The 60948-nt window shown below is 43.9% G+C and overlaps 1 protein-coding gene across 2 annotated transcripts; it reads left to right on the top strand.

Moving 5' to 3' along the window:
• Positions 1-17122: 17122 nt before the first annotated feature.
• Positions 17123-60363, top strand: TSPAN2 (tetraspanin 2). 2 transcript variants are annotated; one of them, XR_014015049.1, is made up of 9 exons: positions 17123-17258; positions 33193-33295; positions 41688-41785; positions 43293-43367; positions 44661-44759; positions 46205-46276; positions 48555-48638; positions 56545-56742; positions 59995-60363. XR_014015049.1 is itself a non-coding variant. In XM_081224080.1 (8 exons), the coding sequence occupies exons 1-8, from the start codon at positions 17190-17192 to the stop codon at positions 56608-56610; spliced, it is 666 nt and encodes a 221-aa protein (XP_081080206.1). In that variant the 5' UTR covers positions 17123-17189; the 3' UTR covers positions 56611-57974. The 2 variants fall into 2 exon arrangements, 1 of the variants encoding a protein (XP_081080206.1); XM_081224080.1 differs by lacking the exon at positions 59995-60363 and having other exon boundaries at positions 56545-57974.
• The last annotated feature ends 585 nt before the right edge of the window (positions 60364-60948 follow it).

Raw genomic sequence — 60948 nt, forward strand, 5'->3', positions numbered from 1 at the left:
TTGGTACAGAGGAATACAGATGCCAAAGGGAAGAAGTGGAAAGGATCCTTTGGGCCCCATGAGCCCCAGAAAAGAAACTCAAAACAAAACTGGCCTGTGATGCAGGCAAATCAGTCCCAGATTTAGCTCCCGGCTTATTGAGCCCTCTTATCAGCTTCTCCAGAGCTCAGCCAACGTCCCATGGGGAAAACCAGCCTGGCCTTTGTGGTTTCTCGTCTGTCATACCAGCCCCTCGAGATGGCCACAACCTCTGAGGTTTCTCTTTCCCTCTGTGGAGTCGGCTCGCTCAGGTCAAGTCCACACCCATGCTCAGAATAGGCAAATGCCCCCAGGGGAGAAAATGAGTAGGGATCAGCTGGCCTAGTAAAGGCTCCTTCTTCTCTAGTTTAGTTCGCCTCCTGCTCATTGCTTCCACTGGTCTCCATTGTTTCAGTACATGACTCTGACAACTTACCCAGTTTTCTTCTTGTTACTGTGTTATTGCAGTGGTAGTGGTGGCGGCCTGTTGCAACTCTCTCTATCCTACCTAGGAGCGGAAGTCCAGGTTCCCTCTCTAAGCTTCTGCTTCCTCACTTGTGAAATGATGACGATAGTGTAAACATTAAGGGAAAGGAAGGATGTCTATCAGCCAACACAGCGCCCAGAGCATGGGGGCACTTAGCAAAGTGGGGCCTGTTTTTGGCCACCTGAGGGATTTTCAGGGGAGGCCCTGTGGGTCCTGGTGAAAAGCACTGGCCTTGGAGTCAGTAGGCTCAGATTTGAACCCCAGTTCCCCAACTTGTAAGTTGTGTGACCTTGAATAAATTGCTTAACCTCTCTCAGCCTGAGTTTTCTCCCCAGTCAAATGATGAAAACTAATATCTGCCTCATAGCCTTGTGAGGATGAAATGAGATCCTATATATGAAGCCTTTTACTCCATGCCTGGCTATTGGTAGGTACTCAGTGGTAACTAGTAGCACATCTTATTTCACTTACTAGATGAAATAAGGGCAGAGAGATTAAGGCATTGTAGTATTTGGAGTGTACCAAATGGAGGTGATAATGTTTCTTACACTTTATATCCATTGAGCAATTTTCCCAAGTGCTTTGACATTCATCATCTCTTCACATCCTCACCACCCCCAGGTAGTCAGCCCTTCCTATCTGTGGGTTCAAGCAAACACAAATCAGAAACATTCAGGGGAAAAAATTCTAGAAAGTTCCAAAAGGCAAAATTTGAATTTGCCCCATGGGCAACTATTTACATTGTATTAGTATCATAAGTAGAGATGATATAAAATATAAGGGAGGATGTGGGAGGTTATATCCAAATACTATGCCATTTTACATAAGGGACTTGAGCATCTTGTATTCTGGTAGATATGGGAAGTGGGGAGGGGATGGAACCATTCTCCCGTGGACACAAAGAGATGACTGACTGTATGATATAGAAGAACAGGTATTATCCCCATTTTAAAGATGAGGAAACTAAGGTTCAGTGTGATTAAATGAATTAGCTAATGTCCACCCAACTACTTGGGCAGAACCAGAAAAAGAATGAGTCTTTACACCCGTAGTTCCTGCCTTCACGGGTATAATAATCCTCCCATGAAATGAGCCTCCAAAGGAGAATACAATCCGGTGGTATAAGGTGGACATTAGTCAGGGGTGTGAGAGAACGTAGGAGAAAGGTGAGCTGTGGGAAAGCTTGTTAGCAGAAACTATGTTTATGTGTTTGATTGAACCACTGCATCCACCATTGCCCAGTGCAGATCGGAGCCCTAGAGAGGACAGATGAAACTCAGAAACCCCGATGAGAGGAAGGCTGGAAGCACAGTTCACATCTCAGGTTGTCTGACAAGGTCAGATTCTACGTTTTCTTATGTATTCATTCCACAAAATGTTTTGGACTCTTACCACATAGCAGGTGCTGTGTTAGACATCAGCATACCGTCAGGGACAAAAACATAGTTCCTATCATCATGGAGCTTGTCACCTGGTGAAAGAGACAAATAATGATCACATAAAACACAAGTAGATATATGTATATACGTGTACAAATTGAGATAAGTGTTATGATGGGGAAGTACCAGGTGTGTTGAGAGAGCACCTAAGCAGTAAACCTGGCCATGAGTTGGGAAGGGCATGGGAAGGCCAACTCCAAGAGCCGGGCAGGCAGAGAATAGCGTGTGTGAATTCCCCACATGATAGTGCATGGAACACACAAGATAAGGGAAGACAGTGAACCAGGCGGCAGGGAGAGTGATGGAGAAGGTGGGCGGAGAGGCCACCAAGAGTGGGACAGGCTGGGTCTGCAGGCTGTGGTTGGGATCTGGGTCTTGGTCTAACAAAAGTGTGCAGCCACGACAGCGCTTTAAGCAGAGGGGGAGCTAGAAGAGCACTGAGAAAATGGAGCAGGGAGTGGCCTTTTCAGGGTTCTTTGAGCTTAAACAACAGTTACCGTCTGATTTACTTCAGAAAAAAACTAATTTATTGGAAGCAGATATTGTAACATCAAAGGAAAGGCTGAACAACCGAGCCTTGAAAAGGACAGAAACAAAGGAAGTGCCACAGATGCAGGCAACGGGGACTAAGGGATGGTCACCACCATCAGAACGCATCTGCCCAACTCTCATGGGCTCAGCTTGGCCACAAGACAATACACCTAGACTGGCAGTCTCTCGAAAAAACAGCTTCCAAGGAGGGACGAGTGTTCCCCAAAGGAAAATCACCAGGAAGTGTGGTGACATTCCCAAAGAAGTGGGAAAGGATTCTGGAAAAAAAAAAATCAGAGACCTACTACAGATTCTGAAAGAAAAGCAGGAGGATCATTAAGGACAAACTGGATTCCTATGGTTTTGCCCAGGAAACAAACTCAGACAGCATCGTGTCAAGGGTGTGGACCGTATAGGAGGCTTGGGAGATGGGATGTAGAGAAAAGGAGCTACCAGATGGCAACTCATATCAGGTCACACGTCACATAGCCCTCCCCCAGGCCTCATTCTCTGAGTTATCTGTAGCATTCAGAGAGATAAGGTAACCACTAAACAAATAAGCTACCAAGCATAGTGAGAGGTGGCAGAGGAAACTGAGAAGAAATATATTCATTCTACCAATACTTATGTATATGCATGTTCCTCTGCCTCTGACAGGCTCCTCTGCTTTGGAGGGTGAAGGAAGAGACAAGCATTACCTACTGATGAGACCCCAGGTGTGCAGGACAAAAGGAAAATATGTCATGGCACCTGCTGACACACCTGCAGGCAGGAAGCACCCAAGATGGGCAGAGCCACTTCCCCTGCTACTAGAGATCTGTCTGTTAGAATAACATTGTGGTTTCCTTCCTGGACAAGCAAGCTTTGCTCAAAATGTGTAAATTCAATGCATAATTTCTCACAGGAAGAACATTTCAAATGTGGGTTGCAGTATCTTAAGAAGACATTGCAAAAGGCCTAAAGATAAAAATCGCACAAGAGTTGGACACTGGGGCGGGACGGGAAGCCTTGGCTTGCCTTCATGCTCTTTTGCTTCGTTGGAATAGAGCTCGAGGTTTTTGTGCAGTTTTGAGGCATCGGCCTGACAGTTTCTGAAAGACTTGTTTTTCCCCTCTTTCACAGACTTCTTCCATTGCATTAGATGAACTTTTTGGTGCAAAAAGAGTGGCAATGATTCCAAGGAAAGGGAGCTCAGAGATGAAACTGTGATGTGTAATCTGTCAAATCTTCAAAACACCACTGCCAAAACCAAGAGATGCCTCTCTTGCAGAAAGGCGGTAGGAGAGACTGTGGCCACTTCCAACACGTGTGGCTTCCATGTGCCGCAAGTTGATGAATTTACAATAAGAACTTGAGCAGCACAGGCTCCTGAAAGAGGACACTTTTATTACTGATGCACTGTGGTCCTTTCCTTACTGATCTCCCTAGCTCAGATCTCTTTTTCCAATTTAATCCACTTCACACCAACTCTCAGATTGATCTTTCTATTGAATCACCACTCTGGTGCACCTACCCTCCTAAATCATTCTAAACTCCTTAGCCCAATTTTCCCAAATCTTTATTTCCTTGACGATTCTGTCATATCAATGTACCATCTATATTATTACTTCCTGAATATTGATTAAATCGCCTCATTTACTTTGCATCACTGTAAGCAATATTATAATTACTGTTTACATATTTTCAATGTACACGAATGTAAACACCTAACTTTAAAATGTCCATCATGTACCACCAGAAATCATCTTGTGAACCCCCTGGTGGCACCACACTTTGGGAAACATGATGCAAGGCCTGCCCGTGGCTCCCACCAGGCGCCCTTCACGTACCCTGCACTCCGGCTAAAATGGACGATTCACCTTTCCCTGCACACACTGCCCAGGCCCATGTTTGTCCCACCACCCGTCTCTGCCTTTCAAATCACATTAATCACTCAAAGCCCAGCCCTCCGATGCCCCCCACTCCTGAGGCCTTCCCCGACTCTCACGGCCTGCAGGCATCTCCCCTCTCTGAACCCTCACTGCACTTGGAGCACTGGGTACTTCTCACTTAGGACTCAGTGTTGGTCTTGAAATGGGAGGTTGGGGTAGACGCCTTCTCCTTTTTCAGAACATCTGCAGGCTTTCTGAGGCCGTAGCTGGTCATCTTACAGAGGGTCTGGCTCAGTTAACACTTATTGAATGAATGTATCCCCCCTCACTATTCAGTCCTCTCTTTGGTAAAACACAAATCTGACGTCATTCGCCTGCTTCTCACAAAATAAAGTTCCAATAACTTAGCAGACATAAATAGAAAATGTCCTTCACAATTTGGCCCCAAATGTCATTTTATCCACTCTGCTATCTCCCCGCTCTCCTCCCAGCCACACAGTCTGTCTCTAGCCACACCCAACTCCTTGCTATCTCTTTGTCTAGTCTCCCTACCAGCAGCGCATGAAACATACTTCCTCTCTACCAAACTCCAACTCAGTCCTCAAGTGTTAGCTAAAATGGCCTCTCTTCCTTGAAGCCTTTCCTAGCTCTACTCTGTGTTCCCAAATCATTCTATACATTTTTTAAACATCTTTATTGGAGTATAATTGCTTTACCATGGTGTGTTAGTTTCTGCTGTATAACAAAGTGAATCAGCTATACATATACCTATATCCCCATATCTCCTCCCTCTTGCGTCTCCCTCCCACCCTCCCTATCCCACCTCTCTAGGTGGTCACAAAGCACAGAGCTGATCTCCCTGTGCTGTGTGGCTGCTTCCCACTAGCTATCTATTTTACATTGGGTAGTGTATATATGTCCATGCCACTCTCTCACTTCGTCCCAGCTTACCCTTCCCCCTCCCCTTTTATTGAAGCACTTGTCAATGATATTAGAATTTCTCCTTTAAAAGACTGTTGCTTCCTTTGGCCCATTAGCTCCCATAAGCAGGTATCTTATTCAATATCCCCAGTGCCTAGCACAGTGCCTGGCACATAGTAAGTACTCAACATTGGTGAATGACCAATGCAAGGGTAAGAATGTAAGCTCTCTAGCCAGACCTCTGGGATTTGAAACCAAACATTGTCACTGTTTATCTTGGGCATGTTACTTAACTCCTCTGTACCTCAGTTTCCTCATTTTTAAAATGGTAATAACTCATACAGTTGTCTTAAGGATTAACTGAGTTAATAACTGTAATGAGCTTAGAATAGAGCTCTGCACATTACATGCTCAATAAAGTCTGTTATTTACATTATTCCCATCAAGAACTCTGCGACTGGATGGGTCTCATGTAATTCTTGCATAGCTAGCTTGAATATGGACTGCCCCATGAATTTTCCATGTTTGTAAATGACAGTCAATTTTTGCTGCTAAATTCCTAAAAAGTCTTTAGAAGTTGGGTGAAGAAGAAGAAACATGGCCAAATGGGATTCATTATGGATAAAGTGATAATGTGAGTGCACGAGGATGGAAGTATTTCAATATACACACCTAAGACAATGGGCATTTATGAATTGAAAGCACCTTGGTGAGAAATCTGGGCACCTGGGATCTGGCCCTGCCTTAACCACCAATAAACCACATGACCTCCCTGGACCTCAGTTTCCTCAGCTGTACAATGAGGAGATTAGAATGATTGATCTTTAGGGTCCCTTCCAACTCTTATGTTCTCCTTAAAAGAATCTTAAAAGGCTTTCTAGTTAGTTCCCTCATGTCTTCACCACTTAACATCACTAAACTACCAGATACCATAAGAGTAAACCAAGCGTCATTTGCCTCAAGAGTTCCCCTGTCAACCCTCCTTTAATATTATTTTTAAACTGATTAAGCTTTCATTCCATGTTTAGTGGGAAAACTGTGGTTGCCTATTTATTCAGATATACAGTAAGTCCCCTACATACCAACAAGCTCCGTTCCGAGAGCACGTTTGTAAGTCCAATTTGTTCATAAGTAAAACAAAGTGAGCCTAGGTACCCAACTAACACAATCGGCTATATGGTACTGTACTGTAATAGGTTTATAATACTTTTCACACAAATAATACATTAAAAAAAACACAAAAGATAAATAAAGCATTTTTAATCTTATGGTACAGTACCTTGAAAAGTATAGTAGTACAGTACAACAGCTGGCATACAGGGGCACGTTTGCATCTTTGAAAGTTCGCAACTTGAAGGTTCATATGTAAGGGACTTACTGTACCCACATATTTTCTGTTTTCTTTGCTCTTCATTTCTCCTAGCATCTCTGACTGTCCAGCTGGGACCATTTTCCTTCTGCCTGAAATACATTTTTTTTTTTTTTGGTTGCATTGGGTCTTCGTTGCCACGCGACAGCTTTCTCTAGTTGCGGCAAGTGGGGGCTACTCTTCGTTACGGTGCATGGGCTTCTTATTGCAGTGGCTTCTCTTGTTGTGGAGCACAGGCTCTAGGTGCGCAGGCTTCAGTAGTTGTGGCATGTGGGCTCAGTAGTTGTGGCTTGCAGGCTCTAGAGCACAGGCTCAGTAGTTATGGCACATGGGCTTAGTTGCTCCACAGCATGTGGGATCTTCCCGGACCAGGGCTCGAACTCATGTCCCCTGCATTTAGGGCTGGTGGATTCTTCACCACTGCACCATCAGGGACACCCCTGAAATACATTTTGTAGTATTTTCTTTAATGCAGGTCTTTTGGTGGCAAAGACTATTTCTATTGGCCTGAAAATATTTTTGTTTCTTATAGTCTTGAAGGTTATTTTTGCTGGGTACAAATTCCTAGAATGGCAGTTATTTTTTTCAGGACACTGGAGGTATCGTTCCACACTCAGAAGGGTGCAAACAAGCAACTTTTTCCTTTCTCACCACGTACCCAGGAAATCTGCTCTGCAGCACTCACCTTCACCACACCTACATGAAATCTCAGGCAGTTCCCAAAGCTTTCCTGGTCCCTTCCAGTTAATAAGGATCCCAGTCCAGAATAATTCAAATCTCCAGCTCCTCATTCCATCTAAGACTTCCTCCAGCCCTAGCCTGGGCCTATCTGAGACTAAGAAGCCTGAAGGGAAGAGACTGTGGTAACTCCCATTTCTTTACCCCATCCTCCCCCCTCCCCAACTCTCCAGGGTCAAGTACCCAAAGCAAGCAAAAGAAAGAAGGTCTTACTTGACCCCTAGAGGCAGCACATGTCCACATTAGTTGTTTTCTCTCAAGGGCCACTTTGCAAGGTCTCTGAAGCCCCCTCCCCATCTTTAGCTCTCTTGATTTGGGTAAGGCCCCTTCCAGCCATGCAATCATGAATATCCCTTAAGCCCCTGGCTTCTAACTGTCCCCACTTCTGCTGGGAACTCCTCTTGCACAAGGTCTCTTTTAGGACATCCCAAGTCCAGATCTCTCCAAAGGACCCATGTCTGGTCCACGGGAAACCCTTGTGTCATTAGGTCCTGTCATTCTCATTGTAGCCCTATCATGAGTCAAGGACCAGTTCTTCTGTTCCCCAAACTTCAGGGGACATACATCAAGCCCTCCAGGGGTTTGCTTGAAACCTCTTACAGCTGACTTGAAGTTGGGGAAGGAAAGCATCCCCTCCCTCACTGCTCTCCTTGGTGGAGTGCGACTGACCCTCTCTTTTCAATCTGTCAATGTACTCTTAGCCTTCTCTTAGCCAAGATGATAAGGGATGCCCTTGGGTGGCAGAACCAGGTTTCATTCCATCTTTTTGCAAGTCCTACATAGATAGTGTGATGATTATTATTTTGAATGTGTCTGTGAGGCTGTGTCTATATTCAGATTAACATTTGATTGGTAGACTGAGTAAAGCAGTTTGCCTCCCTAATGTGGGCAGGCCTCATATAATCAGTTGAAGACCCGAATAGAACAAAAAGTTTGAGTAAGAGGGAACTCCTCCTGCCTGACTTCCTTGAGCTGTGTGGTCTTTTCCTGCCTTCAGACGCCAACTAAAACAATCAGATCTTCTTGGATCTTGGGCCTACCAGCTTTTGGACTGGACCTACACCATTGGCCCTCCGGGGTCTCCAGCCTGAGCACTGCAGATCTTGGGACTTCTCAGCCTCCAAATGACATGCGCCAACTCCTTATAATATATATACACATACATCCTGTTGGTTCTCTTTCTCTAGAGAACCCTGCCTATGCAGATAATCTTTCACCTTGCTTTAGAATGTAAGGCTCCTTAAGTACCTATGACTTTGCCCTCAGTATTTTGGGACTTCTGTTGAAACTTAGAAACAAAAAGAAAAGTCACATTAAAATAACACCAGATGATTATTCTGTAAATTTTAATTAATTAATTTCCTAATTCAGATGATTCAAATGAGGATCATCTAGAAGATACAATAAACATTCAGACTTAGAACTTATACCTGAATTGGTTATGTTCCTCTCCTTCCTCCATCCCCCTATAAAAGTGAAAATTAAAATGAGTATGTTATTCCCTACTCCTAAGGTTGTCCTGTGGAAACAATCAATTATCCTTTGAGTTTGCCCCCTTCTCCTGTTTCATAGTCCTCTCTTGCTTCATACATGCCTGCACAAGCACATATATACTCCTTCCTCTCACCAGCAAACACCAGAAGCTGAAAAATAATGAGAGGAAGCCATAGCTGCCTGAATGCTTCTGGGAAAACATTGTGAGAGGAGAGCTTAGTAACTTAGTAACTTAGTGACCATGGAGATAGTTTGTAATTAGCAAACCAAGGCCCTCACCTTCCTTCCTTCTCTAGGTATCCAGACATGTTTGGTTTAGAAACCCTGAGCCCACAGACTGTTTTCCAATAACAACTGCATAGCAACAGGATTAATATGCTGCAAACCCAGCAGTCAAAACACTGCTCATGCCCTGCTTATCAAAACCAAAATCACAACAGTGGGCACATTGGGCTTCTTTTTCCAGCTCTAAGGCAGACTCGATATCCTGAACTACCTTCTCCATTGAAACTAAGCACTGGAGAAAATATTTAAGCATCTTTTTAAAAACACATTGCTTAGCTAGCACAAAAGGAAGGGAATCTACAAAGGCCAAAATGAAGTGAAAGCAAGAACCCGAGGAAGTAAGAAGCTACCAAGACCAGCTTTGGCCCTGAGTTTCTGTTTCAACAGTTGCAAAGGCTTGGGGTTCATGAAGTAAAGCCTGAGATCCCACTAAGGTAAGCAGTCTATTAGGAGACCCCACCCAAACCTCGTGCCCCCTCCCAAGGGCTACACCTTCAAGGTACAAGTAGATAGGAAATAACCCCATCATGCAAAAGGATATGTATTTATTTTGATCATGGTGAGTAGGGGGAAATCTCCCCAGGGAACTTGTAAAGCCAGCCTGTAAATACACTTGTTATCTGAATTAATACTCTGTGGTAGTGCCTTAAGATGATTTGCAGGAGTCAAAGTATACCTTCTCTGGAGGAACAAAACCTCAACTGAGGACTCAAAGAATCTCTACAATTTTCCAAGGAAAATGAGCAGCTTACAGTAAGAAAAGAAAGAAATCACAAAATACACAAAGAGGCGAGACACGAAAATCCAAGCAGCATATTCCACAGCCAGCAAAATCCGATGACAGAGAGTTCAAATATTGGGATTAGGAGATAGAGAAAACAAAATCTTGCTACAACTCCACGCTTACCTATTTTCTCCCGTCTCCAGATGTAAATCCCCACCAGCGCTCTGGCTCTCAGCCACTTTCTATTTCTTCCACGACTCTGCCCTTGCTTTACTTCTTGTTCAACCTTTCTTTCTCCATAGACACCTTCCTCAAGGACTAAGAACATGTCCAGATCTTTCCCATTAAAGAAGGAAGGAAAGAAAAAAGGAAAACTTGCTTCCCCTTCATCTTGCTCCATCCCTTCAGCTAAGCTTCCTGAAAGAGCAATCATCGTGAGCCCCCCCGCTGTGCTTTCACTCCTAAACTGCAGTCTGGCTCCAGCACAGCCGCCTCCGCTTTTCTGAAATAGCTCTTACACCAGTTGTCAAGGCCCTAAATGACCATAATACCAATTCCAGTGAACCATAATCCACCTATTATTGCTGAGGTATTTGTAGGGTGGCCATTCCCTCCTCAGAAGCTCTTTTCTCCCTCGGCCTCTGAGACATCACTTTCTTCTGAGTTTTCTCTTACCTCTCTGGTCATTTCTTCCCAGTCTACTTTGAGTGTTACATCTCTGCCCACTTCCTAAATTGCTGTTGTTCTTAAGTTTCTGTTCTCAACCCTTTTCACATCCTCCCTGGCCATATCATCCATTCTCGTGGCCTGAAACAGCCTTCTATCTCTGGGGCATGCATATAATGGCAATGTAAGAAATCTTTCCAGAGGGTACTCCCACGTGAATAGTTCTAAAAGAATCAATTTTCCAGATCCTCAATTTCCACGTGTATTCCTTCCTAGAATCAATCTTCCTGAGAATATGCCTGTGATCAAGGTGTCTTCCCTCACAAGCTACCTCTCACTCATCTGAAATCTGATTACAGTACATTTCTCCTGAGTTTATATAAAAATCTTTTGGCAGCACCTTGAAAAATTCCTTAGGTACTGAGACCACTAACAATGACATTAATATAGTGAATGACTATAACATGGGTAGCAAATGCTCTTGTAAGTTAGAAGGGTTCCAACTATGCTTTAAATAAAATTGAAGAAACACTAAAGTTGTCAGCTGATTGATCATTAGAAATAGTTTTTGATGATAGATCAGTATGTGAATTGGGGCATACAATTCAGGAGGGGTTTAAAGAATTGACTGGCATTGCTGTAACAACTCCTTCCATCCTCATCTACTTATTTGTCTAAACAAAGTTTCTTAGCATTAATATCAAAGCAATAAAAAATATTAAGGGAATCTATGCTGAGCTCTGTGTTGTTCTAGCAATAAGGAATATTCATTCATGGATACATGAACTAGTAGAAAAACATCCCAACCCCACCAGTCTCACTAACAGATGCATTTCCAGTAATATTTTATGTTTAATGATTGCTTATTTATATTGTATTTGTTATTTTAATTAATTGTATACTAAGAATAATTTTAATGATAACTCAGCCTAGAAGAAATTAATTAACACTCAGAGCCTTATGGTCTCAGAAGGAAACATTAATTTCTTTTAATAAACATATAATAATATTTGTTTGAACAAGTATAAAAGAACATTCAAGAAAAATCTTTCACACATAAAAATGCATTGCTTTAGGATTACACTTCATGGAAAAAGTGAAATAAAATACAAGTTTAAGGAGAAAAAAGAAAGACATAAAACTTTCACCATATTAAAGAGGAGCTTTTTCATGTACTTTTTAAAATAGATGATGCATATATACAAATGTTAAATCATTATGTTGTACACCCAAAATTAATATAATGTTGCATGTCAATTATACCTCAATTTAAAAAATTATTTTGAATTAAGTTTCTCATCAATGAGGAATGTTTAAAAATTGAAGATACCATCATCTACAAGTCTTGATCAAAAATTTCATGTTGTCATTTCAAATATCAAATCTGATAAAAGAAAAAAAATGGATGATGGTTGGTAGCCGATCACACTGGTATTTAGTTTCTATTGAATGCATTAAAATGAGGGATGTGACCATTTTCTTTTAAAATGTCAAAATTTGAAATACATCAGAAATGACATCTTTTGCATATACTCAAACTTATAATAAATAATTTTATATGTCAACAATGTGTGAGGGTAAATACTGTACAATTCCATTTATATAATATTGTGTAACAGGAAAAACTAATCTATATACAGTAAAAAAAAAAAACAAAGCAGTAGTTTTCTCTAGGAGAGGTGGGGTCATGGATTGACTGGGAAAAGGTACAAGGGAACTTTTCAGTGGTGATAGTAATGTCCTATACCTTAATAGGGTTTGGAGTTAGAAAGGCAAAAGTATTTGTCAAAAATCATCAGAGGGTATGCTTAAAATGTGAACATTTCATTCAGATAAATTTTATCTAAAAAAAGAAACACTATAAGCAAATATTTGACCTCTAGTTACTGTTATTCATTCTGAAGAGTTTAGGGGTAAAATGTATTAATGTCTAAAATTTATCTGGAAATGCATAAAAAATAAGATAGGCTGACAAATGGACAGATGTAGAGGTAAGTAATGTAACTAAAGTAAAAAGTATTTTTTTTTAAGTTCAAACGTTTTTTTTTTTTTTTTTTTTAAGTTTATTTATTTTTTTTGCATTACGCGGGCCTCTCACTGTTGTGGCCTCTCCCGTTGCGGAGCACAGGCTCCGGACGCGCAGGCTCAGCGGCCATGGCTCACGGGCCCAGCCGCTCCGCGGGATGCGGGATCTTCCCAGACCGGGGCACGAACCAGCGCCCCCTGCATCGGCAGGTGGACTCCCAACCACTGCGCCACCAGGGAAGCCCCAAACGTTTTTATTAATTCAAACTATTTGCTGTAGTTCCAAAAAACTATGATGTTCGCAGTAAGGGCTACTTGAAGAAGGCTTTCTATATTCTTTGATGTAAGCAGACATTTGCTAAACGTAGATGATAGTTGGTGTGAATTTTAAAATTTTAAATGCAGCTTATTTCTTAAAGTAGAATAATATCTGCAATAATACAAACTGAAGATTGAATCTGATAAAGTATAATATTAAATCTGATTTGTTATGAGTAAAAATGCTGGTATATTACATTTTTGGGTGTACTATGCTACTAAAATGCCTTAAGGGTAATTTGAGGAAGCAGATGGAATTATACTGACTTTTAATAAACTGGAAATAAGTTACGCATGGGTGTGCTTGACTGACATATGCCCTACCGACAGTATGTCACAAAAATAGAAATATACAAAAATGTTATATACATCACTAGATATTGATTCTTGTAAATCATGATAAAATTTCTGATTGGAATTTTTTTTATAACATCTTTATTGGAGTAAAATTGCTTTACAATGGTGTGTTAGTTTCTGCTTTATAACAAAGTGAATCAGCTATAGTAGAATCTAGGTGGCGAGTATATGGTGTTCACTGCTCAATTCTTTCAACTTTTTTGTATGCCTGAAAATATTCATAATAAAATATTGGGGGAAATGTGCAAGGGAGAAGATATTTTTTCATAATTCTTTTAGGGAACATGTGAGCAAAAGTTTGGAGACCACTGGTTTCTATTATCAACATTTGCTGATGAATCTTTAATTTAAACTTACAGTCCAAACCTCTCTCCAGAATCCCAATCATATTTCCATCTGTCTCTTGGACACATCATCTGGATTTCCCATCACATTTAAAACTCAACAGATCTAAACATGAATTTATTGTCTTCATATGTCAGTTAAAATATCATCAGCTACAAGTAACAGAATATAAGTGTCAAACAAAATGAGGGTTATTTTTCCTACATAACAAGAAACCTGGAGATAGGTGCCTGCTGGTGTTGGTTCAGCAGTTCAATGATATCCTGGCTGGCAGGTCTGCAATACTCTTGGCCTTTCCTCATAGTCACAAAATGTTCTACAGCTCTAGGCATCATGCCTGAGTTCAAGACAGGAAAAAAGGGAAGGAAGCAATGCCAGTGACAATTGAACCTTTTTTTAAAAAATAAATTTATTTATTTGTTTATTTATTTATTTATTATTTTTGGCTGCGTTGGGTCTTCATTGCTGCGCGCGGGCTTTCTCTAGTCGCGGTGAGCAGGGGCCACCCTTCGTTGCAGTGCACGCGCTTCTCATTGCGGTGGCTTCTCTTGTGGAGCACGGGCTCTAGGCTCACGGACTTTAGTGGCTGTGGCGCGTGGGCTCAGTAGTTGTAGCTCGCAGGTTCTAGAGCGCAGGCTCAGTAGTTGTGGCACACAGGCTTAGTTGCTCTGCAGCATGTGGGACCTTCCTGGACCAAGGATCAAACCTGTGTCCCCTGCATTGGCAGGTGGATTCTTAACCACTGCACCACCAGGGAAGTCCCACAACTGAACCATTTACCAAGACAATTTCAGGTTTTCCAGAAACCTCCCAACAGACTTCCACATAAATCCCATTAATCAGAACTGTGTCCTACCGCCACCCCTACCTGCAAAGGATACCAGGAAGCAAGTACTTAACCTTCCTATCCTCTAAATTGGACATAGGATTGGGTGACAGGTGAGCCCACCTACAGTATCTGTAACATTCTCCCCAAAACCTGCTCCATCGTCTATAAGCTCTATCTGTGTTAATGGTTCCATGATCTGCCTAGTTACTCACCCAAGTAAGAAACCCAGGAGTCATCCTCTCCTCTCTTTCCCCTCCTATCCCTATATCCAATCTGTCTTGATCTTTCATCAAGCTTTTGAATACCTCTCAAATCTGAGCCTCCTTCTTATACCCATTGCCACAGTCTTGGTTCAGGTTCTCATTTCTTACCTGAACTGCAATAGTAGTCTCTTAATTAGTCTCAAGCCTTAACTTCAAAGCATCCTCCATGCAGCCCCAATTTGACTAAAAATAGAAATCTAACCATCTTACGCCCTGCTTTAGCTCCTGTCTCTGGTTTTGCATAACGTCTACTGTAAAGGCTAACTTCCTTATTTCATTTAATGTAGTCTCCTACTTTCATATAATGATGTATTCTTGAACACGTGTTATCAGTTAGGATGCCCTAGTCCTGTCAAGGGTCAGTTCCCCTAAGACACAGCTTTGTTGGAGGGTGGGTGGCTGGGGAAGTCTACACTCAAAATCTATATCTGTTACATTAGGCAGGCAACCCTCTGTCTCTAAGGCATGTGTGCTAAAACTGTAGTGTGAAAGAATAATAGATTTATAATAGGGGTTCTGTTCCCAGAGGGTCGAGAATATATAGTCTCTAAATGTATTTTGTCTTAGAGACATAAAATTCAACAATATATTTAAAGTATCATATCATTGTTGTTCATTTAGTTCAGAGATTTCCTGAACGCCTACCATGTACTAGACACTATTCTTTAGTTCTTTTCTTTTTTGATAGATCAGAGAGGACAATAAGTGTTTGACTGAAACTAAAGATGTGCCTCTTTCTGCATTCCTAATGACTTCCATCTCTGCCCCTATTTCACTATTTGGGGCTTATGCTTATTACCAGAATCCACACGTTCATTTTTCTGTCTTCTCTTCATTTTCATAAGTTAAAATTCATGAGATATTCAAACAAATGTCCAAAGACACAGATGGCAAAGATGGCAACATGGTAGAAACTGACTGGTAGAGTACAACACAGTGATAGCTAACCCTTATATTGTACTTATTTACTCTGTGCCAGACACTGTTCTAGGTACTTTACAAATATTAACTCATTAACCTGCACAACTCCACGAGGTATGTACTAGTATCTCCATGTTGCAGATGAGGAAACTGAGGCCCCAGGACAGCTTGGCACTTTTGTGAGCTGACTGAAAGCTGTGCCCTAGCACCATCCCCACTCACCTCCCTCTGCTCCACTTGGGCTGCTCCCCTTCTCACAGGCCCCCCAGGAGGCCCTGGCTTCTCCAGCCCTGTGTTTTGGCACGTGCGGCCCCGTCTGCTCTTCCCCTCTGCTCAGACTCATTCAGGACTCGGCTCAGGCCCACTTTCCTCAGCAAAGCCTTCCCTGCCCAGTGCCAAGAGGACAGGCGGTGCTTCCCAGAACCTTGCCCCACGTCCTCACCTTGCTATAATTTGCTCATAGATCTGTCTCTACCACCAGAGCCAGTTGCAGCAGGCCTGGCTGTCTCCTCGTTGTCGAGTCCCTGGGGCTTGCTACTATTCCTGGCCTATAACGGGCACTTAAAGTTTTACTGAATTAATGCATAGGCTCCCCGGATTTTACACTTTCTTGTCGCCCCCGTACTGCCTGGCACCACATGTTGCAGACACTTAGTCAATCGGAGTGGGTGCCTGGTTTCCCAGTCCCTTAACTTAATAAAACAAAGCGAAACAAAACCTTCCCCCCTTTGCTCCCATTTCCACATCACAATAATCCCCGAGGATTTGGATTCCTTTCCAAGCTCTCCCATCAGTCGAATACAGCAGGACCCGGGGTGTCTGACTTCCCTCCGCTGGCCAGGCCGAGCAGGATGGGTCGCAGCCTTCTGGGCGCAGGGAAGCCGCATCCCACGCCTTCTTCTCCCAGTTCTTGCCTATTAAGGTAAGAGTTGGAGTCGCGCGGAAGGGGCCGAGGGAGGGTCCCCTAGAAGCTGCTTCCGCGGCCTGTGCGCTCGCAAGGCGCTAGGGAATCACATCCTGGGACCGGGTGCCCCGGGCCGGGTGTCCCGCGACGGGTACTGCCAGCTTCTGGGCGGCTTTGGGTCCTACTTATCTCTTCTACCCGAGGCCATCTTCCTAGTTTCCATAGCCACCAGGGCCATGTCCTTATTCTCAACCATCACCGCAGGCCTCAAATGAGTCTCTGCACAGAGCGCTGATTAAACGGGTCTCGGGTCCCCAGTGGACGCTCCTTCCTCGCAGATGCTCCGATAACCACCGCGAGAGGGGTGCCTGTGGGGCGCGTCGCTCGGCCTGGGGAGGGAAGGAGGCGGCCTCTCGTTCCGGAGGTGAGCGGGGTACCTGCTCCTTCTGGCCGCTCGACAACCACCCAGCGGCGCTCCCACTCATCGCCAGCTTCTTGGCTCGGGGTCCTCCCCGGCCCTCTCTCACCCTGTGCCGGCTCCAGCTCCGCCGCCCCGCCCCCCAGCCCCCCCGCAGGCCCCGCCCAAGGCCCCTCGCGCTCCGCCCCCTCCCCGCCGGCTCCCGGCGCTGCCGGAGCTCCGAGCCCGGGCCTGGGGACTCGGGATCCCGCCGCCGGGGCCGCAGCATGGGGCGCTTCGGCGGGGGCCTGCGGTGCATCAAGTACCTGCTGCTCGGCTTCAACCTGCTCTTCTGGGTGAGACCCGGAGCGGAGAGGGCCGGGCAGGGGAGGGGGCTGGGCGGGGACGCAGGGCAGGGGTCCCCGGGGAGCTGACCGCTGCGGCGTCCGAGCCGGGCTCCTGAAGGCAGGGTGTTCAAAAAGACGGAGGTAAGAAAAAGGCAGACAAAGCGGGCGGGGTGGGGAGGGGGGAGGGAGGGAAAGATGGAGGGGGAGAGAACCGACAGAGAGAGAGATTGAGCAATGAGACATGGTGAAAAGGGGGGAGACCCCGCGCGGCTCTTCCTTTTGAGGAACCTCTCTGCCTCGGTTTTCATCTGGAGCCTGGTAACACCAGGTGCGGGGCCACCAGCTTCTCTGCGCACACACCCACTTCTCGCTCTGTCTTTCCGCTGGAGCAGGGGCCCGCCAGGGCGCCGGGACTGCCAGAGGCGGTGCCCCATCCGGAGTGTTCAGAGACATCACCTGGCTGTGGCGGGCTTGTGTAGGAAATTGGGGGTAGCAGTGGAGGTGGTATTGGGTGGGTCAGCCTTTTTCTGGGCATTAGGGGAGAGTACCGCTGGATGGAAGGAGGCGGTGGTGCTCTTCTGTGAGGGAATGGGCGGAAGGGAGGGGCTTCCAAGGGGCAGCAGCACCTCCCCACAACCCCCAGCTCGAAGCCTTTGCTAAATCCTACTGCTCCCAGAAATGATCTCATTCAACTTTGCATTGAACGAACAACATTCCCAGGATTAGTGGTTCACTGGCTGATAGGGCCATGACCCTTGTCTCCTGTATTACTGGGACAAAATTAGGGCTAGACCATCCCTAGATTCCTGGATATTCTGTCTCAGGCCCTGAAGGACTGGGAGACAAGGTCTGAAAATTGTCTTGTCTGCACATTCCCTCTTGGGCTTCCTCAAGGGAATGTCAGTCACTATAACTGCTCAGACAGACCCTGAAGGAAAATACAGATCTTGCTTTGGGTGAAGAAGTTCTTAGAGCTGGGAGGGAGCAGCAAGGGGGCTGGGTGCTTTAAAATAACTAGGATAGAGGAGGTTGCTGTTTGTCTTAACTGCTCTGGGGAGTTTGTTTTCCTGTGACTCCAACTAATTAATTATTGAAGGATGGTCTCTGCTTGTGTCTGCCAACCCATTAGCCCAGATGCCTGGGTGACTCCAGCAATTACAAGCTCTCAGAGGTCAAGTTGCCATCCTCAGCATCCTGCAGCAGGGGAAGGTGTGAAGGAGGTACCCCATAGACAGCCCTGAATTTTAAAAATACACATGGCTTTTGTACACTTGGGCATTTACATCCAGCATACTATCGGGAAGGGCATTTCTAAAGGCCCTTTCTCTTGTGCTTTTTAATAGTCTGGCTTCATTTCAAAAGCTGTTAATTATAAATGTCATGCTTTAGTGACACTCTTCACTCTCACTGCTTACAAATTCAAAAGAGGTTTTATCTAAGTCTGAGAAGGAATTCTTAGGCTGGGTACAGTGCTTATTTAGTGCCTGATGTTGTGCCAGCCTTTCCAGAGATAATAGGCAACATTTATTGAGCATTTTCAGTGTGTCAGGGACAGTGCTATGCACATGGCATTCATTATTAACTTAATTCTCACAACAGTCCTGAGGTGCATACTATTATTATCCCCATTCTTACAAATAGGGAAAAACTGAGGCTCAAATAGGTCCACTTGCCCAAGGTCACACAACTGATGAGTGGCAGAGGTGGGATTCAGACTCAGCCTTCATGCTCCTAAGCACTGTGGTACATGTAGTTAACCAGTGGTTCTCAAAGTGTGAGTCCTGGGCCAGTAGCATCAGCATCTCCTGGGAACTTGTCAGAGATGCACATTCTCAGCCCCATCACAGGCCTGCTGAATCAGAAATTCTGGAGGAGGGACCCAGCAATCTATTTAAACAAGTCCAGGAAATGCTTATGCATGCTCAAGTTTGAGAACCACTCTGTTAAAGAATCAATGTACAAGAATTGTAAAAATAACTTATATATGTAAATATAAATAAATATACATAATTTATATTGACAAAAGTATACATATATATATATAATTTATAAATTAAAAATACTGTTCCCTAAGCTGCTAATCTCGTTGAGGAAATGACCAATGAACAACAAACAAAAACGACAGCATATAATCAAGTGACAAAATTTTACACCTCTGACTCTAAACACAGGAAGGAAGGGAAGTAGGAGCAAAGCAACAGTTAGAGTGCCTGTCATGTATTAGCCACTGGGGTTAGGCATGACCTTTTATATATCCGATCTAATTAAGGAGTTCACAGCAAGAGTGAGGAGTTGGGACAGTTGTCCTGAAGAAGGGGACGTTTAAGCTGAAGCTTGAAGGACTGGTAGGATGGAGGTGGACAAGGGTGAGGGGGGTGACACACCACCCACCAGCAGAGGAACAGAGCAAGGGTGAGTGTGACCACCAGCTGACAAAAGGATCAGGCTCAAGTGCAGAGATCGCAAGCAGAGTGTGCTTGAGCGAGTTATCTTTACTTCTAGCCCTGTTTTCTCAGCTGAACAATTGAGGTAAAAGAGTTGTAGAGAGGATTCAAAGGAAATATGTAAAGTATCTGACTTCACCTTCCTGTGAGCCCAGTATGTAGTAAGTGCTCAAAATTTTTTAATTATTATTTTTATTATTAAGTGCCTGGCACATAGAAAGCATTTAATAAAAGTTAATGCTCTTTCCCCAGAGTCCCTTAATATCGGGGAATAGTGTATATCTTTGCCAAGTAACTTACAGCTTGTCTTTGCTTTAGGATAACTACACACTGGCTTCTCAGTTTGTACTTGTGGATTTTCCCCACTAGGACTTAGAATACTCTGAGAGCAGGAATCTTTTTCTGTCTTGTTTATGGATATATCTCCAGCGCCTAACAGTACCCAGCTTATAGAAGGCATTCCATAAATATCTGTAGAAAGAATTGATGAATCTGCAGGTTAGAGAACTTGATACAAACGGCCTTCCCGATTTGCAAAGGTAATCAATTGTCAACTTTATCTGGAGGACTGAGCCTGTCTCTTCCTGCTCATTCCCTGTTGGTTGGTTCTTTGTACAGATTGGGCCCAGGAGGAGAATATGGGGCCTTCCTCACTCTCAGTTCCACGGGGAATGGGGACCAGGGACCAGCAGCAGTCACAGACAGCTCTCCCATGTCTATAACTGTACAACCAAAGGGAAAGGGCCGACCTGAAACGGGCTCCTAATGATTTAGAGGAAAGCGATTGTTTGGGATAAATTGTCTAGATATGTACCTTCACTGTAACTGAGGGAACCTGATTCCAGAAAATCCCCACCCTAGTTTTTGAAGTTGTTTTTTTCCTGGTTAGAGGGTTTGTGGGAAGTTTGGGGAGTGGGGAGAGGGCAGGGAACAGTTTTCCTGGAAGGACAGGCGTTCGCCATGACTTCAAGCGTTCTATTTACACACTCTTCGATGCTTGCGTGCCTGCCCTTCTGAGGTCTGAGTTCCCCCTGGGTGACAGCCCTTCCTTTCCTGTGAGGAACTTACCAGAAGGCAGACGCAGAGGCGGGGTGGGGTATGTTTTGTGATCTGCAAATCGATTTGCAACCTCCTTCTGGCAGCTGGGTGAAGTTTCCCTAGGCTGTGCTCCTGGTTTTATAAACATTCAGCTAGAGCCTGCCAGAGCCAGCAGAGCACTGCCGGGCCCAGGGCTGCTGACTGTGCTCACCATTGAATCTTAACAAAACAAAAGTAAAGCCTGGCCCCACGCCCCACTCAATTAATTTCTGTTATCATGGCTGATGTCTAACATGAAACCCCTCCCAATATCTGTCACGTCTAAATTCGGACATTGCAGTCAGATAGCATGGCATGGTCCCATGCCTTTCACTGCGATCACCTTTTTTTTTCCCCTCCGTTGCATAGTAATATAAATAAAACACCACAATCTACCAAGCCACATATGCAGGTTTAAAGAAAAAAGAAAAAAACCTGGGCTCTGTTTATTCCTTGGTTTGTTGTTGTGTACTCAGCGTTTTCCTATCATTGTGCTGTGTGAGCTGCTCAGGGTTGCCAACCAACAGGAAGCAGGACCGTTCGTTGTTGAAAGTCAGATGCCATATATGGCTTGTTTGAAGTTGCTCTCCTTTCCTTCTCACTGTATTAATGCAGCTCTGGAGTTTCACTTGGTGATGGCTAACAGGTGCTTTTAGGAAAGACCGTGTCTCGTGGGCTTACGAGATGTCTGACTTGTCTACTCCTCTTTCCCAAATTCATTTCAAACAGTAGCTTCAGAGCTACCATCTGTCAGAAAGACTTGTTTAAAAAAATACCTGGGCTTCCCTGGTGGCGCAGTGGTTGAGAGTCCGCCTGCCAATGCAGAGGACACGGGTTCGTGTCCTGGTCCAGGAAGATCCCAAATGCCGCAGAGCGGCTGGGCCCATGAGCCATGGCCACTGAGCCTGCGCGTCCGGAGCCTGTGCTCCGCAACGGGAGAGGCCACAACAGTGAGAGGCCTGCGTACCGCAAAAAAAAAAAAAAAAAAAAAAAAAAAAACCCGAAGAAAGTATTCTATGGGGTCCACCCAAAAGCTAGACCACCCCAGAAGGCAGATAGGAATTTCCTTGGCCCTGTCATTGGATAGTCTCCATTTCTGATTTCTGTCAAGGTGGGGAGAGAGCGGCAGCCTCCCCTATTTTGGACAAGAGGGGCCCAGTGGTGCTGGGAGGGGCAGGACTCTATGATAGGAACCAGCCTGCAGAAGCCAGAGCTATGGTTCCAGGAGTCTGGTAGACCTCGGCCAGGGCTAGGCACCATGGCAATTCATATCCACGAATTCAAAGCCTGGAAGGTGGATACTGGCATCTCACTTCCTGGGTTTATTCCTGGCCATAGTACTTACTAACCAGGGGTGCTTGGTTAGTAAGCTGTTTAACCTCTTTGAGCCTCCATTTTCTCATCTATATAATGGACATAATCAAGTACCAACATCAGTATATGACCTTGGTGCAGATAAAAGAGTAAATATATGTAAAGTATTAAGTATGGTACATGAGATAGTAAATATTCAGTAATGTAGCTATTACTGGTAGTTATATTTAAACACTAGAAAACAAGTGGGAAAGTGGAATCTAGAATCCAAGAGATTCATAAAGGTAAGGAGAAGTAGGAAACAGGTGCCCTAAGTCCAACCAACCAAGCAAAGTGGCAGGAGTCTTGTAGCTTATCAAAGGCTTGAAGTCAAAAGGAGAGGTTCTTTCCTCTGCAATTAGTCACTTAGCAAGTATGTGCTTACCACCAACTATGTGCCCGGCACCCTACCAAATGCTGGGCATTCAGAAATGGTTAAGACACAGTCCTTGATCTTGAGGCACTCAAAAGACCTTTATTTGGTGCTCCTTTGTGCCTTTGAGTATAGTTTACTGTCTCTTTAATGTCTTTGCTCCTCGGGGCAGGGAGTGTGCTGTGCTGATATCCTTCTTCCATCTCTCAGCACCTAGAATAGCTTCAGCGGTCACTGGCACAGCTCTGGCTAACAGACCCTAGCGCTGGAGCTGTTTGTTTGTTCCCCGCCCTGCTTCTGTGCTACCAAGGGGAGGCCAGGGGGTAGAAATAGGAAAACCTTTGGTGATCAGTGCCTCTCAAACTTTAACATGAATACAAATCACCTGGGAATCTTGTGCAAATATATATTCTGATTTGGTAGGTCTGCATTTCTAAGAAGCCCCCAGATGATGCTGATGCTGCTGGTCCAGGGAACACACTTTGAGAAGCACTGGTTTAGATGTGGCCTTAAGAGGTCAAAGATCCACTGGTGGCTCTCATTTCTTTTTCTTTTTTTTTTTTTTTTTTTTGCGGTATGCGGGCCTCTCACTGTTGTGGCCTCTCCCGTTGCGGAGCACAGGCTCCGGACGCGCAGGCTCAGCGGCCATGGCTCACGGGCCCAGCCGCTGCGCGGCATGTGGGATCCTCCCAGACCGGGACACGAACCCGCATCCCCTGCATCAGCAGGCGGACTCTCAACCACTGCGCCACCAGGGAAGCCCGGCTCTCATTTCTGAATGAGGCAGGGAGTGCCCTTCCTTTAGGCCTGCTCACCTGGCTTTCTTGTGGCAGTTCTCTTAATTCCATTTACCACTTTACCGTTATTCTTCTAAGAATTTTCTTTCACACTGAGACTTGTTGGTTTCTACAATTACCAGGAGGCCACCTGTCCATTTCCCATTATGCTTCACTGTGTTATTCCAGAATATGTAGTATCTTTGGGTCTCCAATCATGTGTGACCAAAGAGAACATAACTTCCATCCCCCACCTTAACACTGACAGTTAATATCACAACAGGGCTGTTCTCCTAAAGCAAGTGACACTATACTAACCATCATGTCATGCTTGCAAAGGAATTAAGGAGAAGGAATTGAGAAAGAAACCCATAAGATGGGACGACCAGATGGGCTGAGAGCACATGATACAGACGAATAGGGGTTACCTTGGCTTGCTTTTTTCATCCTCTTTGGATTTAATTAGGGACAAAAATAACATTCATATGATGCTTTGGTTTAAAAATACTCTTACATACAGTATCCCATTTGATCATGAATCACAACAATCCCATGAAGTAATGTAATCCCCATTTTACAGACGTGAAAGCCAAAAGGCAGGCACAGTATGTCTGGGGTCAAAGAGTTAGGGAGGAGCAAAGCCAATATTCACACCCTGGTCTTCTGATTTTAAACCCTGTGTTCTTTTCACTGTACACATTTATGAGGGCACATGGAATATAAGGTATAATAAATGCTACTGGCTTAGAAAACGTGAAGTTTGTGGCTGGGGAGATTATATCCAGTGTTGGATTGTCTTGATGCATTCCAGAAATGCAGGTGCAAAGAGGTGCATAACACTCTGGCATGTGGGAGAAAGAAGAGAAAGGCTGAGAACACCCCTGATCAGTTTAAGGCAGAGGAAAAGCAAGATGGGAATTGAGAAAGGGTATGTATCAAGAGACAGTATTTAAAATTAATTTCAGTAGCAGAAACTTGAAGAAGAATATTAAGCATTATATAAATGGAAGGTGCGTGCTTTCCCATGCACATTTTGTATATTAACTTCCTTAATCCTCACAAGGACCTTCTGAAATAGAAGCTATTGTCACCCCTAGTTTATATATAAGGAAACAGAGGTACAGAGAGCTTAAGAGCCCTGTCCGAGGCCTCAGAGCTGGCCAGTGGCAGAGCTGGGTTTCTGTGCGTGGCCCCAGAAACTGTCCTCTTAACCACTCCAAGTCTACAGACTGACAAGAAGAGAAGATTGAAGCTGTGATGAGCATGTGAATTCCAGACCTGCACTCTCCAATATGGTGGCTGTGCTACTAACCACATGTGGCTTTTCACATTTAAATTAATCTATATTAAAAGGAATTTAATATTCAGCTTCTAAGTTGCACTAGCCACATCTCAAGTGCTCAGTGACCATGGGTGGCTAGTGGCTGCAGTATTGGACAGCACAGACAGAGAACATTTATGTTTACGTCACTGGAGAAAGTTCTTTTGGGTAGCTCTAGCCTAAATATAGTTATTCTTTCTCTCATAAGTCATCTTTTCCTGTTTTTCTCTCATTGGGTCTTATAAAAACTAAAACTAAAGAGAGAGGGGGAACGTAGTTTCTGGAAAGTGGAACTGACATACCTAGTATGGAGGTTTAGAAACTCAAGGGAATCCCAGCTGTCATGGAAAGAGTGTAGTGCTAAAACAAAAATTAGTAGAGGAAGGCAGCATAGGACTAAGTCGTTAGAATCATGGCCATGGTGTTTCCTATCGAGTAGGATTAAGTTTTCAGTTTGAATATAACATTAGTGAGTCTACTACCACCATAATAACAATAAGTGCTGGGCAATCACAGTTCTGAGTGGTTCTAAGTGTGTAAGGTGAACTCATTTAATCTCTTAGGGAGGCACTATTATTACCCCCACGTTGCAGCTGAGGAAGCTGAAGGTTAGTGAGGTTAAGGGATTTGCCCGAGATCACAGGACTAAGTGGCAGAGCCTGATTCAAACCCGGGATGCCTAGAACCCCTGTTTTTATCTGCTACAACTCCTCGACAATACAGCGTATACATGTGGATTGTTTTTGTTACTATCCTGTCCAAGAGCATCATTATTCAGTCTGAATACTCAGAAGAGGTAAAATTTTCTACAAGAGCAGCTGGGGAATGTTCCAAAGTGTGTGCCAAGCCCTGTCCTCCCCATTGTAATGGTGACTGGGAAAGAGTCAGCTTATAAACTAGGGCAAAGGAATTAATTGGGCAGGGACAACAGAGCCCCCCAGTGGGGCAGGGGTGGGGCCTGGAAGCTGCTGCCACTCATCCAGGAAGCCCACGTGGTCTCCCTGTGCTCCCTGTACCTGTCTAGTCCCCTGTAAGTGGCCCAGTGCTGCCTGCCTCCCTGACCCCAAATGATTTCTGGTCAAATTGCTGTTAAGAAAAATTCTCTCTAGAATACAAGACTTTCAGGATTCCATTCAAGCTAACTTTTTAATAAACAAAGTGTTTTGGCTTGTTCCAGTCTAACCTGAGTTTTACCTGAAACTTTTTTTTTCTCCCATTGTCTGTCTGTAACAACTAAAACTGGGTGAAGATCATTATTATTGATTGATACTCAAAAATCCTGTTTACCTGCTCAAGAGTAGTTCTCTCTCTACCTTGAAAAATATTAGGCTGTAAAATAAATATTGTTTAATATTCCATCTTGGCTTATGTAAAAGCTCAATATAGCTGAGATGTCATAGAAGTCAGGGTAGCCCTCAAAGTAGTGTTTACTCAGAGGGCAAGCCTGGGATAAAAGCCAGCTGGATGCTGCAAGGAGGAAGTTCCAAGATCATAGAAAAGACCATTATTGTCCTCCTGGAGCTCATCCCCCAGGTCAGGTAAGACAGACACTGGCTTTAAATCACTTTGATAACTTGGTGGATTGGATTTTACTTTAGTTGTGTTTGATCTTCATTTGATAAAGCCATCTGCTCAGTGGAATCATTAGCCAGTAGTCTGTGGCATTTGTTTTACTGTATGAAGAAAACTATATAACCATCATCTTTCTCCTAATTCTTACTGACCTCTCCTCTCCTTTTCCCTGTATTTCTTTAGAAAAATGCATTGTGTACAACCACTGAATAAATACATACACTTTCCATATCTATATTTATCTGCTTTATCATTCAGAGCAAGCTTTTCATCCTGGCTCAGTTTCCTTCCCCTGAGCTTAGTATCCCCCCAGCACTTTTGTACTATCCTCCCCCATCCCCCAGCAATGTCAATTGATCCACACAAGTTAACTATAACAACCTAAACAAACAGCAGAAGGTATAATTAGGGCAAATATGTATCCCGATTATCTTTCTGGAGATGCATAGAACACTCCTGCTCTATTGTGGTTTGAATTGCAGAACCCATCCATTAGTGCAGAGAATTAAGCATTGATTTTTAAAATATATCCTTACCTGAAGGAAGTCTTTCAGGAATTTCTTAGCATAAGCTTGTTCTTATGAAACTGTTGTGAGGAAAATAATAGGGGAAATCAGAAACACTGGCAACTAACCAGTGCATTTCCAGACTGACAGCCATGCATTTCCAACCTAGCAGCCATCTCATCATATGCTGCCACAGTCCTGCCTCCCAATTCCACCTCACCTGGTCCTGATGTTGAGGCAAGGGCAGCAAGCTTCCTCAGAGGTGGTTTCACCTGGATGTCATATGGCATTTGGCTCTTGTGTTTCTTCTGACAAAATCCTTGATTTTGAGAAAGTGCCATCTCAATCCTTGCCTTGCTTTCACTGCATAATTGGATGAAAATCTTGGGAGCTGGCTTACCTCTTTGAGAAAATTAGTATCATCTTCTAGAGCAAATGTGCTTCCGACTTTTGCCTGCTAAAAGGATGAAACTCCCATTACCCTTATGGTATCATAATGTCATTTGCAATCAGATCAAGAATTGTGAGTGTTCATTACATGATTCCATCTGGGATGAGAATTGCCACCAAGAGCAAGTATTAGCTTAAAAGCTTTTAATGAAATTTCTAGGACTGAAGTGTCGTTTCCCTCTTTGTGTGACGCCATCCCAAAGAATAGAATTGCAAAAGAGTTGGGTATGTGTGTACATAGTATTCACCCTGGAGGAGCAGGAATACAGAATTCATTTTGTTTATTTTTTCATTCAAGTGCATTGTGTGTGTGTGTGTGTGTGTGTGTGTGTGTGTTGCCATGACTACATTAAGTATTCATATGTCCTGCCTATAAAAGGCATGTATAGATTTATTCTTTGTGTCCATGCCTGATGCATGGCACATATCCCTGCAGGCTTGGAAAACACAGAACTGATACTACCTGCCCTAGTTTAGTTTTGTTTTTCTGTGGGAAAGTGTTTTGCTGAGTATATTCAACAGTGTATTCACACAGTGCCATCTGAGGTGTCTGCACAGTGTTTCCCAGGTGCAGATGAATTTGAAATCAGTACTTTGGGAAGTATTCCCTTGGAGGGCTGTGAAGGAGTTTGTTCACAATTGCTTCTATCAGCCTGTCTTAGGTCAAGTCGCCATAAAAAAAAAAATACTATAGATTGGGTGGCTTAAACAACAGGAATTTATTTCTCACAGTTCTGGAGCCTGGAAAGTCAAGATCAAGGTATCAGCTAATTCAGTTCCTGGTGAAAGCTTTCTTCCTGGCTTGCGGACAGCTGCCTTCATTCTCTGGTGTCTCTTATGAGGGAATCCCATCTTGGGATCCCCACCCTCATGACCTCCTCTAATCCTAATCACCTCCCAAAGGCCCCACCTTGAAATGCCATCACATTGAGGGTTAGGGCTCCAATGCATGAATTGTGGCAGGGAACACAATTCAGTCAACAGCACAGCCTATATTGTACCTTTGTGAAGGCCCTCCATTCATTCATTTAACAGATGTCTGTTGGGAGATGGCTGTGCAAGGCAGAGGGGTAGGTGCTTGGGACACAGCAATATAAACCCTGTCCCTGGCCTCACATAGCTCAGGACTTAAGTTTTCTTTTTTAATTACAGAAATATTTAAACAGAAGTGGTTATATGAGACAGGGAGGAAAACACATACCTAGGCTAGGGTAGGCTTCGCAGAGGAAGTGACATGAGAGCTGACAGCTGTGAGTGGGTGTGAGCCAGGTGGAGGGGAGCAGGGGAGAACTTTGTAAGCTAAGGAAATAGCAAGAGCAGGGTCCCCAGGTGAGAGAAGGAACTGAAACTGTGTGGCTAGAGCTTCTGAGGATAATTAACTGGGTCTCCTATCTAGGGAAAAGCACATGAGCTGCCTGAGAACATCCCTAAGTGATGCTTTTTACCCAGAAAGGGAGCTTTCTGGTGGCTTTAGTCATCAGATAGCAGAGTAGCATGTATTTGCTCTTTGTGATCAGGGTGGGCTACCTTCTGCTGGAGGCAAGGGCTGGAGGTGGGGGCGAGCTGAGAAGAATGAAGGACCCAGGCCTGGGGAGTGATCTTCGCGTTTTTGTATCTCAGCACTACCCTCCCTCCAACTTGGTGCCTTCCTAAGAACCACGTTTGTGATTCATGAAAAAAAAATTATTTTAAGTAAAAGAATATGTCCTCAAGATAGAACATTTCATCAGCAATCCCAGGAAAGTGGAAATAAATACAGCACAATAAAATTGAAATCCAAAACAAGCTTGCTTCATGTTAAATGACTTGTTTCTGGCAGATAGGCATTACTTAAAGGAAACTTCTTGTTCATCCACTTTGCTTTAAAAGTTTTCCAGTTGGGTCTGTAGTCCTCTTTTCTGCTGCTTTAGTTTTAGAACACATACAGTCTTCTCCATGGACATATGCTTACAATTTGCAACTTTGTCCTGCAGACTTTCTGGAATATGGTTAGCTACTGAAATGACTTGTCCATGAAAATGCATAATGTAATTGTACCAGGTAATCCCTGATCTAATGTCATTGTCTATTCCTTTCATTTCTACCTTCTTTTTCTATTTTACTTCTCTCTTCTTTTTAAATAGTGTACACACTTTTGCCCTCAAAATCCTGTTGCATCACATTCTCTGAGTGCTTAATGCACAACTGGTGCACAGAAGAGAAATGGTGATGCAAAGAATGATGACCTCTGGAGTCTTCCTCAGGGGCTGGTTCTCTGACCTGCATTGTTAGAGTCCCTCTTGGGCCACAGAGGTGGGATCGGTTTCTCCACTAGCCCCTGAGATCCTTTGGAGAAGGAACTGGATCTTCCTTACCTACGAATCCTTGCCTCCTGGCTCACGACAGATGCTCAACAAATGTTTATTAAATGATTAGCATCAAAGCCCTACTCATGCTGTTGTATGAAAAAGTCCGTCCCTGGAAAAACAGTATTTCTAATGGTAATTGTTCCAAAGGCATGGGGATTGGTGCTAGTCGCGGATGCAGAGTAGCCCTCAGCAAAGTTCTCTGGTTGGTAGAATGGATCCATCATGGGCCTCGCCGATCACTGTGTCCAGCCCCTAACATCCCCCCTCTGGCCTTCAACCACTCAGGTCATTACCTTTGGCTTCTCATCGTGTCTGGCATCAGGCAGCACTCATGCTGCTGGTTGTCCCCATCAGAATGAGGGCTCCCACCTCCCCTCTCCTCAAGGCCCTGCCACTGACTTTCCACAATGGTAGCAAGCTTAGTACAAGCTGTGAGCCATGTGCCCTAACTCCTGTTTCAAGTCCCAGACTCTGACCTTCCCCAGATTCCTCTCTCTCCCCGGCACAGTGTTCCACGAAAGGAAGCGCAGCCCTTACCCACACTGTTCCCTCTGCCTGGCATTCACTCCTCCCTCCAGTCCCTCCCTGCTCCGACACTTCTAACTCATTCTTCAAGCTATAGGTCAAAATGGAACACCTTCTGCTGCACACTGGTCATCACGCTTTGCTCTCATCCCTGGGCAGTGAAGCAGATCCGTGGAGCACACTTCCTGCGTCCTGTGGCATTTATTAGTTTACGGGATTATCTTCCATGTCAGACTTTTCATGTCTTTTTCATCGTTGCTTCCCTAATGCTTAACACGGTACCCAGTCAGGACCATAGTTACCTCCTCCGTGAAAGACAGGGAGGAAGGAAAGCAGATGAGGACAGGCAGGGGCACGAGAAGGAAAGCAACATGAAGGGGCAGCCTCTCCATCCTTATGTGTTCTCATGTTGGCTGCAGTGTTGAGGTGCAACCAGAGGTACAGTGTTGTATCTGAATGCAAAGGAGGGGCTGAGAATGGGGGCATGGGGTGGGGTTGGGGGGTTGGTCTAGTAGGGTTAAAATTTAGCACTAGAGGCTACTCAGTGAGACTTCTCCTCCCGGGTATGGGACGCACAGAGCAATGGGCCTTACTGACACCAGACTTGCTCACTTTGCCCCTGACTGGACTGGACTTGCTGTGAATTTTTTTCAAGCAATTTCAGGTGTGTGATAGAGCAACCAAAGTCCAGTGAACACAGAGTATTTCAAGAGTCTTGAAAGAACAGTGAGTTACGAAGGACCAAAGGGCTTCATTGTCTCTGTTGATGCCACTTTCCAAATCGGTGATGGCTGTCATGAGGCGCAGCCTCGGGCTTGACCTGGCCTGCGCCCACAGTTTTCCTGATCCGGCGGCGTGCTGGGAGGATTCCCTCCGCAGTGACGACATTCAGCCACACCACAGTTTCCTTGACCCAGGAGGAAAGCCTGGGTTTGGGGTTGGGGGGTGTGGAATAGCAGGCGCAGAGTTTTTCTCATTTTGCCCCTTGGCTTTAAATTGCAGCTTCTCTTTTAATTTTCCATTATGCATCAAACACATCGGTGCCAAAACTGGACAAATGTATTCCGTCTGGGAGGATGATCCCAGACAGCTATAAATTAGAGCTTGTGTACAGAGATGCCAAAAATGTGGCCTCGTGATAGGGTGTCCCTGGGACCAGTCACCTCCTCCACAGTCTGCTCGGTGGTTACAGGCCTTGGCCTGACGCCTCCGTCAACAGATTTTTGGTTTGTACTTGGAAACTCTTTCCACCGAGTTGCTGCAGAGGCGGCGTAGGCAGGGCTGCCTGTGAGGCTTTGCCTGGCACATCTGTCCCAGGCAGCCCCTAGCACTCTGAGGATGGGGCTTTCCCAAGGCATCAGAAAACAGCAATGACCTCACAATGACCTCTTCCCTGCACCAGAAACAGCAATGACCTCAAAGCCGATTTCCTCCCAAACTAAAGCACAGCCCAAGAAAACTCTCCCCATTTTTTTCTGGACTGATCAGTTAAACTACCATATCACACTTTTAAACTTACAAGAGTAATACATGCTTCACGCACAAAACTTAGAAAGTATAGTGAAAAGAGAAAAGTCACCTGTAATTTTACCTTTCAAAGAAAAGTATTGTTAATGTTTTAACATGACTTCTCTGAATATTTTTGCATGCCTTGCCACCCTTTTAAAAAATGCAAAAACCTTTGAAAGCTAGTTGAACCCAGTTCCTTTAGCTGTTCCTCACATTATCCAATTAATGCTTTCCTCTAAGTACTGGAAACTTTTAGTTGTTCCACATTAGAGAGTCCAGCTGGTAGAACTCTGCCCCTCCAATTCCTCCTGCGGCAGTCATGCTGCTCTTCTGAAGAAGCCGGCCACGAAGGGAATGGGCCTTGGGGAGATGGAGGGTGAAGAAAGATAAAGTCCTCATATATATTCAGACAGATAGCCCCGGCCCTTTACAAAGAGCCCACAGACAGAAGGATCTTGTATACACAGGGCTCTGGTCTGACCCTGACTTTGACATCATTTTTCCTTATTAAACTTCTACTTCTCTGACTTGTGTGCTTGTCTCGCTTTTGCCAGCATCTGTGTCTGCTCTTCCCTGCTGGGGCAGGGGCAGCCTCTAAACTGTTGGTCTGGGGATGGGTTACGGGAGCCCAACACTAACTGGACGGGTTGGCAGAATCAGGGGGCTCTTTCTACATCTCTGCTCACTTGGGGTGCCTTGAGTCCAGAAGGTGCCAGTGACCATCTGTTGATTGACACAATGAAATTCGAGATGGGTGTTTGTGGAGAGAGAGGAGACCCTGGCTGGAGGCTGCTGGCGGGCCTTTGTGACAGTCCTGCGAAGGAAAGGCTTCCAGCTCAGGTGCGGAGCCTCACAAAAGCCCTCAGAGTGGCGGGGAGGAAGCAGGCCATGACTACCAGCTGCCAGCCTGCCCAGCCGCTGCCTGCGCCGGCCACTCAGCCTCTCCCTGAGCCACACAGCACACAGCCCAGGCTTTTTCAGAAAATTACTTTTTCCTTTCTTGCTTTCCATGGAAACCCAAAATAGCAACCAAAAGAAAAAAGAAAAAAAGAAAGAAACAAAACAACCCCGGCCAGTTTCCCTCACTGCCTCCAAAACCATCCCCAGGCAGTGCGGCACAGTGACAGTGGCAGCCTGGGGGTTAGGACGGCTTCTAGACGCCTCTAAAACGGCTTTCTAACTGGGCACTGCACACTCAGGAGTTGTGGGCAGGTTCTGAGGTTGGCATGTTTTCTTCCCATTTAAAAAAGTGGGTTTCCCCCAGTCTTGGAGTTCATCTTGCTCTTGGTGACCTCTCACTGTGGTGTTGGTGAGGAAATCCCAAGTGCCCAGCAGGGGACAATAGGGCAGGAACCAAATACCTTCCCGGGGGACTGTTGTGGGAATACCCTTTTTGAGACGCCTCCTGGGCTGTGCTGTGTATGCCCCATAACCGCGGGGCAGCCTGGCAGAATCGGAGAAACTCTGAGCTTGCAATCAGGACACCCCAGTTTTAATATCACATCAGGGACCTGGGGTGGGCTGGGGGCTTTGAGCACATCATTCCACTCCTATTATAAGAAGCGTGAAGAGGAGACGGGCTGGTTTCTTAGGGGCCCCCCTCCAACCCTCAGGTTCTGTGGCCTCAGGCCTCCCAGGTCCTGCACACACTTTCCCCTCCCTTGTAAATGCAGGCTGTTTACCTTTCAGCTGGCAGGGTCGGCTGTCATTGCTTTTGGACTGTGGTTTCGGTTTGGAGGCACCATGAAGGATTTCTCATCGGAGGATAGTTCCCCAGAGTACTTCTACATGGGTGAGTGACTTCAGCTCTCCTCCGCCTTAGCTGGGGCCTCCCCGGCTTCGAGTGGAGCCTGCACCTGGACTTCTGGGACGGGGGATGGAGGGAGAGAAAGAAGGCAAACCTGAGCCCCAGATGCCCACCTGGCCCTGGGGTAGGGATGTGTGGTCCAAGCAGAGAGGAGAGGGCCCTACCACCCCTACCCTGCCCACCCCACACATGGTTCATCCCTCTGCTTCTAAAACCAAGGAAGACCAGGTGGGACTGAACTGTTGTGCTTCTTTCAGCCACTTCAAGAAAAGAAGCCCAACATGTAACCACAATTCATTTCCAAAGAATTGGAAAAGCCCCTTTGCCCCCCTGAGTGAAGTGCGTACACCACAAAGTCAGTTATTCACTCATCCATCTGGGGAGACAGGGGACCCCTGCCCAGTCAGGGTCTGGTTTTGTGGATTTGTGATCTTGTATTTTAAATTGTCTAGGAGAGACACATAATTCAAAATGAAGAGAGACATCTCAAGATGTGGAGGGGTCCATCTCAGTCCCTCCATGACTAGGGACTGCAGAGGGGAGAGAGAAGGGGGAGAGGAGGGGGCTGGGGAGAGGAGGGAGGGGCGGAGGGAGGGCTGCCATGGAGAGAGGCCTCAGTGTGGGAGGGGTAGTAGCCGTCTCCCTCCAACTGTGGGAAAGGGGTGAGGAGTGGGAGGCTGACGTAGCCTCCAATTCTGAGACCATGTGATAAGTAGGGGATGAGAAACTAGTGTGCAACCAAGTGCTGACTTAGTGGTATTTGCAGTTGGTGCATCAGGGGTCATTCTAAACTGGTGTGGCAAGAAGGATTTGAGTTAGGTTTGAAAGACCAACCATAATCAATAGAGAAAAGGAAGAATAGGGACTGCAGAGGCTTGGGGCACAAAGTGTGTCTATAGGATAGTGATTAGCAAGCCTAGGCTGGGCAGAGGACTCTTACCAGAACGTAAAGGATATGGGCATGGTAGGAATTAAGATTAGAAAAGTTGGGGAGGGACGGAGGACAAGTATAGAGGGCCTTGAATGTCAGGGCTAGTTAATTTAGTAAACAATAGAAGGATAATTTAGGGTTTGGGGGAGGGTACGACCTACACTGCACTTTAAAGAGATTATTCTGGAATGAGAGGGGAGGACGGAAAAAGGCCGTGCTAGCTTATTGATATAGTCACAGGCCTGAAGAAATAAGGGCATAACCCATGGTGGCTGCAGTAGGAATTGTGAAGAAAAGGACAGAAGGACAAGAAAGTTTATTAAGCATTATTAAATATTATTATTAAACATCGTTAAACTCAGGGACAGAAGGAATCAAAACAAAAAAGATATCAATGATAGAGTCAAGCCTAGAAGTCACAACTCATGGTTTTCAGATGGAAACCTGAGGTAAGGGACCTGCTCCGTTAGAGAGAGGGGTGAGTATGTGGAAGGAAAGATGGAAGCCAGTCTGGGGGGCAGCCTCTGTCTGTGTTGCTCCAGAAACAAAGCACTGGTAGCAAGTTCACAGGTGTAGATTTGGGTCCAACATAAGAAAAGCTTTCTAATGACTTGATAAATCAAAGAAGCTGAGCAGACTTCTACAGGTGAAAGTGATCCCTCTGATACCTTGGTATTTAACCAAAAATCAGAATGGAGCCTTTATCAATACAGGAGATTCCTGCATTAAATAGGAGAACAAACTAGTTCTATACAGACATTCCTGATCCTATTTCCTAATCTAAACTAAAGCAACATGAACAGCCCAAGATGCAAGAAATGTCATATATTCATGGACATATCGGTCAGGACCCTTTTAATTGCAAATCACAGAAACTTGACTCAAACTGTCTTGAGCAAAACAGAAATTTCTTGACTCACATAACTGAAAAGTCAGGATTAGTTCTCATCTCAGGGACACAAGTGATGTGATTGGAATCCAGTCTGTAGCCACCTCTTAGCTCCTCTTTCCTGTGGCTCCAGTTTGGGGCAGGTTCCCCCTAGACGTGATAAAACGTCCACCCACAGCTCCAGGCACCATCTCCCGGGTAACCTCAGCAACAGTACGCTCTTCTTTCAGTCCAACTGATCCAACCGAAGTCCTGGGTCTCACTGTCACCGGCAATCTTGGGTCCAGTGCCCGTTCCCACACCAGTCATCGTGGCCAGCTGCTTGGGACGGGCTTGTTGGCTGAAGCCTGGGCTTCACACCTGCCTTGGAGCTGAGGCGAGTCAGCCTTCAAAGACCACATGGACTGAGAGTGGAGGAGGTTCTTTGTCTAATAGAAAAGAAAAGGAAGTGAACTCTGGGTGGGCCTGAACTCAGCAGGGCCTGAATCCTTCCTGCTTGTTCTTGGTGGCCTGGGGCGTGGCGTGGGTCTGCCCACCCTTGGCTCTTCTTCCTCCCCTCTCTAAGTCACCCTTGAGTGGCTGGTGGTGAGAATGCTCACGGTCAGTGCTTGAAATCCAGAGAAGTGGATTATCATAGAGTCTTAGCACCAGACAGAATAAGGAAACTGAGGACCAGGGGTTGAAGCAGAGGAGGAGGGGTGCTGACAGTCAGCCGTGGTTTTCCAGCCCTTCAGGGTGGGGTTCAGCCCACACCCCAGGTCTGCCAACGCCCAGGCCTGTGCTTGTTCTGTTTGTTTCCCTGTGCTGTCTCTGGAGAGTGCCAACAAGAAAAAGTCCTTGTGAAGTCAGGAACCTTTTCTCCACTTTAAATACTTCTTATAATATAAATAGAAAGAGCACTATACATGTTTACAGAAATTGATGTTCCTTTCCTCAATAAATAATTTTCCAAATAGGAAAGACACCAGTTCTCTAGCAATAAAATGAGAAGAAAAGTACACCAGGATACCATTTTATGGACTTGCATAGCAAACAGTGTGAGGTAACAGGACTTTAAAGAAGAAGCAGGCCCAGTTTTTGGAAAATCTCACTTCATGGCACAGGGTACTGTGCACTGCTCTGTGTATTTTCCTTTTCAGAATAGGCTCCAGAGCAATCAGCCCATTAAACTCTTATCACCCCATTGTTAAAGAGTCCTGGAGAGTAGGCTTGGCCCACTGAAGCACTCTTAAAGAAATACCACCTCTCCCTGAGAGGGACCTCAGGAAGGCACGTAGTCTAGCTCCCTGCTTCTGGGCAGATGACTGCCGCCTCTAGGGGGATGCTTTCCTATGTGGGACCCTTGGGTCTTTCTCCTTGGTGATGGAGAGAAGGTCCCTTCTTATAATAAAGATCTGGAGGTGACTTCACAGCCAGGGGCCAGCGTGGAGAGGATCCAGCTGTGAGGGGAGCTGGAAATGAGGCCAGGGAGCCAGGGTAGTCAGACTGACCGTGCCTGCTGCTTCTTCTCACGGACCTCTGAGCTCAGGTCGAGACCTGGAGGCTGACCCAGGCTGTCGTGTCCACTGGTTGCTATCGTGGAGACAGGAGAGCCTGGCAAGTGTGGAGCTGGCAGCAAGCAAGGCTGGGTGACTTGGTGTTTCCCAGACCCTTTCCACGTTAGTCTCCTTCAGTGAACTCTTGGGAGAAGGCCCCAGTGTCTTCCAAGTTCCACCAATGTGCCCCTCTGCTTTCCTGTTACAACTGGTCTCTGGGGCTGCCCCTTAGGGGTACTGGCAGCACAGGGGTCTTCTTTCCAGGAGGCAGAGTGAGGAGCGATCCCCTCGGCCCTCAGAAAGCTGGAGCACATGAAGTCATGTCTGTGAGCAGAGGACAGGGGACGTCATCGGGTTTCTCCATGAAAGGGAAGGGGCTGCCCACACAGACTGCAGCCGCTCACTCTCCGGGATCGCAGGCTGTCTGTGGCTGTCCCTCCCTGTGAATCCAGAGCCGCAGAGCCTGGCTTTGATGGTGGCTGGATGTTATGTGTAAGGAAAGCATTCCAGTGCTGAGTGCTGAGGGGCTGGCTTGACTTTTTAAAAACTCTGACTCACTCTGGTAATATTTTTTTACTTCTCAATTTTTAGTTGTACCCGAGATTCATGATAGTTGCAGAACAGACACGTGCCATAGCTTACATTGTTGAGACAATTTCTCCAAAGCATTTTTACAAGAACTTAATAGATAATTATTGCCATATTATACATAACAAAACTGAGGAATAAGAGGACTTACCTAAAGGCACAGTTGGCAGGCCTGGATTTCTAGCTCCCGCCAATGTGCTTTGAAGGGAAAACCCAGAAATCATCAATGATAGATCCCTCGGGCACTTTTCTCAAGGAAGAAGGAAAAGAACCCTCCTGCCATTTGTAAATTGCAAAATTCACAGATTTCTAGCTAAGAAAATCACGCTTCTTCTGAGTTCCTTCTGAAAGTGCAGCATAGGAGTGAGGGTGTGCACTTTGGAATAGAACCCCGGGTTCAGTTCCAGTTTCCCCCCTCACTAGCCATGCAATCTTCCATAAATTACTTCTCCGTGTCTCAGATTCCTAATCTGTGAAATATGAATACCATTTCTACCTACCTCATAGGGTTGATGTATGAGATGATTTAACCTATGAACCTGCTTGAGCGCAGTACCTATTGTGTCATGAGCCCTCAAAAAATGTCAGCTGTTATTACAGCAGTGAGGGCAGGCTGAGGAAGGAGTCAGCCTGCGGGAGGCACAATGATGTGGGAGAGTAAGAGAGGGGAAGATAAAAGAGTGGTTTAGATGCCAGGTAGTCAGGGCGAGATACCAACTGGTAGCACTGAGGCTTCCAGGTGGCAGGTTCCTGAGATAATGCCTGTCTAGGGCAAAGGACAGATGCTGCATAGAGCAGCTGAGGCACTGGGAATGGTGGTGGTTACTGTGTTGAATGACTCCATGACTAATGTATGTTAAGCTCCTAGAACAGCACTCAATAACTAACAGCTGCTGTTATTTAGTGAGGACCCTAGTCCTTACCTTCCCCATAAACTAAGTGCCATCCAATATTCTAAATACGTATATAATTATGTGTGTCCAGGGCAAGCTGGGAGGGAGGGAAAGTTGCACAGAGGCAGAGAAAAATACTTTCAGATGATAAATGGTCGTTAGGCAGGTATGTAAAATCATCTGCAGCCAAAAAGCCACTGAAATTGATGAGCGTGTCACTATCCAGTCCTTAAAAGGGGAGCCATTTAAAAATGAGTTGATGCAGACAAGGCTTTTAGGATGCCACTGTCTCCTTTCTGTGTTAACTGAAATGACGCTTCTAGCTTCAAAAGAAGGATTGGAAACCAGAGACAAGTGATGGAATTGTCAGGAAATTGGTGGTAGCATGTCACCTGGAGATCACTGGCATTGCAAGGCCCAGCTACTAATGCTAAAAATGCAATATCAAAGTGTTTTCTCTTTTTCAAATCAAGGGAAATAGGACTCAGAAAGCATAGGGGATTGGGAAATAGGTCATACACTTGTCACAAAGCTGCCGCGGGAGCGAGAGGGCTCTACAGAAACCATCTTGGAATTAAAATGTGACTGCCAATTAATGTATTCATTCAACAACTATGTTTTGAGGGCCAGGTCAAAAAAAAAAACAAAACGATAAGGTATGCTTGGAAGCTACAAGTGGCCTTGTGGTGTGCAGAGTATTACAACCAGATTTGGAACTGAAATCAGCAGGCCCAAGAAATTTGCCACTTGTAGAATTTCTTCTGATTTTCCCATCAGCTCCAACCAGCAGTGTTCATTTGGCATCGAACCGAGTCCTGTGGCCACACATGCACATGAAGGTTTGCTGGGGAGAGGCCTCAGGAATCAGAGCCCCTGGGGCAGTTTCAGGGTGTTTGCTGTGAGCTCTGGAATTCTGATAGCCTAAGAATGGAATATGGTACAAATAAGTGAATTTTCTTGGGGAGCTCTTATTTCAGAAGGGCAAGGGGCTGAGTTAGCTTGTTCGCAGTGGGGAGCAGGTCTGTCCTCCTCAGAGCCTGGTGCCTCTGTCCACTGTACCCCAGCCTCCGCAGGAGCACCCCTCTCTCCTAGATTCCACACTCCCAGAAGGCTTTCCCCACGGTGTGCAGCCATACCCTCATCTACCTAACTTGGGAGAGCCCAGCCCTCTGGTGGCTTCTTGGATGCTTGTTGGGATGTATCCCCAGCATGTATCTCTAAGCAGAGATGGGCAACAGTAGGCAGCCAGTCCAGAACTTCAGACTTAGTTTGCTCTCTCTTTATCCTCTTATCCAACAAACACTAACCGAGAATTCTGTCTTGTTCCTAGCATATTCTAGGTAGGGTGAATAAGGTTTGTTTAAGGACCTAACATCTATAGAGAGAGACACAGATGAGAACCCACAGAGGTACAAAATGGAAAAGAGTAGGCTGGGTCACATCATAGTGAATTCCTATGCGGCTGGAGTGTAGGATGGATAATGTTCCCAGTGGGTCCAGTCTCCAGTGACTCCAAGCAGAATCTGTAGACTGTATCATGTAGCAGTGAAGAGGCAATGAACATTGTAAGTAGGAAATCAGTACAGTAAGGTAGCCCACCCAGGAGACATTCTGTGAGGGAGCTGCTCCAGTGGGGTGGGAATCGGGGCTCGAGGCTTGCGTGTCCAGCCTGGAGCCCTCTTGCCGCTCTTACCCCCATTAGTAAAATAGAAATGCGTATAATACTTGCCTTACTTAGTGGCACTGTTTTGAGGAGCCAAAGAGATGATGGAAATAAAAGAGCTTTGAAAAATAAAGAAAAATTTTAAAACAATAAGGTATTTTGGCAGTGGGACCAACGATAGTATTATTTTAATACGGTATCATTTCTCTCATTACCACATCCATTCCCCATGAAATTATTTTTTTTAGAGAAAAGGAAAAGGGAGGAAGTGGCTGAGCCTGCCTATCGGGAAATAAATAAATACCCATCTCAGGATCTCGGAAGAGCAGGGCTTCCCGGACCCTGAAAAGGACCCTGAGAACAGCCTGGGTGGTGCAGGGAGCAGGGCAGCCCAGCCTGCCGCCTAGTCTGTCAGGGAACAGAAACGTCTGCCCACAAACCACTGTCAGCACCCAGAGGGGCCCCCGGAGGCACCCTGTAGGCCAACCTCAGGGTTTCCCCACAGAGGTGGGATGCCAGCTCCCCACCCTCTCGTGGATGGGAGTGGTTCCCAGCTGACTCATATGAATAAAATGCAGAAAATAAAGTTGAGGTGATTGGCATTCTTCTAAGCAAGTCGAGTGCCAGGCCCCATATTGTGTTCTAACTTATCTCAGGATCAGAAAAGGAAGTAAGAAACTGGCTTGCTTTTATTTCTCTCAGAACAAGACATTTCTGCCCTTCTCTTTCTCTGTGGAACAGCTGTTCCTGTGGCTTGACTTCAGAACTAAGTGAAATGACCACCCGAGTTAAGGCCGCTGTTATTGTTGGAGAGGCAGGATGGGATAATGGTGATGAGCTAGCTTTAGAGGCAGATGGGTGTTTTTATCCCAGCTCTATGATCTGGGGCAAGTCACTTAACCTTTGGGGGCCCAGTTTCTCTGTCTAAAAAAATGGAGAGAATAATGGTACCTGCTTCATGAAGATTAAATTAATAAATCTGTGCTAGGTGCTTAGAACAGTGCCTGGAGAAAATAAGCCCTTAAAATAAATGTAGCTAATATTATGTTAATAATAACATTATTTGGTGCATATTACCTTATCACCTCCCCTCACTGGCTATTTTCTTGTAACACTTACCACCTTGCGTGCATCCAGTGTATATGGTACTGCCTTCTAGAGTTTATCATTCACACAAAACCATATTGTCTCATTGCTGTGCCCTCCGCCCCTCTCCTTGACTAAGAGCTCCCCTCTTCCATTCCACCCCCTCCCTGCTTCTCCATCTGAGCCTGGGCAGATCAACGGCCCCCCTCCCCTCCCAGACACTTTGTCCTCAGGGCCTCTCATGAGATGGGGATAGCCACTAATTCCAGAGTGCCACGAGGCCCACAGGCTCCTAGGACGGTAGGGGTTCACGTCCCAGCTCTGGCACTGGCTCCTCACCACCCCTGGACCCACTGTTGCCAATCTCTGTGCATGGTATTAATGCCCATTTTACAGGGGTGGCGGAGATCTGGCAGGTGAAGTGCGTGGCACGTAGGAGGCACTTGCAGATGACTAAGCGTAAGCTGTGGGACAAAGGCGATTTCTGATCCTCGCTGGTTGTGTGAGCCTGAGCGGCTTCCTTCACCTCTGTAAGCATGGGCTTTCTTTGTTCCCTGGGGATTACAGCAGCTCCTACCTCTCAGGATCCTTGTGCAGGATATATGAAGTCAGGTGTATGAAGCTCTCAGCAAGAAGCCTTCCACAAGGGCTACCTTTATCGTATTAACAACTGAAGGCCCTGCCGGGCCGGATGCCTGGGGCAGTGGTGGTAGAGCCTGGGCTGGCAGCATTGGTGCTGGGGAGAGAGCCGATCCTGAGTAGTCAGCATCTTCTCTGGCCTCTTCCCCCCAGGGCTATATGTGCTGGTTGGAGCGGGGGCCCTGATGATGGCCGTGGGCTTCTTCGGGTGCTGTGGAGCCACGCGGGAGTCCCAGTGTGTTCTCGGATCTGTAAGTGGGGCGAGGTGGGGAGGGACTTGGCCTGAAGGGAGCTGGACGTTCTATTTGTCCCTACCTCTGTGGAAAATGTGAAAAAAAAAAAAATAGGTCATTAGTGTGAAGATGTTTTGGGAGAAAAAGTGCCTAATAATATTTCACAGTGAGTGAGGCAGCTACAAGATTCCCATAGTCAGGGAAGTACTGTTATCTATAAGAAAAGTACTGCTGTTTGAGATCAGTAATTTAAACAAACATACCTCTTGTGGTTTATTTTAAGGCTATTAGTTTAGCAGCCTCTGGTTTTAAAAAAAAAAAAAATGAAATAATTTCTGTTAACTGCTATACATCCAGTGCCAGTGTGACCTAAGAAAGAAGAGGAGAAGGAAGAAAGTGTTTGTGTTTCTCCATGAGGAGAAATGGCAGTTTTATTAGGCGGCCTCTCCTTACTCATTGCAACCTTTGGTGTTTGAACTGTGGCTGCTTCTCCTGATCTCTCTTTTTTTAAAAAATAAATTTATTTATTGACTGATTGATTTTGGGGTGTGTTGGGTCTTCGTTTCTGTGCGAGGGCTTTCTCTAGTTGCGGCGAGCGGGGGCCACTGTTCATAGCGGTGCACGGACCTCTCACTGTCGTGGCCTCTCTTGTTGCGGAGCACAGGCTCCAGACGCACAGGCTCAGTAGTTGTGGTGCATGGGCCCAGTTGCTCCGCAGCATGTGGGATCTTCCCAGACCAGGGCTCGAACCCGTGTCCCCTGCACTGGCAGGCAGATTCTCAACCACTGCTCCACCAGGGAAGCCCTTCTCCTGACCTCTTGCCATGTAAGATTTCTAACACATTCCCTCAGTTCTCTATTCTTTCTCTTTCCCCTGTTGCTGAGCATCTCAGGTCTTGTTTATCACTGAACTTAGTTTAATCAGAGCAGACCCCGAGATTGGAATAGAAATCTGTCCAGAAGGACACCCTTCACCTCCACTTCCCCCTCCTCAGGGAAGCCATCCAGACCACGCAGTCTCAAGTCACCCCCTCCCCAAACCCAGCCCCACCAGCCACTCTCTATCTTCTAGTCTTATTTTATATCTTTATAGAATCTCTTTTGTTCATCAAGTAGTCACTGAACATGGGTGCCGGGCACTGTTCTAGGTTGTGGGATTTCTATATCACTCTCTGAAATTAACTTACTCTTTTATTGCTTACTCATTTATCATATCCTCCTCTCTCTACTATAAGGTCCCTGAGAGCAGAGGCACTGAGATCTTATCTTATTCACCACTGTATACCCAGCATCAAGGACAGTACCTGGCACAGAGCAAATGCTCAATAAACAATTGCTGAATGAATTAATGAGTGAATGAATGTGTGAACAAACTATGAATGAACTAAGGGGCCAAATGCTTCCTGCTAGATCTCTTCAAACTAATAACCTTGCCTAGTGTTTTTAAAAGGAACTAGAGTCAAAGAGGTTAAGTAAACTGAAAAGGTACTGAATTAATGAAGTTAGTATTTTCTCTCCTCTACAGTTTTTTACCTGCCTATTGGTGATATTTGCTGCTGAAATAACCACTGGAGTATTTGCTTTTATAGGCAAGGATGTAGTAAGTAAATATTACTTATAATTGTTTTTTAACGACGGTTAAAGTGCTCTCTTTATGGCAAAGGTCATGAGAATATTGGTACCCACAGTGATATTCCAAAGCCAAATAACCCCCACAATAATCGTTTATGCACAACTTTTTAACCTAGGAGTGTGGTGTGGGCTTTAGCATATGTGTGTATGTGTGTGTGTGCATATAGGTGCACACATATTTCTGGGGAGATAGTTCATAGCTTTCATTAGATATATAGAGGGGCCTATGTTTTTCTGTAACAAAAGGATCTCTAATTTAAGATGATCCCGTTTGGAATGTGGGAGGAGTTAGATTGCAGATATGAGAAAGAAGGATGGGGAAGAACACGCATTCTCATCCCTTGTTAGCCTGTCCTTTGTTCTTAGGGTTTGGCCTGGGCAGAGGCCAGGTCATCCTCAAAGACTATAGCCAGCCTCCTGTGTGCCGATAAAGCCAGTTTGTTAAGATTTTTGCTCAAACTGTAGGTGAGCAGAATAGGTTATCAGGAGAATCCACAGAGGAAGGGGCCTTTTTAGGTGTAAATATGCAGTGGGGAAGAGAGGAGTGAAATGGAAAAGGAGGAAGAATGGAATCTTAAGTTTACTGTATTTTACATAAATTCATGTGCCATCAATATTGTGTTTATGAACTTATTTTAGATTTTAAAAACAGTAAACATGTAGAATAAGTAAATGTCACCTCCTCTGGAATTTTTCTAAAGTAGCTGGTTATATTTGTAGGTTAGAGGGATTGGATCTTATGACTTCTTGAGAGCCTATGGATTTGGGGATAACATGCAATTATAGTAGAAAAAGCATTCTCTACATTTTCTATGATATTTGAATGCTGAAACAGTTTTCCTTGGTCGTGAACACCTTTTAAACCATGCCATGAAAAGACTTGAGTACTTGTAAACAATGGAGTCCCAAGAATGCATAGGTTTCTACCCTGGCTGTGCACCAGAATCACCTGGCTGGGGCCCAGGAATCTGGGGTTCACCTGTTGCTGATGTCCATTCAAGGTTGAGAACCTCCACTCTAAGAAATCTTTCTAGTCTATGAAAATTGTTCTTGGTTAATCTATCCTTCCATCTTCAGAAGCATATTAGAAACTCCAGAATCTATAATCTGTTCCATATAGGCAGAATTACCCTTAAATCCAGATAAACATATGGAAACGCCATATTTTTGAAAGGTAAGGAAGAGGGGCTTTTTCTTGATGAAAGGGGAACGTTTGAAACTTCTCACTCACGTCCTCTTGTTTTCCTGGTATTTTTTTCAGGCTATACGACATGTTCAGACCATGTATGAAGAAGCTTATAACGATTACCTTAGAGACAGGGAAAAGGGAAATGGGACTCTCATCACCTTCCACTCAACAGTAAGTGACTTTACTTCTTCCTTAAAATTGAATCTTCTAAAGATTATACATGAGCCAGGTTCTCTCTAATCACCTAGATCAAAAATAAAAATAAATTGAGTGAAGCCAGGCAACAGCACTATATGTCTGCCTTCGTGGGAGCCACGGTTTGCATTATGTGTAGAACCTAGAAGAGAAAGAGGCATAACACAGAGTCGACAGAAGGAAGTCAGGACATGCACCCAAAGAGACAAAAGAGCACACACAAATAAGAACATCGAGAAAGCCGCCCAAGTAAATATCAGGTTCTCTCAAGACTGGCCTTGTGGTGTAACAGAAACAACTGTGACCTTCAAGTCAGAAGAGCTTATCTCTAGCTGCAGCTGTGCCATGGAACAGCTTTGTGACCTGGAGCATGTTCCTTGCCTTCCTGATCCTCACTCAGCGCCCTCAGTTGTAAAATGAAGGGGCACATGAGACAGGCATGCTTCTTTTCTCCCGGGACCTCCTGTGAGAACGTGCTGTCAGTGCAGTGTGCTCAGCTCCAGGCAGTTAATCAAGGAAGGCTCCCTGGGGGAGATGGGCCAGGCCAGTGTCGTCCTGATTTCTCAACCACTGTCATATGGAGAACTAGCTATGAACTCTATGAACTCCTGGCCAGGTGTTTTTTTTTTTTGCGGTACGCGGGCCTTTCACCGCTGTGGCCTCTCCCGCTGAGGAGCACAGGCTCCAGACACTCAGGCTCAGCGGCCATGGCTCACGGGCCCAGCCGCTCCGCGGCATGTGGGATCCTCCCAGACTGGGGGCACGAACCCGCGTCCCCTGCACCGGCAGGCGGACTCCCAACCACTGCACCACCAGGGAAGCCCCTGGCCAGGGGCTTGTCTGTCACAGGTCTGTCCTGGAAGGTGCCAACCATTTATCCTGTTCAGCTTCAGCTGCCCCAGGAACATCAGACAGCACACAGGTTCCTTTGTCTTTGAAGGGCAGCCCTAAGGCAGGACAGCTGTTGGCTGGCCAGTATTCAAGCCCCAGTCTTTTAGCCCCTGGGGTTTACTGTGGCCACTTCTCCTGTCCGTCCCAGGCTCTCCTCAGATAATGAGCCTTTCCTGAAGCTCATAAAACTTTAGCTATTCAGCAAGGCTGAAAGGAAGAATCTAAAGACCCAACTCCTGCCTAAAAATCAGCAATTTACACAGGCACTGTCAACTAGCTTCTTGCCTTGTTTGGATTGCCTTCAGTCACCTCCTGTCATAAAACTTGGACAAATTTGGTGAAGTCGTTTCTTGCTTTGCTAGCATGACTATGTGACTCTTCATACTGTCTCCAGAATGGCCACTAGGTTGTAGTGTCAGGCCTCAGAGCTGTTTTGCGGCCTCAGCACACCCAGTCCTTAGCAGTGATACCTGGACTTGTAGCTTCAGCTTCTCCCTCCTTGTCCTAAAAGCTCTTTTCTGACTCTCTAGTTTCAGTGCTGTGGAAAAGAAAGCTCTGAACAGGTCCAACCGACCTGCCCAAAGGAGCTCCTAGGACACAAGGTAAGCTTCTCTACCAGGTTCCTATCCTGCCTGTGGTGTTAAGATGGTTCTTGCCCTCGGGGTGGAGGGGTGATTCTGGGAGGCCCTCTGCCAGTGGCTTCTAGCCTCAGCTTTATTCTATGCAGAATAAGTGAAGCAATGATGAGTCCCAGTCTCCTGGTACCCTGAGGAATAATGGTGTGCTGACTTGCCAGTAATGATGCAAATGCAGTGGCATTAATTAAGCTCACCAGGACCAGAGGTATGCACCCTAAGGATGTTGCCCTGTACCCTTCCATGGGTGTCATCGCACTGATAAATGCTTCCTTTATTAAGTGCTGCGTGGCAGGCACTATGCCAGGTTCTGGAAACTCTAAGGTGAAAAACACACGGTCCCTGCCTCAGTGGCCTCACAGACTAGTCAAGGGAGCTGATGCTCAGCAGAGCACAGTATCTGTACAGAATACAGTGGAGTCAGGAAAGCTTGCAGAGGATGGATCCTTGAGCCAAGTTTTGACAAAGGAAGGTCATTCCAGGCCCAGAAAGCAGCAAGAACAGAAGCATGAAACTCCAGGACTGAAGGAGAATAGGGAGTCCAGAGGGAATGGTGAGGGACATTTTTGAAAAGGCAGGCAATGGCATGGTTTTATACCTGGAAGTTTGGAGAAGCCGTTGCTTTTAGCAGAGGATTAACATGATCCGTTTTGCACTGTAGAAAGAGCACTCAGGCTGCTGGGTGTGACTGGTAGAACAGAAGGCTGGAGACCAATGGAGGGAGGCTGCTTAGGTGGCACTTATGTTTTTCCTGGTGAGAGAGGATGAAGAGCTAGAGCAAGTCACATACCGTGGGGAGGGAGAGGAAGCGACAGATACAGAGACGTCCAGGGGTAGAATCAACAGGCACAGGTGACTGACTGGGTGTGAGTGGGGAGTGAAAGGGAGGAAGCTAAGACTTCAGATGCCTGCTTGGCTACAGAGAAGGAGAGGCTGAGTGTGTAGGAAGGAAAGGAGGTAAGTGACAGCACAGGCTTCCTGAGGAGATGAGAGAATAATATCCAGAGCCAGTAAAGGTGTTGGCTTTCAACAGAGCAGGGCACTTCTTTGGCTTTAATGAGAAGGAAGTAAGAAGCAGTGTGCCTTTCTCATCTGCATGCTCACTGCCTACAGCAGTACCTGCCACCGGATGAATGGAGTGTGTAAGTTTATAGGTGCAGGTGAGGAAGGTTGGAAGAATTTCTATGGCTTGACTCCAATAAGTAAGGGAGCCACTATCTAGAGCAGTGGTTCTCAACTTTTACCAGAATGTATTGTAATTATTTTTGTGAGTCTGTGTCCTCCTCTAAACTATGAGCTCCCTGAGGGCAAAAGTAACCATGTCTTATTTTCTCCATATCCACCATGCCATTCTGGTGACTAAATGCAAGGCAGATGCTCAAGAAATATTTGTTGAATGAATGAATGATGAATGAATGAAGTATGACAGGAGATGTGAGGATAGCAGTAAGAGTTTCATATAGCTTAGGTGGATATCAGAGAGAGATGACCACTGACAAGTAAAAGGACCTGGGCAGCCTAAGGACAAAATTGGGTTGAGAGAATACCTCTGTATTTAAGAGGACCAAGTAGAAGTTGGAGAAACTAATTGCAATTACAAGTGATCTGTTCTGCCCCCTGTCCAATATTCCTCCATCCGTGAAGGTTCTTTGGACCTACACTGCACAAGTCTCTATGGGACACAGATGAAAGAATAGGGCCACCCAGCCCAGTCACCATAGAGGAGAACAGTCCTCCAGCCCCCGACACTTGGCTTTCCTTTGTTAAATTTGAACCTATACAGACTTTATAGCTTCTTACTAGGTGATGCCTATCTTGCATAGTACATTGGACTAAGTATGTAGAAAGTCTTTTAAACTATAAATGACAATCCAAAAGCAAGGGGCTATTATTTTGGGGATATTTTACTTTTTTTTTATTTGCTGAAAGTAAGAAGAGGCCCCAAATTTTTAATGCCTCAGGTCCCAGAATAGCTTCATCCAGCCAGATTTCAGGGCTTTGAAGCAGCCATTGGCCTAAATAGGAAAATTCCACCAAAAGGAGAGTATTATCACTTTTTCCCCCAACAACATTTTTGCTTTAAAGTTATCAGAGTGATATCTGGGAGGAATGGTTTAAATATGAACAGAAGCGGACATGGGTTAACTCTCACAGGATGCTCTGTAGAGAAGGAAAGGATTGGATCAGGGTGATGATTCACACATACCATCAGCTGTTATTCCTGACTTTTTCTTTTCCAAAACAGAATTGCATTGATGAAATTGAGAGCATAATCAGTGTTAAGCTCCAGCTCATCGGAATTGTCGGTATTGGAATCGCAGGTCTCACGGTAAGAAAGTTCCAGAACATACCTCTTTGACCCCTAAGAAGCCTTGAACTTTTGTATGTTATTTCTCTTCAAGTGTGCTATGGCAGTATCTTAGGAGAGATTTTTCATAAAAGACAAAGATGTTTTTGACAGAATATCTAAGAACAAAGCTAATTAGATACATCAATACTTAGTTCTCTCAAATATGATACAAATTTCAATTTTAAGCTAATTATGACTTTGAGTTTATCATTGCAATACCTTCCCATTTTAAAGTCACCAAGCTTAAACTAGACGAGTGATTTTTAATTCTGGGTCTCTTCCTTTGTTAGATATTTAAGATAACATAGATTAAACTCTCTCACCTATGATTTGCAGAGGTAGCACAGTGTAGTGATTAACAGTGCAAACTCTGGCATCACACTATCTGGATTCAACTGCTAGCTCCACTACTTACAAACCCTGGGATCACTGGAAAGTTTCTTAATTTCTCTATGTCTCAATTCCCTCATCTGAAAAATAGGGATTTTAATATACCAACCTCAGAAAGTTGTTGTGACAATTAAGTGGGATAATACATATAAAGTATTATTAGGAATTAATTCATATAAAGGGTCTGGAACATAGCACTCAATAAATGCTAGCTCTACATAGAATCTGAGTGTTCCCAAACCCAGAATCCAGGCAAACTATATATGGAAGTGTGAAGCATAGTGCATACTTGCACCTGTAGGTAGCTCAGTACTTCTAAAGTACAAAAGAAGAGTGTGAAAGAGTTCATAGGGGCAGAAGGCTATGGTAAGTGTAGCAAGAGATGACACTGGAGAGGGTTATGAGTGTCCACATAATTGTGTTCTTTGTGTGACTTTTTGATAGGTTGGGCTTTATCCTTAAGGTAGAGGGGAGCCACCCAGGTTTGGAAGGACCTGTAGTGCAGTATGGAGATAAAGTTGGAGGGAAGTAAGATTGGAGTCAGGTAAGCCCATAAAGAGGTGATTCCCATTGTCCGGGGCTGAGTGATAATAGCTAATGCTAAGATAGTACTTACCCTCTAGCCCTCCTATGTAGATTAATTTATGGCCTAAGCTGAGGCAGGGGCAATGGAATTGTGAGGAAATCAATGAATTGGCAGTTCTCAGGGGACACAATCATCTTCCCTCCTTTCTGTATTTAGAGCACAAAGGGCTGGGGCAGTGGGTGAAAATACTATGCTGAGGACTTCCCAATCCAGGGACTTCTCTCAGGGCCTCCCCACCCACCCTGGGGCTAGCCTGATGGCCAGTCTGCGGCTTCCCAAGGACAATTCTGAGGCAGAATATTTGAAAATGTCCTGCATTAACAGAGTTATCAAATAGACCCTCCCAACAATTCTACAATCTCAAGGAATGAGCATTCTAGAAGTGGTCACCCCTGACTCATGACAGTGGCAGGATGAGTTTCTTTCTGAGGGGATCCCTTTAGGTACAACGAGGTCTAAGCAGGAGTTGCATCCAACCTTACAACCACGGAAAAGGGGAAGGCCCTGTGTTGGCCATCTTGACTCAGAAGAAACGCCCAAAGTTTCTTCTTTAATTCTTTTCTTCATAAGGTAAGAGTTTCACAATATAATCAGTTAACAAAATGTCCATTAGGTGTCTCCCCTGCCACACACTGATACTGAGTTCTGTCAGCCAGAAGCTTGGAGCCCTGATCCCAGCTATACCCTTAAGTCTGCCCCTTCCCTTCCAATAATTGATAACACATGCCTTTTTAAATTCAGCATTTACAGATCCTAGTCTAATGTAGGATGGGATTGAGGAGAGAATCAGAGAGTTATGGTACTGATTTCTTTGAACAAACATTGATAGTAGTCTATGAACAACGCACCTACAGATAACATATCATAGGCTCTGCAAAATTAATAGGAGAAGTAATTGAGGACAAGAAGGATTTTTTGGCGGCCTTCTATTCAAACCATTTAAGTAGCTATTAATTTTGTTAAATATTTGGCTTTTCAAAGAAGCATCCAAGTGGTAGAAGATGTCAGTAATACCATAGTACAAACACCTCAACTTATGCTTTGGTAAAATTATTGAGTTAAATAATAAAGCATCATGTACACTTAAAAATGGACTGGGGGGCTTCCCTGGTGGCACAGTGGTTGAGAGTCTGCCTGCTGATGCAGGGGACACGGGTTCGTGCCCCAGTCCAGGAAGATCCCACATGCTGCGGATCGGCTAGGCCCATGAGCCATGGCTGCTGAGCCTGCGCTTCCGGAGCCTGTGCTCCACAACGGGAGAGGCCACAACAGTGAGAGGCCCGCGTAACGCAAAAAATAAAATAAAATAAAATGGACTGGGAATGAAGAGATGCTCCACTTTTTAATATGTGGTCGCTGTTGCAAAAATTCAAAGCTTTGCCAGCAATAGAAAACTATTTAGACCACAAGTGTATTTAAACAACAAGTGGTTACAAACACATTTTCCAAAATAAAAATATAAATGAGAGAGATTGGTTCAAGATGGTGGAGTAGAAGGACATGCACTCACCCCCTCTTGCAAGAGCACTGGAATCACAACAAACTGCTGAACAGCCATTGACAGGAGACACTGGAACTCACCAAAAAAGATACCCCACATCCAAAGACAAAGGAGAAGCTACAATGAGATGGTAGTAGGGGCGCAGTCACAGTAAAATCAAATCCCATAACTGCTGGGTGGGTGACTCACAAACTGGAGAACACTTATACCACAGAAGTCCACGCACTGGAGTGAAGGTTCTGAGCCCCACGTCAGGCTTCCCAACCTGGCAGCCCGGCAATGGGAGAAGGAATTCCTAGAGAATCAGACTTTGAAGACTAGCGGGATTTCATTGCAGAACTTCAACAGGACTGGGGTAAACAGAGACTCCACTCTTGGAGGGCACACACAAAGTAGTGTGCACATTGGGACCCAGGGGAAGGAGCAGTGACCCCATAGGAGACTGAACCAGACCTACCTGCTAGTGTTGGAGGGTCTCCTGCAGAGGCAGGGGGTGGCTGTGGCTCACCGTGAGGACAAGGACATTGGCAGCAGAAGTTCTGGGAAGTACTCCTTGGCATGAGCCCTCCCAGAGTCCGCCATTAGCCCCACCAAAGAGCTGGGTAGGCTCCAGTATTGGGTCACCTCAGGCCAAACAACCAACAGGGAGGGAACCCAGCCCCACCCATCAGCAGACAAGCAGATTAAAGTTTTACTGAGCTCTGCCCACCAGAGCAATACCAAGCTCTACCTACCCACCAGTCCCTCCCATCAGGAGACTTGCACAAGCCTCTTAGATAGCCTCATCCACCAGAGGGCAGACAGCAGAAGCAAGAAGAACTACAATCCTGCAGCCTGTGGAACAAAAACCACATTCACAGAAAGATACAGAAGACGAAAAGGCAGAGGGCTATGTACCAGATAAAGGAACAAGATAAAACCCCAGAAAAACAACTAAATGAAGTGGAGATAGGCAACCTTCCAGAAAAAGAATTCAGAATAATGATAGTGAAGATGATCCAGGACCTCAGAAGAAGAATGGAGGCAAAGACTGAGAAGATGCAAGAAATGTTTAACAAAGACCTAGAAGAATTAAAGAACAAACACCTAGAAGGATTAAAGAACAAGCAAACAGAGATGAACAATACAGTAACTGAAATGAAAACTGCACTTGAAGGAATCAATAGCAGAATAACTGAGGCAGAAGAACGGATAAATGACCTGGAAGACAGAATGGTAGAATTCACTGCTGCAGAACAGAATAAAGAAAAAAGAATGAAAAGAAATGAAGACAGCCTAAGAGACCTCTGGGACAACATTAAATGCAACAACATTCGCATTATAGGGGTCCCAGGAGGAGAAGAGAGAGAGAAAGGACCCGAGAAAATATTTGAAGAGATTACAGTCGAAAAATTCCATGGGAATTGGGAAAGGAAATAGCCACCCAAGTCCAGGAAGTGCAGAGAGTCCCAGGCAGGATAAACCCAAGGAGAAACATGCCGAGACACATAGTAATCAAACTGACAAAAATTAAAGACAAAGAAAAATTATTGAAAGTAACAAGGGAAAAATGACAAATAACATACAAGGGAACTCCCATAAAATTAACAGCTGATTTCTTAGCAGAAACTCTACAAGCCAGAAGGGAGTGGCATGACATATTTAAAGTAATGAAGAGGAAGAACCTACAACCAAGATTACTCTACCTGGCAAGGATCTCATTCAGATTCGATGGAGAAATCAAAAGCTTTACAGACAAGCAAAAGCTAAGAGAATTCAGCACCACCAAACCAGCTCTACAACAAATGCTAAAGGAACTTCTCTAAGTGGGAAACACAAAAGAAGAAAAGCACCTACAAAAACAAACCCATAACAATTAAGAAAATGGTAATAGGAACATACATATAGATAATTGCCTTAAATGTGAATGGATTAAATGCTCCAACCAAAAGACCCAGGCTTGCTGAATGGATACAAAAACAAGACCCACATATATGCTGTCTACAAGAGACTCATTTCAGACCTAGGGATACATACAGACTGAAAGTGAGGGGATGGAAAAAGATATTCCATGCAAATGGAAACCAAAAGAACGCTAGAGTAGCAATACTCATATCAGATAAAATAGACTTTAAAATAAAGAATGTTACAAGAGACAAAGAAGGACACTACATAATGATCAAGGGATCAATCTGAGAAGAAGATATAGCAATTATAAATATATATGCACCCAACATAGGAGCACCTCAATACATAAGGCAACTGCTGACAGCTATAAAGGAGGAAATCAACAGTAACATGATAATAGTGGGGGACTTTAACACCTCACTTACACCAATGGACAGATCATCCAGACAGAAAATTAATAAGGAAACAGAAGCTTTAAGTGACACAATAGACCAGGTAGATTTAATTGATATTTATAGGACATTCCATCCAAAAACAGCAGCACATGTAACATTCTCCAGGATTGATCACATCTTGAGTCACAAATCAAGCCTTGGTAAATTTAAGAAAATTGAAATCATATCAAGCATATTTTCTGACCACAGCACTATGAGATTAGAAATCAATTACAGGGAAAAAATGTAAAAAACACAAACACATGGAGGCTAAACTTTACGTTACTAAATAACCAAGAGATGACTGAAGAAATCAAAGAGGAAATAAAAAAATACCTAGAGACAAATGACAAGGAAAACACGACCATCCAAAACCTATGGGATGCAGCAAAAGCAGTTCTAAGAGGGAAGTTTATAGCAATACAAGCCTACCTCAAGACACAAGAAAAGTCTCAAATAAACAATCTAACCTTACACCTAAAGGCACTAGAGAAAGAAGAACAAACAAAACCCAAAGTTACTAGAAGGAAAGAAATCATAAAGATCAGATCAGAAATAAATGAAAAAGAAATGAAGAAAAAAATAGCAAAGATCAATAAAACTAAAAGCTGGTTCTTTGAGAAGATAAACAAAATTGATAAACCATTAGCCAGACTCATCAAGAAAAAGAGGGAGAGGACTCAAATCAATAAAATTAGAAATGAAAGAGGAGAAGTTACAACAGACACCGCAGAAATACAAAGCATCCTAAGAGACTACTACAAGGAATTCTATGCCAATAAAATGGACAACCTGGAAGAAATGGACAAATTCTTAGAAAGGTGTAACCTTCCATGACTGAACCAGGAAGAAATAGAAAATATGAACAGACCAATCACAAGTAATGAAATTGAAACTGTGATTTTAAATCTTCAAACAAACAAAAGTCCAGGACAAGATGGCTTCACAGGTGAATTCTATCAAATATTTTGAGAGGAGCTAATACCCATGCTTCTCAAATTCTTCCAAAAAATTGAAGGGGAAGGAACACTCCCAAACTGATTCTATGAGGCCACCATCACCTTGATACCAAAACCAGACAAAGATACTACAAAAAAAGAAAATTCCAGACCCATATCACTGATGAATATAGATGCAAAACTCCTCAATAAAATACTAGCAAACAGAATCCAACAACACATTAAAAGGATCATACACCATGATCAAGTGGGATTTATCCCAGGGATGCAAGGATTCTTCAATATACGCAAATCAATCAATGTGATACACCATCTATTAACAAATTGAAGAATAAAAACAATATGATCACCTCAAAAGAAAAAGCTTTTGACAAAATTCAACACCCATTTATGATAAAAACTCTCCAGAAAGTGGGCATAGAGGGAACCTACCTCAATATAATAAAAGCCATATACTACAAACCTATAGCTAACATCATTCTTAATGGTTAAAAACTGAAAGCATTTCCTCTAAGATCAGGAACAAGACAAGGATGTCCACTCTGTCCATACTGGACAGCTACATGTAAAAGAATGAAATTAGAACACTCCCTAACACCATACACAAAAATAAACTCAAAATGGATTAGAGACCTAAATGTAAGACCGGATATTATCAAACTCTTAGAGGACAACATAGGAAGAGCACTGACATAAATCACAGCAAGGTCTTTTTTGATCCACCTCCGAGAATAATGGAAATAAAAACAAAAATAAACAAATGGGACCTAATGAAACTTAGAAGCTTTTGCACAGCAAAGGAAACTACAAACAAGATTAAAAGACAACCCTCAGAATGGGAAAAAATATTTGCAAACGAATCAATGGACAAAGGATTAATCTCCAAAATATATAAACAGCTCATGCAGCTCAATATTGAAAAAACAAACAACCCAATCCAAAAATGGGCAGAAGACCTAAATAGACATTTCTCCAAAGAAGACATACAACTGGCCAAGAAGCACATGAAAAGCTACTCAACATCACTAATTATTAGAGAAATGCAAATCAAAACTACAATGAGGTATCACCTCGCACCAGTTAGAATGTGCATCATCAGAAAATCTACAAACAACAGATGCTGGAGAGGGTGCAGAGAAAAGGGAACCCTCTTGCACTGTTGGTGGGAATGTAAATTGATACAGCCACTATGGAGAACAGTATGGAGGTTCCTTAAAAACCTAAAAATAGAATTAGCATATGACCCAGTGATCCCACTACTGGGCATATACCCAGAGAAAACTTAATTCAAAAAGACACGTGCACCCCAATGTTCATTGCAGCACTATTTACAATAGCCAGAACATGGAAGCAACCTAAATGCCCATCAACAGACGAATGGATAAAGAAGATATGGTACGTATATACAATAGAATATTACTCAGCCATAAAAAGGAATGAAATTGGGTCATTTGTAGAGACATGGATAGATCTAGAGACTGTCATACAGAGTGAAGTAAGTCAGAAAGAGAAAAACAAATACCGTATACTAACGCATATATGTGGAACCTAGAAAAATGGTACAGATGAACCGGTTTGCAGGGCAGAAATTGAGACACAGATGTAGAGAACAAATGTATACACACCAAGGGGGGAAAGTGGTGGGGTGGGGCAGGGGTGTGATGAATTGGGAGATTGGGTTTGACATGTATACACTGATGTGTATAAAATGGATGACTAATAAGAACCTTCTGTGTAAAAAAAAATAAAATTCAGAATTTCAAAAAAATTATATATATAAATTAGATTTGGGATTAACCTGAAATATAAAATTCTAAAACCAGTAGTGTATCAGTCTTTTATAATTATTAAGAACTGCCCTATAAGCTAGAAATAGAGTCCTTTTCTTAAAGCAGAGTCGTGCTATTTTTTAACAATAACAAAATAGGAATGTATTTTAAGCAGCTATCGGAAGTCTTTAACCAGTAGCCATAATCAAGTAGTACATATAAAAGTGCCACTTATATTCAGTAATTATTGGTTATAATTATTTGTTAACTTGAGTTAATCATGCAAGCAGTTTGCTGGCTTTTTTAAAATCAATTTTCATCATTTGAAAGTCATTAATAAGTGGTTCCTTCTGTTTCAGATCTTTGGCATGATATTCAGCATGGTCCTTTGCTGTGCGATACGAAATTCACGAGATGTCATATGAAGCTTCTTCTACATGAAAATTGTAATCTAGAGCATACAAATGTCACAGGAGCTGTCTCCTGGCTCATTTTTAATATTCAAAGGACATTCGAAGGATCTAAAATAATTTGCTGTTAATTGTACATTTGCACATGTATGTATGTTTGGCTCATTACTGGTTTACCCCTTGAGTGAATGCCTATGTATGTTGACTGAAGCATATTCATGTGTGATCTGCATGTTTCTGGTATATGCATAATGAAATCTGTTTGCTGGGAATTCCTGATTCTTGTTATGTGAGAGAAACACATATTTAACTCTCAGAAAAAGATCAAAAAGCTTTGATAAACTTTAAAAACTTTGTTATTTAGGAAAAAAATATGATAGTGGGTCAGTTTCTCAGACTCTAGCCATAGGAAGTTAGATACAGAGAATTCAGGGATTTCTAGTTTATGGAAGCAATAAGCTACAGGAATTGAGACATCATGGTGCAGTGTTAAAAGTAACTGTGTTTGGGTTAGGTGTAAGGGTTTCCTGGGATTTTTTTTAATATACATACTCTCCCCAGAATTTAGGGCTAAACACATCTGTAAAACTAAATATAGCTTTTGGAAAATCTAATTTGACTAAGTCAGACTTTCCTAGTATTTAAAAAACAAAACAAAACAAAACAAATCTTGCTCTGGAAAGAGGTGTCACACAGACAATCACCTGCCCTATAAAACTGAGAGTTTTTAGGACTAGAAAGAAAATCTTTTAACAACTTTTTAAGGAAATATTTTTGTTCTTATATAAAGACATTTAAATATTGCTTTATGACTTTCCTTTTCTGACTCTTCTCTGAACTACTGTAACCCCCACATACACAAAAGAGCTTTCATCTCCAACTTTTCTGTGTTTCTTCAGATGTAAGCATAGAAAGACTAAAGCAAGAGATCTGGCAGTTGCAAATTGTGGGAAATAGAATTTTTACTGGCACTGTATCTTTGAAATACCTCATAACTTGAGTTTACATATTTTCCTAATTTTTTGGTATTTTTCTTATTTATTCACCTAGAGAATTCTTCTTTATAGATTAAGAACTACAGTTTTCGGCACTTAAAATATACTATATCATGAGCATCCTTAGCCAAACCAAAATAAAGAAAAACATCCTCTCCTAGTTTTGTGCACACAACAGAGACAAGCTAAGGAAACAAAAATACACACACAACAGAAATATGTTCCTTCTGTGCAGTCTCCTATAAAAATAAAATGTTTGTGTTCTTTATGGTCTTGATGCTTCATTGTAATCCCAAATTTACAATCTAAATTGACATATACGTCCATTTTTAAATAGCAACTTGGTACATTTAGTAAATCATGGATTTTTTTAAATTACATTTTTTTTTTTTTTTTTTTTTCTTTTTTTTTTTGCAGTACGCGGGCCTCTCACTGTTGTGGCCTCTCCCGTTGCGGAGCACAGGCTCCGGATGCGCAGGCCCAGCGGCCATGGCTCACGGGCCCAGCCGCTCCGCGGCATATGGGATCCCCCCAGACCGGGGCACGAACCCGTATCCCCTGCATCGGCAGGCGGACTCCCAACCACTGCGCCACCAGGGAGGCCCTTAAATTACATTTTAAAAGACCACACAAAAATGAAAGTATGGGGGACTTTTGGAAACCCCCAAGTAAGCTTATACTCATGTGAGAACACAAGTCTTTGGGTCTGCACTAAAGGAGAGTGTGCACTCCGAGAAAGTTTTACAAAACATTTTGCTGAGAACACGTAACCATTTGAAGTAATCTCACTCCCATAGGGAACCACATTTCTCCTGCCATACTTGCTACTGCTACTAACTGTGGAGGAAGATTTCTAGAAAAAAAGCCAGACTGGAAGCAAGCCAAAAATTTAATTGTGCATGGCTACTTTGCTGCGTCCGTAGCTAACAGAAAGATTATTTTAAGAAACTCACTTCATGAAATAGATGTTTCTACCCTGGTAGTTGAGAAGTAGAGCTTTTTAAGTAAAGAACAAAAAGCCACCATCTCTCTTGGTGGCTTATTTCACCTGTCTGCCTGAAGACAGGAAACAGGCTTAAGGGCATACTTAAGTTTCTTCCAGCTCAGAATCTTCTGGGATTCAACAAAAGTGAGTTTCATTCTATATCTGAATTAACCTTAAAGAAGTCTAGCTAAAAGTGGAAGAGTAGAGATTTGTTCCATATGTAATTAAAGTGTGACTTTTGGGAGTAATTTTTCTAAAATATGTGCCATGAGTAAAATTAGAGAATTTCATCTCTGAGTGAGGGTAGAATTATATACATATATATCTTGAATCTACATATGCATCTTGAATATATATACATATATAACTTGAACATATGTATATGTGTGTGTATATATATGTATATACACACACATACATATATACATATATGTGTACAAATATATACACACACGTATAAAGTTTTGATTATATCTGTTTACCTGAACTAATTTGAGATCAGGCCCAAAGATTTTCTTAAATGATGGTTCCAAGGCACAGAATTAAAACTTCTTGATGAAATATTTTAAGTTATTTCAAATTAAATTTTCTATGTACCAGAATTTCTTGTTTGATTTATCTTAAAATCCTGTTATGTCTTTATACACACTCATTCAACTTATCTAAATGCCTAACTATCAATCAACCCAAATAATATGGTGAAAAAGGAGAGTAGTAACCTTTCTATAGTGTTACTAATAGGAGCTGGGCTTAAAAACAACACTCTAACAAAGTTATTGCATATAGTTATATTTCAATTAATATTGTTTCACCCGAATTACACCTCTTTTCCCCAGAGTAGCTCCTTTGTCATCCATAGTACAACCTGTAAAATTACACACTGATACAGAGGCCAGTGTAACCGCCCGTGCAGTCACCAATGACAGGTGCTCTCCTTTCCCCTGTGAGCAGTGCCAGTAGGTTTGACGTGGTGAGAATGAGGCTCCTAGAAAGATGGCAGTGAAGGAGATAGCATATTTTCCCTTCTAAAGTAAGTTTATCAGAGATTAAAAAGAAGAGACCCCCACCGTGTCATGGGTAAAATGTGGTTTCCATGGCCCCAAGGGTAACCCCTTGATTTCAGCAGCCCCATTTTCCCCACCCCTAGGAGGGAGCACTAATGAATGCTTGAAGCTAGTCACTTAACTACATCATCTTAGTTTGGCCTCATCAAAATCAAATTTGTGTTAAGGTATATTTTAAGACAGACAAATGGTTTCTATTTTCTTTCAATATGACTTTTTTTTTCTATAAAATAAATGTACTTGTAAGGTACTGTATGTAGGTGTCTTTTGAAAGGTAAAAAGACTACAATGCAAAATGTTATTAATCATTTTGTTGGTTTTCTCATTTTAACAACAACCACTAAATACATTTCAGGAATCCACTATTCAGATGGCTATCTCCTGGGGACATGGAATACATGAAGAATAGAAGTCATATGTCCTGAATGTTGCAAAGCAAAATCTATGCTGATTTCACAAAATTTTTAGCTAATATGCCAGAAACACTTCCAAAATTTTCGTGTTGTTTTTGTTTTTGTCCTGTATAATTTATGATGGTTTTGCTTATATTAAATAGAAGAAATTTAAATTAAATTAAAAGAAATAACCAACAAAGTGCCTAGCATGCCTGGCACTAATGAATATTATTACCTATTGTTACAATTATTATGTTTATGAGTTTTTGTTAATTATAAATCAAACGTGTAATTGTGTATAACTAAAGATACTTCTGCATGATACCAAATACCTATTTGAACACATTCGTTTGCTGAATTAATGAATAGTTTTTTATATATTTCCCAATTCTATTTTAATCTAAAGACTACATATCAAGAGCCATAGCTACAGTTCCTATATTTTTCTCTGGGCCTGCTCTGCCTTGTAAGATGTAACCCATTCTAATATTAGAATTGTTTTCTTACTTTGTTTTGGAACTACTATTTTGTACACTTGAAAAAACTCTTTATAAGAATGCTGATATGCTAAGATGAACAAGACAAGTCTCTGTCCCCAAGGAGGTTAGAGTGGAAAAAAGGCAAGTATAATTACCATGAGGTAAGTGCTATGATAATCATTAACCTGGAGTGGATCCATTCAGCCTTGGGAAGGATGGTCAGAGGAAAGAGGTTTCCTGAATTTTGAGGTCACCAAACTGAGTCCTGAAGAACCCATACAAATGAGTCAAGTAAAAAGAAATAGAGGTAGAAAAGAAAAGGGGATTACTGAGGAACAGTATGAAGAAGGCCCTGAAACAGAGAAAGCATGGAAACATTCAAAGAGGGAAGGTCAAGAACTGAGTTGATAAAGGGCCCTGTTAAACTGTGCTAAG

Source organism: Mesoplodon bidens, assembly GCF_964165515.1.
Source record: "Mesoplodon bidens genome assembly, chromosome: 2".
Classification (NCBI taxonomy): domain Eukaryota; kingdom Metazoa; phylum Chordata; class Mammalia; order Artiodactyla; family Ziphiidae; genus Mesoplodon; species Mesoplodon bidens.

Excerpts from the sequence above, each read along its gene's own strand:
- TSPAN2 (XM_081224080.1), top strand. The coding sequence starts at position 17,190 with ATGGGGCGCTTCGGCGGGGGCCTGCGGTGCATCAAGTACCTGCTGCTC. Across the intron at positions 43,368-44,660 it reads CTTTTATAGGCAAGGATGTA|GCTATACGACATGTTCAGAC; the intron begins GTAAGTAAATAT and ends TATTTTTTTCAG. Across the intron at positions 48,639-56,544 it reads TTGGAATCGCAGGTCTCACG|ATCTTTGGCATGATATTCAG; the intron begins GTAAGAAAGTTC and ends CTTCTGTTTCAG.